At 41.4% G+C, this 71288-nt stretch overlaps 4 protein-coding genes across 5 annotated transcripts in view; 3 read left to right on the top strand and 1 right to left on the bottom strand.

Annotated features, from left to right (window-relative positions):
- Positions 1-6939, top strand: part of C1QTNF3 (C1q and tumor necrosis factor related protein 3) — a 17157-nt gene extending 10218 nt beyond the window's left edge. For both annotated transcript variants that reach the window (XM_014953890.1, XM_014953889.1), the window contains exons 4-6: positions 1503-1632; positions 3116-3215; positions 4882-6939. In XM_014953890.1, coding sequence (XP_014809376.1) covers positions 1503-1632; positions 3116-3215; positions 4882-5041 — 390 coding nt within the window. In that variant the 3' untranslated portion in view covers positions 5042-6939. The remainder of the gene's footprint in view (positions 1-1502; positions 1633-3115; positions 3216-4881) is intronic.
- A 7211-nt stretch (positions 6940-14150) lies between these two features.
- On the top strand, positions 14151-37452 carry AMACR (alpha-methylacyl-CoA racemase). The gene is made up of 5 exons (XM_014953996.1): positions 14151-14430; positions 16724-16867; positions 19183-19343; positions 24710-24896; positions 36652-37452. The coding sequence occupies exons 1-5, from the start codon at positions 14181-14183 to the stop codon at positions 37059-37061; spliced, it is 1152 nt and encodes a 383-aa protein (XP_014809482.1). The 5' UTR covers positions 14151-14180; the 3' UTR covers positions 37062-37452.
- Positions 37453-40647: 3195 nt separating this feature from the next.
- On the top strand, positions 40648-59202 carry SLC45A2 (solute carrier family 45 member 2). The gene is made up of 7 exons (XM_014953899.1): positions 40648-41086; positions 42270-42446; positions 45528-45853; positions 49679-49822; positions 51595-51718; positions 52694-52899; positions 58458-59202. The coding sequence occupies exons 1-7, from the start codon at positions 40648-40650 to the stop codon at positions 58680-58682; spliced, it is 1641 nt and encodes a 546-aa protein (XP_014809385.1). The 3' UTR covers positions 58683-59202.
- An 8481-nt stretch (positions 59203-67683) lies between these two features.
- The window catches only part of RXFP3 (relaxin/insulin-like family peptide receptor 3), a 4901-nt gene continuing 1296 nt past the window's right edge, over positions 67684-71288 (bottom strand). Inside the window, exon 1 of the mRNA XM_014953872.1 lies at positions 67684-71288. This exon is cut by the window's right edge and continues 1296 nt beyond it. Within this exon, the coding sequence (XP_014809358.1) occupies positions 71166-71288 (123 nt within the window). The 3' untranslated portion in view covers positions 67684-71165.

Here is a 71288-nt window from a genome sequence, read left to right as displayed (position 1 = left end):
CAATACCTATTTTCAATTAAAATTCCATCGCTGTTTCTAACAGATGTGTTTAAAAATTCTTTACACGGTATAGCATATCATTCGTAGTTAACATTATTCTTAAGAATTTCAGAGCAGGGGTTGGTAGACAAGAAAACACTTTTGAATACATTACTGTTTCAAGTACAGGATTATTTTGAAAGACTTGGTGCGTCTATGTTGATCTGCTATTTCAAAATGAGACCTAGGGAGAAAGGACATCTTTTTCAACTCTTCTGCTCAGCCCAAGAAAAGTAGCTTGGGGTCAAAGAGAATGTGAAATGGAATCTAGACAAAAAGCAATAAATTCCATCAAGCTGCCATTGCAGCTGCTTTTCTTTAACACATGATGAACTTTGATGTGATCCTGGCTGAGAAGCAAGAAGTTAACAATTTGCCGTCATAGAAAATGCATCCATGCAGGGATAAGGGAAATCAGCCCAAGCTCTCAGCTCACATCTGGAGCTCCTCAAATTACTGAGCAGATGTCTAATGATTTCCATTGTTGGGTATGGACTTGCATGTGATTTTGCCTGTTTTGGTTTTGTCCTCATTTCAAGCTGAAATCAAAAGAAGTTTGGAGTGTTTTAATACTGGTACAGCTGGAATCTCACGAAAACTGTCATTTTTGTGAGGGGCGGTAAAAACTGTAATTGAACACTTCTCGTCTAGAAGTTGAGACAGAGATGAAATGCTAAGTCTCTATGTGACCTTCTGGCACCCAGGTGCAGAAATTCTGCCCTTCCCTGCCCGTCCGAGTTGGCTGCTGAGGGGAGTTTCCTCTGCTGAGGGGAGAATGAATTGTCTGATGGGGGAGGTTTTGCACTGCTTCCTGTGAAACGTTATCCATGGCCAATACATCTCACTGCCACTGCTTTGGTCTCCATCACCCTCTGTTGTCGTGACTGAGGGTGCAGGGCAACTGGCAAGAGAGAAAAAGTACTGAATGTTGAGTCCCATCAACTGCACTTCTAGAGGACCTCTAATAAAAATGCTTAATGTATCTCTGAAGGTAGCTAGCAAGAAACTCTGAAGTGCCTGGATTTTACTGAGCATTATATATTTCATTATATATTCGGTTAGTAGTAATATCCAGTCTAAATGCATTGGGGAATATGTAAAAAATAATTAAATCACTTTTGTCGGAAACACCATCCATTTCAATACCAGTTTTCACTTTCATCATTCTAGAGAGACTTAAAAGTAAATAAAATCCCAAACGAAGGTCCTGACCTGCAAACACTTGCCCATACACTTACTTTTACAGTCATGAATAGCCCAATTGAACATAAGAAGCCTAGTCCTCTTCCAGTTTCATTCAATAGGAGTTTTGTTACTGGGGTTTAATGGCCTTGGAGCAGGCCCTAGAAGAACATCTCTGTCAGGAAAATAAACAGACCGCAAATACAGGAAAAAATTTTGTAGCTGATTCCTCTACACATCTGCATTTCGTGAATGACTGCCTGAATAACTCATTTTTGCAGGTCGCATTCATGGCTTCCATGGCTACTCACTTCAGCAACCAGAACAGCGGGATCATCTTCAGTAGTGTAGAAACCAATGTTGGGAATTTTTTCGATGTCATGACTGGGAGATTTGGTGCTCCAGTGAATGGTGAGTGTTTGCGAAACAATATAATGCTATTCTGGGAGCTGTAGGGAGAAGTGTGGTCAGTAGTGATGAGAAACTAGTTAACTGCCTTTGCAGAAGGCACTGATAAGGCTCACTCTGTGTAGCTCTTGTTACCTACTTTCAGGAAAAATGAAACTGGGAACTGAGCAAGCCAAGAGAGGGCTTGCCAGCCAGGGAGACTTGTGTTGGCACAAAGGTAGGAAGAAGAGGCACAGCCAGAGCTGGGGAGGGGGCAGAACTGTCTGCTTTGAGATGTTTAGCCCTTCAGCCACTGTGATGAGTGGCCTTGATGTTGCAGTGGCAGCATCTCCACAGTTTGCTCCTCAGCCTCCTGCCTCCAGTCACGCACTTCACCCCCATCTTCCCTCACGCCAGTTCAGCTGTGAGCTGGCCTGCAACAGCTGTGTGGCTGGAAATGAGGCATAACATTTTTTCCAGAGCTATTTTTCAGCTGCATCAATCCCCCATCTTATGCAGCTGTGGCACAGGAAGAACAATAGCAGGTGATGGAAGCCGGGCTATAGCCAAACACACATCTAAGCAAAGTCCGAAACCACCTTCCTTCACTTGGCCTTTCTCACCCTGCCATTCATCTAACTCACTGCTATGGGAAATAATATTAAATTAAATAAAACTCAAGCCCTCCAAGCTTGCTGTAGCACATCTTACTGACAGTTAGGGGTGTGTGTCCTCATAGCTGCTTCCTTCTGAGGTTAGTGTATACATGGATGTCAATAACCTTTGACTCAAAATGACATAATGACTCCGATGCATACTCCAAGCTCCCATTTCAGGGTGGACGTCACAGATTACCATCCAGGAACCAGGACCTTTTCTTCCCGCCTGGGAGAGTCTTGTCTTGTAGAGCTCATGAAACATAACATGGTTGCACTGACAACATTGTTGGTGCCTTTCAGACAGAGAAAAAGGGTGAAGGTTAATGGTGTGTCATGCAAGAAGAGAAAGTGGTGGCTGTGTCTGCATTGTTCAGGATGCGGGACAGCCAGGTGAGCCACAGTGGGTGCTCCAAAAGCCACTCATGCCCTGCCTGACCTGGGCGAGATGCTGGCTGTCTGACAGCCTCTGAAGCTGAGCCCTGGCTGGCCTGGAGGGTGCCCTTTTGGGAGAGGGCAGGAGGAAGAAGGCAGGGAAAAAAGGGTGAGAGAAGTGTCACTACACTCAGCCTCGGGGAAATTTCCCTTTCAATGGGAAGGAAGGGATGAGCTGTCCTGCCCCATGTTCAAATAGTCATTTCTCTGGAACAGCATGTGGCTGAACCCCTGCCATATGCAGAACAAAAATGAATCAGATTTTGGCACACTACAAGCAGAAGCAAAATACCTGCTGACAACTGGAAGGTAATTTTGGCCTCAGGTGTTTTGTTTTCTAAAGCAAGAAGCGTAAGTCTATAGTACGACTATCTCCCTGTATGAAGCAACCATGTTGTGTTTGGTAATCTTTTCAGGGGTGTATTTCTTCACCTTCAATATGATGAAACATGAAGATGTGGAGGAAGTGTATGTGTACCTGATGCATAATGGTAATACTGTTTTCAGCTTATACAGGTAAGTAAAGGACCAGGTCATTTCAGTGCAAGATGTGTGTGCACATGTGACAGCTTGTTCACACTTTAATAAGAAGAAATTCTATAGAGCAAAATAACGAGCAAAGAAAAACTATTGCATTTTGCCCTCCTCAACTTACAAATTTGGATCATAGCTGCCACAGATCTTGGACCTAAAATTCAGCCTTGATCACAAGTTTCTCAAAGCTCAGGCGAAAAGAATTAGCACTGCAAGTCAGGGTTGGAGTCCAGTGGTAACATGCTGTCATTCTGCTAAAACATATCTTCATTCTCATTTTGCTTGTTATACCAGTAACAATCTTGTTAAAGATTATGGGAGAGCAATTTACTTCAGAGGTAGAGAGCATTTAAACTGCAGCAGTAAGGACACGTAAGAAGCAAAGGTCCTCCGTTTACTGGCTTTGTTGTCATTAGCACACCTGGAAAAAAAGGGTTTTGAACTCTTTATGTTAGCTGGAGGATCACCAAGAATAGGTTTTACTCCTAGCATATCAACTTCTATAAGGAACAGGTCATGAAAATTGTAGCCAAATGGGTATCTGAAAAAAATATATGTTTGGAAAAGCTATAATTTCTTTAATACCTCCCAGGAGTCTGATGCTTCTCTCCCGAGCCTGAATAAACAGACACAAAAGCTTAGATTGATCACACTGGATTTTAGGCACTTAGATAATTGCAGGTTCATTTAAGCTGTCATTTTAGCAGGTTCATTTAAGTAACAAGTGATAGGACAAGAGCAAATGGCCTGAAGTTGTGCCAGGGGAGGTTTAGACTGGATATTAGAAAAAACTTCCACACCAAAACATTGTCAAGCATCAGAAAAGGCTGCCCAGGGAAGTGGCAGAATCACCATCCCTGGAGATATTTAAAAAATGGGTAAGTGTGGTGCTGAGGGACATGGTTTAGTGATGGTTTTTGTCAGTGTTAGATTGATGGTTGGACTTGATGATCTAAAAGGTCCCTTCCAACCTAGACGATTCTATGATTCTACGCTTCATTTAAGCTGACAGGTTTCTTCAACAGCCTGAACTTGAAGGACCACCAAAGGGTGCTTCATTCCCAATAGATCTTCCCTGAAAAAGCGCCCAATTATTTTCCCCTGAAGCATCGATGTCAGAAAAGGCAACAGGTGGAAGAAAGGGAACCCCCACCCACGCAAAGCCAGCAGGTTAGCCCACATCGAACATAGCAACATTCCAACAAAAGGCCTCAGGATGGAGTGCGCTGCCTGTCTCTGCCCACTGCATGTGCCAGGAGCTCAGGGCCTCATCTCACGTGAGACTCCTGACCTAGAGGCATTTAAAGTTAGCTGGGATGAATCCAAGGGAAAAAGGGCATCACAGGAGGTCTGGAGTGTTGTGGTGAATGAGCAGTTTTATTTTAAACAACAAATTTGTTCCTGTGCCCTGGAAAAAAATACTCAAGTTAAACTTCCAGAATTTCAGAAAGGAATGAAATGATGCAATTAGGCGAGGTGCAAATGTAGAAAGATGCCAACATTTCCTCATAAATCTGAAAATAAATTGGCAAGCCTATCAAGGAAGTTTTGCTCAGGATAACAATGTGCTTGCTTGGATTCTTTTTCTTTTTAAAGTTGAACATTGTTGAGAAACAAAAAGCTGACTTGTTAAAACATTCATCCCCAGCTATGAATCAAAAGGGAAAGCAGATACTTCAGGAAACAGTGCAGTGCTAAAACTTGCCAAGGGAGATGAAGTCTGGCTGCGAATGGGAAATGGAGCCCTCCATGGGGACCATCAACGCTTCTCGACATTTGCTGGGTTTCTTCTTTTTGAAACGAAGTAAAAAAAAAAAAACCACCAAAAAACCAAAAAAGCAACTAGATGTTATCTGGGAAACTTCTTTTTGGGAGCTGGTATTTTTCTCTGGACTGTGGAATAGCATTACATCACTGAAAGATCAAGAAGGCTTGTTTTGATGCAATGCATTACTACTTTTGTATCAGAGATGAGCCAAACACATTGGGTAGTTGACACACTTACAGATTTATGGAAGATGGGTTGCAACTAGTGAGTCGTTAAATGTTGCTATTGCTTTCTTCTCCAAAGGGACTGAAAACAAAGGAAAAGGCATTTAAATAATTTAGAGAGCAGTTTACGCAGCAAAGTCAATTTTGTCTGTAAATATACTTTAGTTAAGTATATGTCAGGAACTGAACAATTGATTCATGTTTTCCTGTTCATTTATTCAGTTCTTATTACCTTTTCATTTAAGTTTGCATCATGGAAAAAGGCCTAAACGAATTATAAGTAGGCTCAGCTGATATGAAATTTAAAGGAAGAAGTTTTTACTGAACTAGAATGAACTTTACAAATAGAAGGAAAAAATGTGAAAATAAAGATGTCAAGAATTCAGGTTTATTGCATTCCCATCTCAAACCTCTGAAGATGTATTTGGTGCCATTTTTCATAGATTTTTAGCACATATTTATGCTCACACTCTCTTAAAAAAGAGCAGTAGTAATTCTTGCCTTAGTAGCAGCTTGGAGCTAAGGTAATTTAGCCTGCAGTGTGCAGGGAGGGGATCAGACAGGGGAACTGCAATGTTTCTTCCTAACATTCAAATTGTTAAAACCTCATGTAACTGTATGCAAGGTGTCAATGCAGGGGCATATATATGTTGGAGAAGTGGGGATACACCAACAGCACAAACAGAAACACATGCTTTGTGGAGTTGGGAGCTCTTTTAGAAGGATGCACCTTTTAATATTCCATATTTACTTAACAGCGAAGCTGTTGATACAGTTTTCCTAGCAACCTTCCAAGAATCAGTATTTCAGGAAACAACACTGCAGCCTGGCAAAGCAGCAGCTAACCCAGTTCAATATTTAACTGGTGAAAGCAAATGCTGGCTGGCTCAGAAGTTCTGGTCGCAGTAAACTGGGCCATTCTTCAGCATTAGTATTTGCCACCAGCTTTTCAAAAATTTGAGTACCTGAAATCGTCTCTCGCTATTTTCTTTTCATTGGAATCAGCACCAAATATACTAAGACAACACTGAAGTTTGAATGTTTCTTCTGCACATTCTGGCTCTCCACACACAAATTAATGAGACAGAAATTACCTTTTAACACACATTACATTTTGACCTGACAGTACCTGCCATTAATGTATAACAAGCAGGTGGGGTTAGGAAAACATTTATTTGAAATTCTTTTATACTGGATACAGATAGCAGTTGCACAAGAACAGAGCAAGCAAATCAGAATCTGCCCTACGAATCTGTATGTCCTTGTACACATTCCTAGTGTATGTAAACCACGTCTTGTGATGAAAAATGCATGTTGATACTTGATGATTATGACTCGTGATTTTTTCATTTTATGCATCAACCACTGAAAATACTGGCTTTGATGAACTGTTGTCCAATGAGTTTTATTGTTTCTTTATGAACTTGGGTCAGGTTTGTACCACATCAGTTTTCAGAACCTGAGACCATGTTATCCTAATAAGCATTTTAGTAAAATTCTGGCATGCCTTCAAAATAAAACCCACCCACCAGGTAATCAGATAATGTTATTCTCTCAGAATAAGTGCACAAGTTGTATGAGATATATGGCATCATGAGCTAATGTTCACAGTAGGAAAAATCTTGAAACAAGTATTTCTTGTTCTCTTAGGAATGTTTGCTTACTTTGTAACACATACATTTATCCAATAAAGATTAATAGTCACAAAACTATACTTGTTTGTTCATATCTATATTTACCAAGGATATTACCATTTGGAGACTATGGAGATACACTCTTAACATGCATTTCCTAAGCATTCATTTTGCTACTGAACAGGCAAAATCCAGCACTAAGGGTCAAAATATATTTATTTTGCATGTAAAAATATATATATACACACACATAAAATTTAAATCCCCGAGGTTTCCTTTGGGGACTTAATTTTCCTTTAGGACATGGCCATTTTAAACCATTTTGGCCAGAATAAAGCACTTAGAGACTATGACACTCATTTTAAGCTCCTCTACATTATCTCTCATAATGGCCAGGACACAAAAGAAAGTCAAGTTTTGCCTTTCTCATTTTATGTTGTTTCCACAAGTTTTGTGCAAGTTGGTCTGCGAAGAGCAGAAACCAACTAAGAATGACCACAAAAGCTTCTACCAAACAAACAGCAGGATAGTCTCAGTTCCAAGGTTAAAACTTAGAGGCTTTTTACATCGTGGTTGGAACTTCCTATTTTCTAGTATGAAGTCTCTGCAATATTTTATCTGCAAAGTTTTTGCATGTAATCTCTGCTCACTGAGTGTTGTAACACTTTACAAACAAATTGTTAACTTGCATTTAATTTCAAATCTCTCTCAAAATATAGCAGCTGATGTAAAAATCTCTGTGTGTGTTCCTGTTCCTCAAAATTATCAAGTTTTAAATTCAGTAAGTCATGTGGAACGTATGTTTTTTTCTTAGAAACGTTTATGAAAATTAGTCATCTTTCCATCACTGCTGATAATTGAAAGCCTTTTGCTTGTAGATGCTCAGGACAGAATGTCTCCTGCCAGAGATTTTTTGTCCTCTACTATAAAATAGGTGGTATCTTGTAATTTGTGTTACGAGAGAGAAACCTTCTGGAAACTCAAAAGCTGCAATTTGGAGTATACTTAATGGTTTCTTGTTTTTGCTAAGCTGAGTCTGTATCTCCTTCTCCCACTTCATGGGCTCCCAGATTCAACCAGAGCTTGGCAAGCGCTGAAAGCCCCTGCTGGCCACAGAGCTGTGGTTTGGTAGGGGATATTCTGCCTCTGTGGTAGGAGCTGGCATCCTGGCGGGAGAAAACACTGCCTCACAGAGAGACAAGCTGAGCTGTGTGGAACACCAGACCCCACTCTGGGTTCCTCCTCCCCCTGAGACCCAGGGACCACTGTCCCTCCCTGTGACACCCTTGCCAAGGAGCAGCTCCCATCCCCAGTTCCCTGAGGAGCTTTAAGGGTTGTATTTTGCAGAATGGGGCTGTGTGACCCTTGAGAGATGCTGGGTGGAGACCCCCTGGCAGAGGTAAAACAGTTTCCGTGCGAGAAAACCATTAACTGAAATGAAACCTAACTCAAGGAAAACATCTTAGGTCTGGGTCTCAGTTCCACCAGTGGTGCCTAAAGAAACGGAAAGCAGCTCAGTTTACCCTAATTAGCAATCCTCGAGAAAAACTCTGTCTATGATGTTAGTTTCAGAGGCTAGTCTATGGCCTGAGGGTGACTAAATTGACTCTGAGGAAGCAATTTAGACTGACAACAGTTTGCAACCAAAATCCCACTGAAGACCTTGTGAGCGAAAGGGGGGGCTTTAAATAAAGTAATAGTTTTCTAAAGGGAAAATAAGGAACGCATTCTTCACTCAGATCTTTCACCTTCCACATGAAATTTTTCATTGAGTTTCCTACATTACACCCTACTGCTTCCTGAAGCAGTTTTTAATAAAAGTGTTTTTTTAATTAAAACTGTATTTTCTGTTACTTAGCTCACAATATTAAAATGATGTTTTCTGCTCAGAACAAAAAAAAAAATCACACATGGACGAAACATGCAGGGAGTTGTTGAGGGGTGTCTGAAAAGGCACACGGTTCTTCCTTTTGGTGAATCAGCAGCAACATGTCTCCCTTTTGCTGTTAGTTCTGCTTTAGCAACCAAAGGAAATAAAAACTGACAGTGATCAGGTCAGATTTAAAGATCTGAGGTAACAAAAGGAATCATGAAAAGCAAAGTCTGGGTGTCATACTCAAATATGGGGATATAACTCCTTGTCATGGGCTAAAGGCATTCTCAGGACTGTTCTGCTAAGTCAGTTGTATAACTATAATGTAATTAATAGTATGTGTTAATAGTATGTGTTAATAGTAATAATATTATGTGTTAATAATGTAATCTTGGTAACACAACACTCCAACTCAGCAGGGACCAGGCATGGAAACTCCTGTTGCTGTTTAATTCATTACTGTGTACATCATCCCTAAGTACCTTGCAGGCTGAACGAGGACGGATTATAGGTGTGGGAAGAGACTGTGCTGGCTTCTTGACATTGACATTCCTCCCAACAGGAATGACTGGCTAGGTCACTCTGTCCTACCACTACACTGATGAAATCAGTGTATAGATTTTGAAGACCGTAAAGATGACAGTGAGAGAGGCTCAGTATTATGCATCTACATTTATTTGAAATAGGGCAGGGCATCCTCCATGAACACATTCACAGAAGAATAAAACCCATGTGGTGCAGGGTTTTATTAAGCAAGGAGAATCTTTGTGTTAACTGGTGAAAAATCGCATAAATGGAGTTTTATCCTTCTGCTTTTCTGAAAACAATCCAACAGATGTGAGAAATTCCACAAAAAAAAGAAGTGTTTTAAACGAACCACTTTGTTACAGCACCAAGAATGGAAATACCCATGCTAAAATCATCTTTCACATCTTAGCTTCTGCTTCCTGTGATGTGTCTCACAGTATGCTCTTCCCATCATATAGTCACATGCTACTTCTTGGCCTCATCCAGAAGCAATTATATGATGCTTGGTGAATAAGGCGTAGGCCATATAGTGGAATGGGATAGCAAGAGATGAATATAGAACAGCTCCATCCAGTAACTTCATCCAAATTTATAGTTAATGAGGCACCTTTACTATAGAAAATAGAGCATGCTAATATATAAGAAAGAAGTGAAGAATCAAATTCATAGCAGAATCTTCATTTTAGCATTTTCCACCTTTCTAAGAGCTTCATTTTTTCAATCCTAGCAATTCTTTGAAAGAAAAACACTCCAGGCTCTCACAGCACTCTGAAATTGATGATAGTCAAGGAAGTCCATAAGGACTGGAACTTCAGGCCAGGAGATAGGAATTCAGAGCTTGTGCCATTCTGCCATGTGAAAAGTCCCAGTCTGCAGCTGAAAGTGCCCAGTGCAACTTGTTTCCTGTTCATTTTTTAAACTAGAAAACAGTAGAAGTATGATACTTTTCAATAAAATCTTTCAGATACTGCATCAATTCAGATCAGTGCTTTCTCCACTCCAAAACTACCTGCTTCTCAGAATGGTCCATGTTTGTTTTCTTAAATTATGAAAGGCATGCAAAATAAAAAACATTTATTAGTTATAGAATTATTTATGCCATAGCTAAGACACAAATAAATGACTCGTGGGCCATGTGACGGGAACAGTTCATAAAAACACAGGCTTATGAACGCATCGCAGTAGCAATGCAGAAGAAATTGTCTTTAATGAACATGGTGGACAACATTATTGAGCAGGAATGGCTCACTGGAAATAAGCCAAGGCAGGATGGCCAAGCGGTAGGGCGTGTGGTGCCCAGCACAGAGCTGAAGCTCTGTATCCAGGCGAACAAAATCTGAGAATAACCCTTGTCGAGAGTTTCCAGTCCCTACAATAGTAGTTAATAATAAACTCGCAGGAAAATATTTATTTTCTACTGATTAGCCAATATAAAGATTAGCCATATAAAGCTACTTGCCAGTTTCTAAATCATGAAAGCACAGTAATACCATAAGCTTTGACTCAAAGGAAATAAAAGATGAGTATTTTGGTCCAGGTACAAGGGTAAAGGTCCAAAGTACAGAAATCACCCTCACAGGCACCAGTAATGTCTTCTCTGACTTTAACAGAGTGTCAGGGGGCAAATTTCTGACACTGTGAAAGTTAATAGCAAAGCTTGTTCACTGCAGCAAGGCCAGATCATCACCCCATAACTTACTGGATTCACAAAGTTGTTTTTCTAAGATATTTCTCTTTTAACAAAGCAGCACAAGGCAGTGTATACAATTACTTTCTGTGGATGAGACTGAGCTTTCATTTCTAAATCTATAATCCATAATCTCAGACAGCCAGCCAGATTCTCAAGCAGCATGAATTCACAGCTACTTTAGAGGGATGTATCGATCTCAGGATAAATTCACTGTGGAGCTTTTTTCTGGTGTGTGGTGGGATGTATAGTTAAAAGAACAAGCAATAACGTGCGAGTCCACACACACACAGAAGCAGAGATACACAGAAAGGCAAAGGGATGCTCCAAGCTGAAGAACCTATTGAAATTGCAGAGATTCAGCTGCTACCTTTGACAAGCATGTTGTAGGAGGGACAGTGTGTCACAACAGCATGCAGTATGAGGTCAGAAATGTGGACTATCACCTACACTGCCTTTGTGGATATTGAAAAGCGCTATGAATGGAGCACTGCCTCTATCCAGGCAAGGCATAAATGCAGGTTTTGGGATAAAGCACCCATGTTTGAAAGCTTTGATAAAATTGGGAAACAAAAATACCACCATAAATTTCATGAAAGTCCATGAAGTTCTCAATTTCAGGTTAAAGTAGATATCTTTGAGTCAACTAAAGAAGTTCCACCCTAAGTAGTGACTGACTACTTGCATTTTTAGGCAATTATAATGATCAAGATTTGAAATATTATGAGATGATTATGAGACGTGAGCAATTCTTCCATTTTCCTTTAGCAAAACCAATATAAACTGTACTGATGCCATTATTTCTTAGCCATGTATTAAGATCGACTAAATTGTAAACAATTAACACATGAAAGGGAAGTATCAAACTTTTGTGTACTGCTGTAACTTCACGTTCCTGGCACACTATTTTTCCAAAGGAGTGAAAAGTATGAGTAACTGTAAACAACAAATACGACACAAACTGTAGAAGTCTGGCCTGCAGTGTGGCTAGTATGTATCACAGAAGTGCCTGTACCTCTGCAAGAAATGTTGATATAACACACAGCATATATATAATTTCATTTTTTTTAACACTATGGAACACACTGATTTCAGTGTAGGAATTATATACATTTCACAGGATGACACAGATAGTAACTCACTGACGTAACTTAATCAAGCTCACAAAAGCAGTCTGACAAGGTGTGAAACACCACCCACTGTCCTGCCACCCACACTAGAGTTTCAACCTCAAAACAACCTCCTTTCCTACACCCATTGCCTCTGCAGTGCTGAATTCATACAGCCACCCACTTGCTACTGCATATTAATGATGCATATTAAATGGTATCACACACATAAGCACTGCACTGTTTTTACTGCAAGCCCATGCCCAGCGATGGCTCCTTGTTTTTAACATATATTTTCTGCTAGCCAACTTGCTGCTTCAGGAAGGTTTGCTGGATTCAGATAATTAGCCTCATTTCTTGGTTAATTAGAATACCTGTTTATCTCTCACACCTGTTTACTTTTTAACTTGTTCAAAAAACATTCTTCAAAGTGGACTTAATGCTCATAAAATAATGCCCTCACCTCTCTGAAACTGCAATTGCTTAATAAGGTCCTGAATCAAGTGTTTCTGTCAGAGTACCCATTGTAATGGTGGATGACAGCAAAAAAAGCAGGTGCAATAGGCTTTTCACTTAAACCATAGCAAAAACTCAGGCATTATGCAGTGTGTGACTATGGTGTCACTTGGACGTGGTAAACTAAAAAGCATCAGGTGAAATGAAAGAATGCAAAGCAACAGAAATTCCCTGTTCCTGTTCAATACAAAACTCCAAGACCTGACAGTGAGCGGGGACAAATGAAAATGTTCCAGTAAGGCAATGGTAACTGTGGAAACAAAACTTTATATGGACTAGTGTCTTTAAGGGAGATGGATAACATGCAAAACAAGCCAGCACCATTTGAATGAGAATGCACACCTTTTTCTTTCCGTCATTTCTCATGGTTGGGAGCATAGCATTGGATACTATCAGTGCCCGCATTACAGGACCAAGTGTCCACCTGGAAAATAAAGAGTATTCTGGCAATAGACCTCTTCTGTCTATTCTTGCAGAGTTAGAACAAATTCTGCATTCATATTTGCAGCCGTTCAAATTTTTGCAGTCCAACTAATTTAAAGAAATAAACAGAATAAGCATGGAATTGATTGGAAGAGCCTCTTTGCTCTGTCTCATACCCAGTAACCTGAAATACTGGGAGCAGGACCTAAGCTTGAAAAGCTGTGTTAATCCAAAGCCTGTTTCATCACCTCCCCTGGATGGATGTCTATGCCCGTGAGCAGCCTAAACAAAAATAGAACCACCATGGCCTCCAGTCAAACGTGGCTGCTTTTCAGGCAGGCTGCATTAAAAGAGCAACTGTGCATGAATGCAGGCTTTATTCGACCTGGTCGGATTTAACCAAACACAAGCCCCTGTGCTCTGTGCAAGGGGAAGTGCCAGGCAGAGAAGAGACATTTCTGGCTGAAGCTCCAGGACACTCCTGGCCAGCAGAAGCCTGCGGAGCTGATGGCCTCCAAGGCGATGGCCTTCCCTCTGTGGCACCACCGCACTAACAGCTGCGCACAGGGGAGCTGCAGATCTTGATTAAAAATTTCTATGTATTTAAAATTCCAGTGGCATTCTTCCCACAAGCAGTCCAGTCTTGAGAAGGTTTAGCAGGGACAACCATCAGTACCCCAGCGGGGCCTTCTGCCCCTCTGGGAGAGGCTACTGCTGTAGCAGGACCAACAGGCACAGACAGCACGTTTAGAGGCAAATTTGGTGGAAAAAACCCAAACAAATTTTGTCAGTTAATATGCTGAAGTGTGGCCCGAGGAGGCTGAGGTGCCGGTGGGTTCGGCCCACCCAGGTCAGCCCAGTGGCCGGGCGGTGCTGTGAGGTTTTCCACAGACCAGGCCCGCCATTTTCTCATTCTTTGCTGCCTGCCCGACCCCCCGCAGCGAGGGGATGCCCATCGCCCGACCAAAACCCGGAGGGGGCCCGGGGCGGCGACCCTCGGGGGAGCCCGCTGCCCGGGAGACACTGCCCGTTTCACCAGCCGAGGGGCGCCGGCAGAGCACGGTGAGGCCGGCGGGCAGAGGCAGTGCGCTCCCCGGCACACCCCCGGGTGGCCGCCGCCGGAACCGGCCGCGGGGGCGGTGGCCCGGGGATCGATGTCTCGGCGCTCGGCAAGCGGCGACCGCCATGGCGCTGAGCGGGGTGCGGGTGTTGGAGCTGGCCGGCCTGGCGCCGGCGCCGCTCTGCGGCATGATCCTGGCCGATTTCGGGGCCCGGGTGGTGCGAGTGGATCGCCATCCTTACTCCGCCATCACCACCGACCGGCAGGGCCGCGGCAAGCGCTCCTTGGCGCTCAACCTCAAGCGACCCCCGGGGACGGCGGCGCTGAGGCGGCTGTGCCGCGCGGCGGACGTGCTCATCGAGCCCTTCCGCCACGGTGAGGGGTGGCGGGGGGTGGCCCCGGGAGGCTGCGGGGCAGCGCTGGAGGAGGTGGAGTGGGGTAGTGGCAGAGAAGGGGCGGTGGGGCGCGGTGCCGAGGGGACCCCTCTCAGCCGGTGACCCCGTGAAGTGGGCGGCGGGAAGGGAGCGGCTTCTGGGGGTCCATTTCCTGCGGGCGGGTGGACTATGGTGCGGGACGTGGTGGGTTTGTGGTGGGCAGCAGCCCCGCTGCAGCAGGGGGAAGAAGCTGTGGAAGGTGCCCCACCGGTGGGGTGAGACACCCAGCAGTCAATCCTGGACGGCACCGGAGGGTGTCTGAGCCGAGGAGTGGTGTGTGAGCTGGGACATCGGTCCTGCGGGCATTGTGAGGCCTGCTGATGGGATTGAGCCCTCGTTTGTGAGGCTGACATAGAATCATTTGGGTTGGAAAAGACCTTTGAGATCATCGAGTCCAAGCGTAATGTGGGTAAGGTGTAGCAGACGGTGGTCGAAGTCTCAGAGTTAATGATTCCTCTGATGGGTCCAGTGTGTTCTCCTTCACAAACCATGCACAGGCACTCACCTGGTGCTCCTGCCCAGGCTGTGTCAGTATCCCTGCTGTTCCATGAGGGTTCCCTTCTGTTACGAGGACTGTCACCACGGTCAGGTTGGACGGGGCTCCGAGTAAGCTGGCCTAGTTGAAGATGTTCCCTGCTCGTGTCAGGACATTAGACTAGATGACCTCTAAAGGTCCCTTCCAGCCCAAACCGTTCTGTGATCATGCTTCAGTAAGGATCTAGCTGAAGAGTTTCGGAGTTTTCTGCAGTCACTTTAGAAATAGAGTCGGTTAAACATCACACATCAGAAACAGGCTTACATATCCCGAGTCATGGATAATGCTTTTCATTCTGAAAGCAAGGTTTTATGATTGTGATGGTTTTAATCTTAGGAATTTCTTGTTTTGTTCCTCAGAAGTTGTGCAGGCAAAAGTAAGACATTAAATTCCATTTTTCATTGTAGCTAGTTTTCTGTTTTCTAGTGGGATTTTTTTTCTTATCATGGAAATTTCTGTTTTCTTTAGTTTTATAGGCACTTGCTTTTTTTTTTTTTTTTAAAATCTACAAATGCAGGTGATTTTGTAACTAGACATTAGGTTTTATGGGTCTGTAACTGAACTAGGCCAGTCTGTGGTCCAGCATGAAGCTAGTGTGAACGAAGGAGAAGATGAGGGTCTAAGCGGCAGAAGAGTTTCTTTAAACCCACATGTACCATTGACCTTCCAACAATGTCCTTCTGACACCAGGGGTTATTTGGCACTCAGTTCTCACTTGTGCTTTTGAAAATGTTGCTCTTTACCAACTTTCCACTGCTTTCTTCTTGGCATTAGTCACTTGCCACTGCCCAGTAAGTTACACAATAGAAATAGATCCTAAGGAATTTGTAGATATAGTAATATTACGGACTAGTCTGTGAAACAAGTTGCAGTAATAGATTCTGGGAATAGGTACTGACGTTATATTATCCCTTCCCCTCCAGAATGTGTCTCCCTGCAGTGCCAATACAAGTTATAGTTCATAGTCTGACCAAACTGCGTGGAGCCAATAAAAATCTATCATTTTTCTGCAGCTTGAATTTGGTTCTTTTAAAACCACCATTTTGGAACTGCAAGATCAAAATTTTTGCCTTGATTACTGTAAACCCATGCTGACCAAACCTACGTTTCATTGATTTCTAGAAGTTCCTTATTCTCTGTATTACAAAAGAACACATTTTCTTTTGTGCAATTGTTGCAAATCATTTGTGGAGTAGGGGCATTGCCCATTCTCATCAGTGAGTTAAAAGATACAGGAACACCTGGGGTACTGCAGGGTTAGTATGGTGAGGAAAGTATATTCCAGTGAAAAATGGAAGCAATTTCATGTCATTTTAATGCGGAATACATAAGAGTTTGCTCTTTCTCTTTTCTTTTTTTTTCTGTTTTTTACAAGCCTTTGGTAGCTTTCTCTCTCACTCAACAGGACATGGATTACAGAAGTTTGGCTGGCAATCTTTTGGGGAATGAAAACAGGAAAAAAAGAAAAGACCCTAAAGCTTAATTTCCACTTAATTGGCTTGTATTCAAAATGTATGCATTATGTTAGTAATTTATAATGTTCTGAATGTTTACATTGTAATATGGATACTGAATTAGAATGTTTTACTTCATAAATTGCAATTCAGTTCTGTTGTGTAATTTAACTCTGCACCATGTATATTTTGAGTCTTATTAAAAATAAACATGAATTAGGATTCTGTGCCTTTCTCTTTTTAAGGTGTCATGGAAAAACTTGGGCTTGGTCCAGACGTCCTTCTGCAGGACAATCCCAGACTCATCTATGCTAGACTTACTGGATTTGGCCAGACAGGAAAATATGCCAAGTCTGCAGGTCATGACATCAATTATTTGGCTTTATCAGGTAGGCTGTAAAAGTTCCTGACAAATAAGGTTTTTTTACCCCCTTTTAATCAAGATTGAAGAAATTATTGAAAGATTATTTGCAGATAGCTCAAATTACCTGAAACACCTCTATCAGGGAAAGGAGGGTTTCCCTCTCTTTCCTTGTCCTTCTCCCTGCTCCTTTCTCTCCAGTCAGCTCTGGCACTTGTCTGAACCTCTCTGTAAGCTCCCTCATGAATCGAAAAATGGCCAGGAGAAATGAGGATGTTTTTTCTGGCAGGTTATTGAGGGTGAAGCAGTTCATTAAAGGGTCTAACAAACTTTCTAGTCAGCACGAGGAAGGAGGAGACGTGGGCTGGGTGGGCTGTTCGTTTTGGCGGCAGCAGCCAGCTGTTAAGCTGGATCAGCATGTCTCCTCAGGCTTTCTGCTATTTTATCTGAATACGTTTTTTGTCTTTGAAGAGAGTACCAAAGTTTTTATTCATTTTTGCTTTTCTTCAGAGCCTCTCTCCTGTGTGTGCTTATAATCCTGAAAGGGCTGCAGATTATTTTGCACGTTTGTGAGCAGCATCTTTTGAGCCCAAGGAAAGTAGGCTTAAAATGAAGTTAACAGTGCTGTGTTGCCTTAAGGTGTTGTAGATGCTCATGTTTTCAAGTGTCATGTCTGTACAAGTAACAAACAATAACAAAATTACCCAACTCTAGGTAGCAGTCAGTGCCTTGTGTATGGCCCCACCTACTGCTGTCTCTGCTGCTTATCCAAGCCTGTGAGGCACAAGAGAAAGTGCCCCAAAACTTCTTGGCTTCCCACTGGATTAAGCGTTTATTTTAGCCCCAGCAAAGCCAGAGCAGAGGCACTGCAAATGTGGTGATCTGTTACCACCTCCTACGGGCAGTCACTGTGAGGAGGAATTAAGTTTCTTCAGGGGTGGGATCAGTCTTCTCTCATTATGTAAGATTGACAGAGAATAAAAAAGAGTAAAGAAAGGATGCCTTGTTTGAAACGCTTTCAATTTCATGTCTGGATGATCTCAAACTATTATGATATTTTTATTATTAGCATAGGGAAAGAGTCAGTACATAAACAATATAGTACATTGCTACCTCAGGTTGTAGTACTTTGTGTTTACAAAAAGAAGTGTTGTGGTTTTTTTTTTTTCTCTGGAGCTGATTTAATCAGTTGTATTTTGGTTAGTGCTGTCTTCCTAAAATAGAAATTGAAATGGCACTGGTCAAGTTCTTCTGCCTGTTTACAGGAAATAGGACAAGGTGTTTGGGAGATACCTTTCCTCAAAAATGAGATCTCATCCTGAGTATTTTCCTGGTGAGCTTTGGCTTGCTTTAACTAAAAAATGACTTGCTTTAGAAACTCCAGATATTAGTTAATATCTGCTGGTGCCTGTGACAACCTTTAGACTGCTAAAAATGAGGGTTTAGTCAGTGACAGGGCTTTATGCTTGCACTACAGGAAATTTTGACCATGTACCCTGCAAGTCTCAGACCTTAGGCTACAGGCACAGAAGAGATATGATTGTACTGCGGTTTCTTGCTTGCCCAAAGGGAATCCCTAGGAAGGAACTACAAAGAGTAAGGGGACAGTAAAAAAGTTGTTCAGGATATCAGAGACACGCTAGGAGATTCAAAGCTCCATCTGAAGTAAACTGACTTAGCTGTTGCTCTATTCCCTTTCATTTCTGCATAATTTCTGGCATAAACATAGGTTCGCTGTGTCTATGTTGCATTCAGTCAGAGGTAACTTTTCTGTGTTGCTCACCCATTCTTATACATAACGTTTTTTTCCCCATGGTAGTTGAAGAGGGATGATAGGACTGAAGTGCAGTTGTCTGTATGAAACCCTTTGTTATGAATATTAATTCATGGTTTATGTGCACAAGAGATTGTACATCTTCATTTTTGCTTTAGAAAATTCAAAGAACAATTTCCCAAAGTTGCTGTGAGGCATGTTTATTCTTATGGGAGAGGTTCTATACATGTGCAAAGTAGTAGTATAGAATTATTTCACACAAGTTTTTTTGGCTGAAATTTTGTCCCTATATAGCCAAATTATCAACAGTTTATCTGCGAGACTTTTATTAATCTCTTTAATTAAATTCATCTTCACCAATATGATTTCATATATTCTATTCTTATGTGAACTAAAGACTATTTGCTAAGACACAGCTGTGTAGAGATAGAAGGCTGTTGTAGAAGTTTGCTTTATCCCTTGCTTACTTGCATAGACTGAAAAGAATGAAACTTTCCTTATAGAAATGTAGAAATTAAGATTTGTAATTAATTTCATAATTGTGTTTGCTTTGTTTGCTCTGCCGTCAGGTGTGCTGTCAAAGATGGGTAGGAAACATGAAAATCCTTATGCACCCTTAAATCTTCTGGCTGATTTTGCTGGCGGAGGTGTCATGTGTGCACTGGGCATTGTCATAGCCCTTTATGAACGTACCAAATCTGGCAAAGGGCAGATCATTGATGCAAGTATGGTAAGTTTAGTCTCAAGGAAGGTAGGGTTTCTTAGGTTTGCTCGTTTGGGTATTTTCCTACTCTAAGTCTGTAAAAGGGAGGAAATAGGAGCTATTCGTAATGTTTAAAGTTGAGAACTTGGGAATGGGAAAGTAATCTCCTAAAATGGGTATTCCTTCAAGTGCAAGCAGTTCTCACATATCGCTGTAGCCATAACAACCTTATGACATGGGACACATACTGTGACTCTCCCCCGTGACATTCCCTATCTTTCCTTTTACCAGCTGCCTTCATCAAAAAAATATTAGCTGTATATATTTGGTGAGTAAGTTTGGTGTATGGAAACAGGGTGTATAATAAACAATTGACATTGTACATAACATCAAAAGTGGTGATCCTAATAAAATAAATAATTGCATTGGCTTTATCCAAGATACATCAGCCTATGAATTTTTGACAGGTCATGTCTTACAAGACACTGTTCCCTTAATTACACTGCCATGGATTATTGCCGAGAAGTCAATTTCAAACACTGTGTGTTAATGTGCTGTAAAATAAATGAAAGCCTAAATTAGCTTAATACTAAACACTATGGAATTTTTCACTGCAAGGCCACCCACTTAACATAGAGGAAAAGACATATTCACATTTATCCTTAAAATTTATATTACCTGCAAGTGTCTTTTCTCTTTCTGTCTCTCTCTTTCCGTTTTTCTTTTTAAAGAGCAATCAAAATTAAAAATTTGCCCTCCCTTTGAGGTGTTGTGGTACAGTGAAGGCTGTAATTTGGACTTAAATACAAATTGAACAAAATTATATCAATTGAAAAAAAAAATCCCGTTTTTGAAGAGGCCTTGAAGGTAGGAGAATAGTGAGAGATGTTAGCTGTCTTGGCTTGAGTAAGTTTTTGACGAATTCACATGACATTCTCAGAAGCAGGCCATGGCGTTATGATCTAGATGGAAATTCTGTGGGATCAGTACAAAACTGGTCTGATGCTTTTACCCTGACAATAGTTATTAATAGTTGATTGTCAAAATGAAAAACGTATCAACTGGAGCTCCATAGACGTCTGTTGGGTTTTTTTGAGTGTTTTCTCTCTGAAGCTGAATGATGGATGAGCAATTGTGTTCAATAAATTTTCAGATGATGTGCATGTGGGAAGAACTACAAGTATGTTGGACACTTGGATTACTACTGAAAATGACCTTTTCAAATTGGAGAAATGACCTGAAAAAATTGGCTGAAATTCATGGGAACCACTGTTCTGTAGTTCTCTTAGGGAGAAACAATTAGCTGCACAAATGCAGTATGAGGACAATTGGCTAAAGTACAATCCTGGGGTTTTATAGTAGTCACAAGCTGAACATGTGTCAACAATATCATGTTGTTGTAAAACACACACGCACACTGTATTAAGATGTATAAACAGGAAATTGAGCCAGCAAAATTTCTGACGTAATTCTAATCTATTCAACATTTATAAGGCCTCAGGAAATTACTGTTTCTGATGCTGGCCATCATCTTTCAAAAAAAAATTACCAATTCGAGGAAGTCCAAGAACCACAACAAAAATTATCATGAGTCCAAAAACACGACCTACCATAGAAAATTGAAACAGTTTGTATACTTGTGATACAAAAACAGTGGAGAACTATGAGAATTCTTCGAATACTTAAGAAGATATTTCTTGTAGTTTTGACTGTTACCTTACTTTGAGTCATTAGAATAATTTGTTACAAGAAGAATCAATGTATGTCTATTAATGTTCTGTTAAGATCTCTGGCTCATTGGGAATGGAATGTGTGGTGGGTTTATGTGGGTCTTTTTTTTTTTTAAGCCCTCAAAACTTCTCTCAATTATTTCTTGTCTTGTAATTGTGGAATTTACAGTTCCCTGCTGATGTTCCTGGTGTCCTGTAAAATGGAAGAAATATTGCCCAGTATCACTAGATGTGCTTTATCTGGCATTTTGTTGCACTCCTTTCATTTGAACAGACTTTCAGGGAGAATTATGCATCATCAACAGCAAGGACAGTTAAATAGACTGAGTTGATGAGCCTGTTTTTATACCTAATTTTGTTTCATAAAAGTAGATATTTTTAAAATCACACTACTATGGCATTTCAGCTCTCGTTTCGTTTTAATGTTCTTTTTTATTTATTAGGCCTATTATTTAAGGTGCTGTACAGTTTTGGTATTCTGAATATGTGGTATTTATTAAAGTAGAAAAGGGAGAAGGAATTTCTCTTTTAGGAGCTTTGTGTCCTCCATATTACTTTTATTAAGTTTTCATCTTACTTCGTCTACTGTTTTGCTGACCACTTGTTTGCATTTGCCTTTTGTTACAATGTCTTATTTTTTTGAAGTCATCCGAAAAAATTAATTATTTCTTGTCATTGAGGTTAGTAATTCTAGATTGAGATGTGCATTTTTGTGATAGAAGAATTTGTTATTTATCTTTTATTTCTAATTAGTATGCTGAAAGGTGAAAAATCACTTGGGAGCATTCTCATGGTCAGTGATATACACATAAGGAACACGTATCGTTAGTGAAACCAAACTGATACAAATAGAGGGTAGAGGGGATTAGGCCAAGGGCTAGATTTGCATCACCCTTTCACAGTGCCCAGTAGTCCCAGTATCCTGCATTTCACCTGCCTACCTCAGAAGAATTAAATCATAGAATCATAGAATCGTCTAGGTTGGAAGAGACCCTTGGGATCATCGAGTCCAACCATCTACCCTACCCTACAAAGTCCTCTCCTACACCATGTCCCTTAGCACTGCATCTAAACGGCCCTTAAACACAGCCAGGGATGGTGACTCCACCCCCTCCCTGGGCAGCCTGTTCCAATGCCCTATCACTCTTTCGGTGAAAAATTCTTTCCTAATGTTCAATCTAAACCTACCCTGTTGGAGCTTGAAGCCGTTCCCTCTCGTTCTGACACTAATTCCCTGTGAGAAGAGACCAGCATCAACCGCTCTACAGTGTCCTTTCAAGTAGTTGTAGAGAGTGATGAGGTCTCCCCTCAGCCTCCTCTTCCTCATACTAAACAGTCCCAAATGCCTGGTCTGAACTGATTCATGTTAGTTGCTGTCTCTTCTCATTGACTCTCTAGGGACCATAGGTATCTTTCAGTGAGCCTGGTAGTTCCCATGTCCTGAGTAGGATGTGGAGTCGACACCGCAGTGCAATGCGGTAGGCGCAGCTGTACCTCTGCACCACACTGGAGTAGAGGCATGTGAGTCAGGGCCACACTTTTAAGTTCCCTCCAAATTCAGACACAGAGTCTTCTGCCGATGGTAGGCATCTGACCAAGCATGACTCACTCTTTGTGAAAAGACAGCCACAGGAGAGGCTGGTGGTAATGATCCCTTGCATAAGAGTCTCATGGCAAGAACATTTAGCTGTCCGACAGAAGACTGGGGTTCCGGGTTTTTCTCAGCCTGGAGGTATTCAAAACCAAAATCCCGCATCCTAGAGGCATTCGTCAGTCACGAGGATAAAGATTATGTTGGTGGGGATTCATTCTCAGTTTTGTTTGACTGATTGCAGAGCCGGGTCACCCAGTGTGGTGGTGCTCTAGATTCTTGTCTGTGCCTCAGAGACTGCTGATGCTTTTAGCACGGGGGAGCCATTAAGTGAAACACATAACTCTAACTGTAATCATTCTGCAGTTAGGCTTAAGTGGAGTCTCCCAATGTTGTCCTTTACATGTTTTAAAAGAAAGTGACCCCATTAGTGTGTGTGTGATATTATTTGAGCATGCTTTTGGAGGTTTGGTCCAGATGTTAGGCACCTTTTTACTTGTCTCAAGATTGCAGTGGGCTTCAGGCAGAAGCTAGCTGTCCAGTTGCTCAGCCAGGGATATTTCTAAAGTCACTATACAGTCCAAAACAGGTGTAATTTTTTTTTAAGTTACTTACTTCCAATGTTGTTTGTGTATTTTTTTGTTAATACGAGCAGGGAAAGATCATTCGTAAAGCAAACACTTTGATATGCTTGCAATGATTTTACAAGCACGTAGATGAAGTAAGGTATACAGAGTTTTCTCATATGAAAGTACTTTAACTGACTTTAACATGTGACAAGTAGGGCAGAAGCATTCCTTTCCTTGTGGCAGGTACTTGAGAAAGTGGCCAGGTGAAGAAGACTTCATGACTACATACTTCGAATATTTGCATGTTTTAAATACTTGCTTGGAAAAGTAAAAACTAATACATCTTTCCACATGAAAAGTTAGTAGCTTTTTATTTTGCTAGAAAATCTGTGCTTGTCTCTGTGGACCGCATTACGTTAATTTTACACAGTGAATCAAAATTATCCTCAAAATGATGCAGCTCAGGTTTTTCTGTGTTCTACTGGAATGTTTCTGGCCATATACTGTTACTGCCTCATCTTCTCTTACAGTTTTTCTAATACAGTTGGAAGAAAATGGATTCTGCTGGTGAGCAAAACTACTGTAGGATGTGATTTTACTTGGAAAGACTGGTACAAGCTTGATACTTGTTAACAGGCAGAACAACCTTAATTTTCATCTGATTGTACTCCACATAGCCAAAACTTTAAGGAGCAAGTTAGAACAGGATTAATCATGTTTCTAGTGCTGTATTCATCAGACACTTGCCTATTTAGACATTACTTTGCTACGTCTATGTATCCACCAGTGATGAGAGTGGGAGAATAATTTTTGTTTTATTTTAGTGATGGAGATGATCTTCCCAGTTCCTTTGGTATAAGAGAGCCTGAATCTTTTATTTCCTTCCAGTTTTCTTCTAAAAATAGCAGTCTTATAGTCAGTAAATTCTAGTAAGTTAATGTTGAGGTAAAAATTTTATACTTACAGGACTAGTATAGATGTCTTGATTTCCAGAGGTTTAAAGAGCTTGACAGCTGTTGGATACCTAATGTTCTACAGAGCCAAGAAGCTTGTCCCTGCTTTTTTTGCAACCTGCTCTAGGTGGGCCTGCTTTGGCAGGGGGGTTGGACTCGATGATCTCCAGAGGTCCCGTCCAACCCTATGTGATTCTGTGAATCTGTCCCATGACCTGAAATTACTTACATTCTCTCTGTGAACTCCTAATGATTATAAACTTGCTAGGTGAGGAAACTTTGTGCATTGAAAGTGTGTTAACCATCTGAAGCTGCATTGTTACATTTATGCTCTTTCTTAATCTCTAGTTCTAGATGATTTCACATATGTATATAAATGGTAATTGAAAATTTTAAGAAACTAAACTGTTTAGCAGAGATTTCATCATTAAAAATCTTAATACAGGACAGAACTGGTAGTGGGTTTTTTTCTGTTTTGTTTTATGTTGAATTAAATTAACATGCCAACGAATTTACTGAAGTTGTTTTTTTTTTCCTGTAAATCTTCAAGGCAGAAGGAGTAGCCTACTTAAGTTCTTTCCTGTGGAAATCACAAAGTTTGGGAATCTGGGACAGACCTCGAGGTGAAAACATACTAGATAGTGGTGCGCCTTATTATGAAACCTACAAGACCTCTGATGGAAAGTTCATGGCTGTTGGTGCCATTGAGCCTCAATTCTATGAGACATTACTAAAGGGTAAGTAGCCTGGAGCAGTTATTTCACATCAGCAAAGCACAATTTAATGAATTGTTTAATACTTGATTTTGATTCATGACATTGGTTATGTTGATTTCTTTGTAAAAGCCAAACAGTTTTTGAAACTGTAGGGGAAGTAGCATAGCAGTTTAGTTCACCTTAGAGCAATTAATTTCTTTATTTTTCATCTCTTCTTCACCTTACCCTTAGCAACTAGCATTAAATTACAGGTTTTCTTCTGGGGTTACGGTAATGGTGGTCTGATGTGGCTGGAGCACTAAACAGCCATTTTTTGGAAAACACTTTTTTCAAGGGATTTTGAATATACTTTTAAAAAGAGACCTAATTCTTTGGTATTGCAAATAAAATTTCAAGCAGTCTCAGTTATTTGTGCTATGTTGGTGGTTTTTAAAAATAAACTGTTTAAATTGTTTCAGAAATGAATGTTCATTGGAAGTAATTCATAATATTTCTTGATAGAATGGAATTTTTCTAGAAGCATAGTCAACTTTATAAATTAATTTCCACCACACAATTTCAGAGTGCTTTAAAGTCCAGCTGTGCATATATTCTTATATTTGACTGAAGAATATGACTATAGAATATGATTTATCTGTTTGAGAAATTAGAATGGGTCATGCAGAATAGTTGTGTGAAGTTAAAACAGAAATTTGCAGGTGCTTCTTTGCCTTTGAACTCTTTGTGTGCTTCAGGCTTTTGATCGGATGTGCTCTTAGCTTCTTACTGGTTACTTAATTCCAAAATAATTTGTTCTGTTGTGATCCTTTGGTAGATTACTATGCTTTCCATATCGAATTTATGAAAATATTTTAAAATATCACAAGATAATTTGGTGTTTATTCTCTTCCATTATTCTGAATATGAAGAATAAAAAAAATTCTCAATCTAATTTTAGTTTTGCTTGATGAGTAGAAGTGATACGAAGAAACAATACACCTAAAGTGGGTGTAGCCAGAGTTAGTGAACCGTGTTTCTACATGCCTGACTTATATTTGGTGGATCTTCATTGAGTGAGGGTGGCAGTGGAGTAGCTCCTTATTCTTACTCAGACTCTCCCCACTGATTATTCCATTAATTGCAGCATGGATACCTGAACTGGTTTTGGCTGGGGTAGAATTAAATTTCTTCATAGTAGCTTCTATGGGGCTATATTTTGCATTTGTACTGCAAATAGTGTGGATAACACAGGGATGTTCTTGTTACTTACTGCTGAGCAGTGCTTACACAGCATCAATGACTTTTCTGCTCCATTGCCCCACCAGCAAGTAGGTTGGAGGTGCATAAGAGGTTGGGAGGGGACCCAGCTGGGACAGCTGACCCCAACTGACCACAGGGATATCACATACCATATGACATCATGTCATGCTCAGCAGTAATGGCTGGGGGGAGGCTGTCAAGGGTGCCACAGCTCGAGGACTGGCTGGTCAGTTAATGTTGAGCAATTGTTTTCATTTGCACCTCTTGTCCTTTTGGGGCTTTATTTTCCTCTCTCTTTTTTTTTTTTTTTTTTTCCCCTCTCCTCTTTTCCTTACAGTTTTTATTATTACTATAATTTTTCTGTAATTATTAAGCTGTTTTTATCTCAACCCACAAGTTTCTCACTTTTACCCCTCCAATTCTCCCCACATCCCTCTGAGGGGAAGGGGAGTGAGTGACCAGCTGTGTGGTGCTGGGTTGCTGGCCAGGGTTAAATGATGACAATTCCTCTCCCAGGTAGTCGCTGCCAGCTCAGCTCCAGGCAGATATATTGTGCCAACAAGAGCATAGTCAGTGCCCAGGGCTTGCCCTTCCAGGAGTTTTTGGACATTCAGATGAGATGAAATGAAAGTACAGTGTTGGAAGGTGGGTCATGCCTTTGGTGAGCAGGATCCCAAAGACAGGTCTTGTTCTGTGTACGCTTTGGCTTTGTTCTCTTGCATCCTGTGGTGCTCCCAAGGTTCTTGCGCTTCTGTGGCTCTAAGTGGCTGCTTCTCTGTGTAGCTTAAAAAGGGATGTGCCATTGCATAGGATATCCAAATTGGTACAAGCTGATACATGAAACGTGTCAGGCAGGCTCATGGAGTGACTGAGTGACATGTGCCCCCAGATCAGGTGTCGAGTCTGAGCCTCGTTCTTGGCTGAAGAGCCATGTTCTTGGCTGAAGAAGCTGGTACTTTGTCCCTTGTTGTCTGAACTCCAATGAAGTCCAGTCCTAAGCTACTTGATCTTGAAAAAGAAAGTATAGTTGATCATTCCACTCTTTGCAGTTCTTTGAAATGTTATTCTCATCCAATCCCTTGAGATTTTTTTTCCTTGCAAGAAATGGAGTTACAGAACAAAAATAAATGTAAACTATCAAAGTAAAATATAAGACCTTGCCCTGGAAGTTAGGGAATTTGGAATGCCAATAGATGTCTTCAGGGAGAATGCCTGTATTAAATACGAAGAGAAAAAGAAAAGAATAAAGCTGCTTACTCAAATACCCATATGTTTGGCTTAAAGCGATCAAACACTGCCCTGCAGTATTCTTGGCTGCAGTATTTTATTCTTCTCTAGAGATTAAGTTGAATAGCACTTAGTTTTAAGCTAGAGGAGTGGGACAGAATCTCTATTTGTTCAAAAAGAGAACAGATTCTGTAATGGATTCTGGTCTTGTTTGTCACTCTTCATCTCAGTGCACCTTTGCTGAACATTGCAGCCTTCTTGCATTATCATTGCTACAGGGTGAGACTCGGGCTTTTCTCTCTCAACCAGCCACCCAGCTTATATACAAGGAAGACTCTGATGGATGAATCCAGTGGTCAGGCAATATAGCATGATCACTGACTGGTCCCTGTCTTATTTCGATAACTCTTTACTGAGGAAAACACTAAAATTCTCTGTTTTACTCTTAGTTGTTCCTCAGAAATTCAGAGCATAAAGTTGGAGCAGCAGCTATGAATTCATCTCTCTATATTGGGGCATCTACATTGGGCAACTTTATTTTCATGTTTGAAAGTACTCCTCATGCTTACAATGCACAGAAATGCCTTTATTTTAACAGCTGAAGTTTCAAAAATAGTTATTCCAGCAATAAAGAACTGGTGTATGTGTTTGTGAGTAGAAAACTGCAATCACGGTTGTGCCTGTGTTTCATTCTCCTTCTGTCTATTTTAAAAGTCCAACATACAGACTACAGTCTTCTAAGGAAATTTTGCTTTTTGCCTTTAATTGTGTCACAGTCCTTGCTTGTTTACAATGAATAGTTTCTCTTTGTTTGTTTTGTAAATGTGTGTTGTTTAAAGTGTCAGACAGAACTTTTTTTCACAATGTTATGTTTAAAATGTTTAAAATAAGTGGGTTTTCTTCATTGTATTTTAGGTCCATATTATGAATTGTTCAGATTTTCATATAGGAAGTGTTTATCCCCTTCAGTAGTTATGGTTGCACGCTTTCTGAAGCATTAGTGTACTAAATTAAAACAGCAGATCCTTCTTGTGGCGTAGGGGTTCTTTACTTTCTGAGATATCTATTGCAGAAGTTCAATTCGGAATTAAGCCTTTGAGTGTTACAGGGAAGAAAAAGCTGCTTGTGAGAATTGTATTGCTCTCTCACAAACCTGAGGAGCTTTGACTTAGGCTCAGTTGTCTGTTTAAGGCATTAATTGCCTACTTTTAAGTGGTTTTAAAATTGTATGTTCCAGTTATAATTTCCATAATTTTATTTCATACTTTTTTCCTGTAGTTCTGGTGAGTTCTGCTGGTGAACAATTTGTTCCAGATAAAATATATTCAGAAGCCACTTTATGTCATGTCTCTCTGCCATATTCAGAGAGTAGGTTACTTTTGCCACTCCTGTATAATGAGAACACAAGGATATGAGTGTTGCAGATGTAAGAGTTGGAGATTTAAAGATTGCAGAATTAAGAAGGGAACACGATTTCTGAACCATTTGTCACTGCTCACAGGATTCTGCTTAGCAGAAGTGAAACTAATTTCCTTTTGGTTTTGGTTCACTTCAGTGTTTCCCTGCAGAACTAGGAACCCAGAGCTGGACCAGAGTGCAGTTAATGACATGTTGAGGGAAGTTCTTAAGGGGTCTGCAGAGGGAAACTAAGTTTAAGAACATACATATATAGTTTGAGAAGATTGTTGGCAGGGAAAATTACATTTCTGCTTACCACAAATTAATGATTTTTCTTTTTTTTTTTAAATGGTTATATGAGAAACTGTAGCTATATAAAAAAGATACGGTAAATAATTGCTGTAGTAGCTATAGTATTAGGATTTGTATTCTGGGCTTACTATAGACTATTTGCTGTAAACAAACATGCTGTAATCCTTTTGCTTATCTTAATTTTATTATTGTGAAAGCCAGCCAACAAATAACAAAAATGCCATTGCATCTTACAAAAAATTTTATGTAAGAAACATTAGCTACTAATGTTAAGTCTGAATGTTGGTGCGGTGTGCTCTCCTGTCCCACCATGAAAGGACCACTTGTGTCCTGAAGGGCTCACACATTAAGCAAAGGGGCTTTGGTTCCAAATCCAGAGGTTGGTGAAGGCCAAATGGTCCCTAAGAGGTGCAGCTTGTCTTGCTAAAAATGCCTGGAAAACTGGATAGCAGCCTTTTTTTTCCTTTTTTACTAGCGCCTGGCCCGAGGAGCGGCAGGATTTAAGCATGTACTTACATTTCAGCATGTGCTTAAGTGTTGTCCTGAATGGAGACCCTCTTGAGCTTTTGCTGAAGTGCTTTTCTGAACCGGGGCCAGCAGCAGGCTGGGAAAGTCGTCTCCTGTTGTTCCTACCCCACTGTGTTATGTGTTTGTTGTGACTCTCTGGCTATTTACCGCAAGGAAAAAAATCAATTTATTTAGTTGTGGCTAGCTAAGTAACTGAGACCAGGCAGGTTAGGAGAGTCCTCCACGAGCTGGGAGCAAGACATCTGACCTTGTCTCTTGTCTGTCTGGTTTCTATGATCCTAATTCTGCTCTAAATTAATTCTTTTGTTTAAGCTGCCTTTTTTTTTTTTTTTTTTTCCCCTCTCCTCTTTTCCTTACAGTTTTTATTATTACTATAATTTTTCTGTAATTATTAAGCTGTTTTTATCTCAACCCACAAGTTTCTCACTTTTACCCCTCCAATTCTCCCCACATCCCTCTGAGGGGAAGGGGAGTGAGTGACCAGCTGTGTGGTGCTGGGTTGCTGGCCAGGGTTAAATGATGACAATTCCTCTCCCAGGTAGTCGCTGCCAGCTCAGCTCCAGGCAGATATATTGTGCCAACAAGAGCATAGTCAGTGCCCAGGGCTTGCCCTTCCAGGAGTTTTTGGACATTCAGATGAGATGAAATGAAAGTACAGTGTTGGAAGGTGGGTCATGCCTTTGGTGAGCAGGATCCCAAAGACAGGTCTTGTTCTGTGTACGCTTTGGCTTTGTTCTCTTGCATCCTGTGGTGCTCCCAAGGTTCTTGCGCTTCTGTGGCTCTAAGTGGCTGCTTCTCTGTGTAGCTTAAAAAGGGATGTGCCATTGCATAGGATATCCAAATTGGTACAAGCTGATACATGAAACGTGTCAGGCAGGCTCATGGAGTGACTGAGTGACATGTGCCCCCAGATCAGGTGTCGAGTCTGAGCCTCGTTCTTGGCTGAAGAGCCATGTTCTTGGCTGAAGAAGCTGGTACTTTGTCCCTTGTTGTCTGAACTCCAATGAAGTCCAGTCCTAAGCTACTTGATCTTGAAAAAGAAAGTATAGTTGATCATTCCACTCTTTGCAGTTCTTTGAAATGTTATTCTCATCCAATCCCTTGAGATTTTTTTTCCTTGCAAGAAATGGAGTTACAGAACAAAAATAAATGTAAACTATCAAAGTAAAATATAAGACCTTGCCCTGGAAGTTAGGGAATTTGGAATGCCAATAGATGTCTTCAGGGAGAATGCCTGTATTAAATACGAAGAGAAAAAGAAAAGAATAAAGCTGCTTACTCAAATACCCATATGTTTGGCTTAAAGCGATCAAACACTGCCCTGCAGTATTCTTGGCTGCAGTATTTTATTCTTCTCTAGAGATTAAGTTGAATAGCACTTAGTTTTAAGCTAGAGGAGTGGGACAGAATCTCTATTTGTTCAAAAAGAGAACAGATTCTGTAATGGATTCTGGTCTTGTTTGTCACTCTTCATCTCAGTGCACCTTTGCTGAACATTGCAGCCTTCTTGCATTATCATTGCTACAGGGTGAGACTCGGGCTTTTCTCTCTCAACCAGCCACCCAGCTTATATACAAGGAAGACTCTGATGGATGAATCCAGTGGTCAGGCAATATAGCATGATCACTGACTGGTCCCTGTCTTATTTCGATAACTCTTTACTGAGGAAAACACTAAAATTCTCTGTTTTACTCTTAGTTGTTCCTCAGAAATTCAGAGCATAAAGTTGGAGCAGCAGCTATGAATTCATCTCTCTATATTGGGGCATCTACATTGGGCAACTTTATTTTCATGTTTGAAAGTACTCCTCATGCTTACAATGCACAGAAATGCCTTTATTTTAACAGCTGAAGTTTCAAAAATAGTTATTCCAGCAATAAAGAACTGGTGTATGTGTTTGTGAGTAGAAAACTGCAATCACGGTTGTGCCTGTGTTTCATTCTCCTTCTGTCTATTTTAAAAGTCCAACATACAGACTACAGTCTTCTAAGGAAATTTTGCTTTTTGCCTTTAATTGTGTCACAGTCCTTGCTTGTTTACAATGAATAGTTTCTCTTTGTTTGTTTTGTAAATGTGTGTTGTTTAAAGTGTCAGACAGAACTTTTTTTCACAATGTTATGTTTAAAATGTTTAAAATAAGTGGGTTTTCTTCATTGTATTTTAGGTCCATATTATGAATTGTTCAGATTTTCATATAGGAAGTGTTTATCCCCTTCAGTAGTTATGGTTGCACGCTTTCTGAAGCATTAGTGTACTAAATTAAAACAGCAGATCCTTCTTGTGGCGTAGGGGTTCTTTACTTTCTGAGATATCTATTGCAGAAGTTCAATTCGGAATTAAGCCTTTGAGTGTTACAGGGAAGAAAAAGCTGCTTGTGAGAATTGTATTGCTCTCTCACAAACCTGAGGAGCTTTGACTTAGGCTCAGTTGTCTGTTTAAGGCATTAATTGCCTACTTTTAAGTGGTTTTAAAATTGTATGTTCCAGTTATAATTTCCATAATTTTATTTCATACTTTTTTCCTGTAGTTCTGGTGAGTTCTGCTGGTGAACAATTTGTTCCAGATAAAATATATTCAGAAGCCACTTTATGTCATGTCTCTCTGCCATATTCAGAGAGTAGGTTACTTTTGCCACTCCTGTATAATGAGAACACAAGGATATGAGTGTTGCAGATGTAAGAGTTGGAGATTTAAAGATTGCAGAATTAAGAAGGGAACACGATTTCTGAACCATTTGTCACTGCTCACAGGATTCTGCTTAGCAGAAGTGAAACTAATTTCCTTTTGGTTTTGGTTCACTTCAGTGTTTCCCTGCAGAACTAGGAACCCAGAGCTGGACCAGAGTGCAGTTAATGACATGTTGAGGGAAGTTCTTAAGGGGTCTGCAGAGGGAAACTAAGTTTAAGAACATACATATATAGTTTGAGAAGATTGTTGGCAGGGAAAATTACATTTCTGCTTACCACAAATTAATGATTTTTCTTTTTTTTTTTAAATGGTTATATGAGAAACTGTAGCTATATAAAAAAGATACGGTAAATAATTGCTGTAGTAGCTATAGTATTAGGATTTGTATTCTGGGCTTACTATAGACTATTTGCTGTAAACAAACATGCTGTAATCCTTTTGCTTATCTTAATTTTATTATTGTGAAAGCCAGCCAACAAATAACAAAAATGCCATTGCATCTTACAAAAAATTTTATGTAAGAAACATTAGCTACTAATGTTAAGTCTGAATGTTTTTATAAAAAGAGACAGAATGTCTTCCAACTGACCTGTAAATTGCTTCTGCAGGTTTCTCTTGATTTTTAGCAATATGTGCTTAATATTGCTATAGCCTGTCAATGAGAGGCCCAGAGAACACAGTAAATTTTGTATATCAGGTGAGAAGTAAGGATTTGGTTCTGTGTTGTCATCATGTGGTGTAAACTCAGATACATGAGGTGAACTTAGTATCAACGTAGATTGATGTGAAAAGCACTAACAGTCACTAAAGTTCTTAACATGCATTTGATAGTACTCCTTACATAGTATTTTGAGACTCCTACATTGTATTATTTCAATTTAAAAAGAAGGAAAAAATTAGGAAGCACTGGAAAACGTAGTTTACATCATTATGAAGGATTTCCACAGGGCTCTCCATCTTGTAAAGTATTGTGTACTGTATTAAAAATCTGCTAATGTACCAAATTCAATACGACATTGTTATTAAGTTGTGCAAAGTTTTCCTCATTCAATTTTAGACACCCTCAGTGACACATAATGTTAAGTTTAATTTATTTATCATTATAAGCCTTGAGCATTGTACAGGTACTGTAGAAGGCCAGGTTCTTGCTGCACCAAAACATTTGCAATTGTACTTATTAAATATGTAAACTTGTAGTACAGCTGTGGATGCATTTTCAGCGATGCTCTGATAGTACTCTGGGTCTGATCAACCTTTTGCTGAACTGCCATTTTCTTAAAAATTATATATTTCAGAAGCTTTGAGCAGAGAAAACACTTTATATAGTTACTTTAATGAAAATTGACTAGTGTCTTGGAATATTTTAAAGTTCAATTTGCTCTCGGGGTGAGAATGAATTGTCTTCAAAGAGAGAGCAATTGCATATACCTTATGACTGTGGTTTGAGCCAAAATTAGGGGTTCCCAGGCTGGATGGTTCTATTCAGTCATGTTGTGGCAACATAATTGCAAAACTACTGTGCTATGAGCATACAATTTTCAAAAGAAAATCAGCAAGCTAAAACAAGAAAATCACGAACAAAGCTCTGCTAGGGTTGCTAAATAATCTTTTAAAATAGTACAGCTGAAATACTATAAGAAACTGTTTGTTTCCAACATACCAAAGCAACTTTGCTGATTTATCTAATGAATTTTGCTATTTTCTCTATCTTGAACTAGGTGTCTAATTTTACGGCAGTTTGCCTGAGAAGTTGTGTAGAAACGAGGATTTCAATTTGTTGTATCTAATAAATGATATGCAGATATATGTCAATAGAGCTGTAGCATTTAAAGGAGACTTAAAGCTATATCATTATAAGGATACTTAATTTTTCATTTTTCAAAAGTCATTATTTCAGAGCTGTTCTTTCAAAGCTGGACTTCTCTGAACAAAAATCCCTAGACGAAAATTTGAACAGAAAAAACTTGGAAACAAGTTGTAACTACTTTACCGGATATTCTGTGTAAAAGATACTGTGCTTTCGATTGTGCTGGGTGCAATCTGTCATCCTGTGGTATCCCGAACAATTCTGCGCTGTGTGTAATTGTTTCCCTGTTGACTCAGTCGCTCCTGCTGTGATTCTCTTCGTCTGCACCACAAGCGGTTAGCGCGAGCTGGAAAATGAGCAGCTGTAGTGCCTAAACGCTGTCGCTTCGTGCTATTTAAAGTTGAAGTCTTCAGTGGTCAATGGAAAATGAGCGTGTAATATTAAATTCCAGGTTCTGCATATTGTTCTCTTCCGCAAGAGCGTGTACGATTACGTTGAGCCAACTTTCCAACTGGCACGATCTTCAAATATAATTGTGTAATGGGATCATGGTGGAGCTCTGCTCTGGACTGGCTACTAGAACCCAAGCCATAATTAATAAGTAAATAAATACTGATGAAACAATGTTTCCAACTGACAAGATTTTATGCCCTGAAACAGAATCTCAGATAGCGTGTTGGTAATTAGCTCTACTTATTGTGGAGGGTAAATTTGCCTCATCTCCTAGTTCTTAAGTAAACTATATAGCACCGTTCATCTTTAGTATGAGTAATCTTTGGCTGATTTTTTTTTAGGATGACTTGAATGGTTATGAGGACTAGATTGTGAGTTTAGTGATTTAAGGTGTACTTGACTTGGTAACTCCATGAGGACTAATGTTTACCTTGTAGTAATACTTGTCCTGATATCCGTAGGAATCTCTAGTAACATGTGAAAATGCTTATGCTGTCTTTGACTATGTTGATTTTCTTCTAAACATGAACAACTGCAAGGCTGTATTTCTGAGTCTGGACGTGCTTAGTTTCTCTGTGTACCAAAGTAACATTTCAAAGCATGTATACATTTTCAAAGCTACTATTGAAGAATCTTGGGATCAACAGTGAAATTTTTAAATTTGGGGGAGACTGTGAGCCCCAAGAAGTGCATGTAGTAGGTATTATGCAGAAAGAACTTAAAGAGTGGAAGAACGGACATTATTTTTCTTTCTTCTCCCCTGCATGTTTCAGTAGCTATATGTCTACCCCTTTCAGTGGTAAGGAAGCTGTAGAAATAGAAGATACGGAAAGTTTTTTCTGCCTATCTACAGGTAAAGATCAGAGTTATGTGTAAGGAACTGGCTGCAGCCCAGCCTGTTAGCAGTTGCAAGTCTAATCATCAATCTAGTACCAGATATCCAAAGATAAAAGAAAGGATGCTCAAAATTAAATGGTTGCAGAGCTCCCCATTGACTCTTGGCTTTTACATAGAGCTGTTGTTTTCTTAGCAGCCCCTTTTGCTGTTGGTTTTGTGAAGCATTATGATGATAGTTGTTCTCTAGCCTTTCTAATTTCTGAAATTAACTTCTTATCCCTGCTTTTTCTGAATTTTTCCTGCTATATTCATGCTTCTGATTTTGAAGATGTGACTGATTGGATAGAGTTCTATGTACCGCTTCTGATTTCTATTTGATATCATAGTCTCTGTACCTCTGTAGTATCTCCAGTTCGAAAGTATGGTTTAATTGCCTTTTCTCTTTCTTGTTTCTTACTTCCTTTTTGAGATAAATCCTACAAGAAGTGATAGCAATTCTTAGGTCTTCTTGAAGTAGGAGAATGGAAGGGTAGGGGGTGCAGAGAGCAGAATTCATAAGGACAGAAGCAGAGATGGGAACCTGGCTGCACAGGAGAGATGTAAACTCCTACCTAGGACTTGTCTACTTCAGGAAATTGTCAGTGCAAAGCCTGTGTGTCCATCTTGTGCCTCAGAAAGAATGTGCATATTGCATGCCTGGGTGGTCCATGCGACTGATCTTCTGGGAAGCAGAGCTCTTAAGCAGGTGGTGACTGTAAGGGCTGTGGGTTTCGCATTTCCAAACGAGCAGCAGTGGGCAGTGGGAGCCTGGGAAGTGGGCTGAGAAGGGGAGAGCAGGAAACATTGCTGGGGTCCGTTTGGACTGAGGAAGGAGTCGAGAAGCACGTCAGTTGGCCTGCAAGCACCTGCAGCTGAGGTACTTCATGTAGATCGAGCCATGTATATCCATCCACACCATCTTCTCATCTCTGGCACATAGTAGCCCAATGCTGTTGGACACGCTGCAGCCTGCTGAATGCCCAGCTCTGGTGGATGTACTGGCTTCTGTGAGAAAAGTACGTTGCTGTAGTCCAAGACCCATTCAGCAGACTTCTACATTGCTCCTGCCAGGTAGAGAATGCAATTCCATTATAGAAAATGTCCTCAGGACAAAATGTTATCTCTAGGAAGTGGCTGCTCTTGTGAAGTGTTTATACCAATGAGTGTTCCTCTTGAGAAACGTACTTAGTTGTGGGCAGCACTTTATCTGAGCTATACTACAGTTAAACTTTGCTTTTCACCTTTCAGGTCTTGGACTAGATTCAGATGAACTTCCCAGTCAGCTCAGTTACTCCGACTGGCCCAAAATGAAGAAAAAATTTGCATCTGTATTTGCACAGAAGACACAAGCTGAGTGGTGCAGCATATTTGATGGTACCGATGCCTGTGTCACCCCTGTTTTATCCTTTGATGATGCTGCTTCACATCAGCATAACAAACAAAGAAGTTCTTTTATCAAAAATGATGAGGAAGAGATAAGTCCTAGACCTGCTCCTCTTCTATCAAGGACCCCTGCTGTTCCATCGCTTCAAAGAGATCCTTTTATAGGAGAACACACGGAAGAGATACTTCTAGAGTACGGATTTACTAAGGAAGAGATTGCTAAACTTTATTCTGATAAAATAATAGAAATCAATAAACCAAAAGCTAATTTATAATCTCTTCACTGTGCAGATAAGACAAATTTCAGGCTGATACAGTACATTTTTATGCATTAAAATTTAATTATATGACAAATGTTTGCATGATATAGCTTTTAAATATTTTTTTAAAAAATTATTTAAGTATTAAATTTACTTGAAAACAGTGGGAACTACATACTTGTGTACCTGGATAGTCTGCAGTCTGGAGTGATATCAAAATTGTGTTCTGGAGATCTACACAGTTTGCTTGGTAAGCAGCTGTAAATCCTCAAAATGTTTCTTTAAATATTGTGTCCTGGGAAATGTTTGTTTCCCTTAATTCTTAGTTAAATTGTTGCTTTATAATATATGTTATAATTACATGAAGGCAATACTTTTCATAAAATATAGTTATATTCTTCCTAAACAAGTGATTGTGTTGTTTACTCACAGATTAGAAGGGATTTTTTTTCTCTATCTTATCATATTAATTCATTTGCCTTATCATGCCAAAGCAGTGATCAAAATATTATGCCATTTTCTTATGTGCTGCTGTAGAGTTATTATCATAAAGTAATTCTATTTAATAGCTTGGCTACATTTTCCTAATGCAGCTTCCTGATTACATTACATTTAAAATTTCAGTTTGCCTAGAAAATTACTTCAGAACAAAATTTGTTATTTTAAAAAAGCTGCCAACCAGTAATCCTTTACTCTCTTTTGGAAAAAATGCTAGGCAACTTAGCTGCACAGGTTTTAAAGCAGTGGTTATTCCATGATGTTTTTCATTTCCTTCAAAATTAAACTGTCATTTGAAACAGTCTCCTTCAAGGCAAAAAAAAAAATTCCTTTTAAAAAGTTATATGGCCTTAGTACAGTTTTCTTTAGTCCAGCACGTCAGGAATTATGCTATGAGGGCTTGGGGTTTTCGATAGTTTTGTCAGTGTTTACCTTGCTGAAGATTAGTTTGTTGCTTACAAAGGTTTCCAAGGCTGAGCCATACTTTAGCTCATTTTGCTTGTGTCACACCAAAAGGTCAGCATTATTGCTATAAAAAAACCAACTTCTACATTCTACTACATAGAGACCTGCCTGGAAGCAAAAGTTATCTAGTAGGTTCTGACAAATTAGATAAACAATAAGCAGAAGCATCTTAAGTTGCCAGCTGATAAGTAAATTACTGAATATTATACACCTGTACAGTAAAATTTCACAATTTGCTTAGTCCCAAATGCATCTGATACTGTTGGAGAAAAATAAACATTGTCATATGTAATCTCCAGTGCACCTAAGTTTTGACCCAAAAATAGCTGAAGTCAATTTAAAAACTCATGTTAACTCCAGGGGTTAACCTTACGGGACCGTATCGGGACCATCACTGTTCAAAATATTCATCAATGACACAGGCAGTGGGATCGAGTGCACCCTCAGCAGGTTGGCAGACGACACCAAGCTGAGTGCTGTGGTTGACACACCTGAGGGATGGGATGGCATCCAGAGGGACATGGACAAGCTCAAACAGTGGGCTCATGGGAACCTCATAGAATCCTAGAATGGTTCAGGTTGGAAGGGACCTTAAAGACCATCTTGTTGCAGCCCCCCTGCCATGGGCAGGGACACCTTCCACCAGACCAGGTTGCTCAAAGCCCCATCCAGCCTGGTGCTGAACACTTCCAGAGATGGAGCATCCACAGCTTCTCTGGGTGACCCGTGCCAGTGTCTCACCACCCTCACAGGAAATAATTTATTCTTAATATCTCATGTATATCTCCCCTCTTTCAGTTTAAAACCATCACCCCTTTTCCTATGGCTACACTCCCTGATAAAGAGGCCCTCCCCATCTCTCCTGTAGGCTCTCTACAGATACTGGAAGGCTGCTGTAAGGAGGTCTCCCCGGAGCCTTCTCTTCTCCAGGCTGAACATCCCAACTCTCTCAGCCTGTCCTCAGAGCAGAGGTGCTCCAGCCCTCTGATCATCTTCATGGCCCTCCTCTGGACCTGGTTCAACAGGTCCCTGTCTTTCCTGTGCTGAGGACTCCAGAGCTGGATGCAGTACTCCAAGTGGGGTCTTACCAGAGCAGAGTAGAGGGGGAAAATCACCTCTCTTGACCTGCTGGCCATGCTTCTTTTGATGCAGCCCAGGATGCAGTTGGCTCTCTGGGCCACTGGCGCACATTGCTGTCTTGGGTTGAGCTTCTTGTCCACCAACACCCCCAAGTCCTTCTCCTCGGGGCTGCTCTTAATCAGTTCTCCGTCCAACCTGTGTTGGTGCCTGGGATGGCTGTGACCCAGGTGCAGGGCCATGCACCTGGCCTGGTTGAACTTCATGAGGTTTTCATGGGCCCAGCTCTCAAGCCTGCTAATGTCCCTCTGCATGGCATCCCTTCCCTCCAGCGTTCCATGAGGTTCAACAAGGGTCCTACACTTGGACAACCTCCAGAATCAATACAGGCTGGAGGATGAAGAGTTTGAGAGCAGCCCTGATGAGAAGGACTTGGTCATTCAGCCTGGAGAGAGAAGGCTCTGGGGGAGATCTTACTGTTGCCTTAAAGGGGGGTTCCAGGAAAGATGGGGACAGAGTTTTTAATTGGACCTGCTGCAACAGGACAAGGGGTAATGGCTTTAAACCAAAAGAGGGTAGGTTCAAACTAGATATAAGGAAGACATTTTTTATGATGAGGGTGGTGAAATGCTGGCCCAGGTTGCCTAGAGAGGTGGTAGGTCCCCCATCCCTGGAAACATTCAAGGTCAGCTTGTCTGGGACTCCAAGTAACCTGATCTAGTTGAAGATGTCCCTGCTCACTGCAGGAGGTTGGAGTAGATGACCTTAAAAGCTCCATTCCAACCCAAACTATTCTATGATGCTATGATGCAGCATAGGTTGGATCAGCTGCCTCACTCAGGTGGCTACCCTGAAAGCTACAGTTTTAGTATGTCACTACAGATTTCTTTTAAGACCCTCTCTTGGTGGGTAAGACTGTTTCAAAAAACCACAACTAAGTTATCCTGATACCCTTTGCTTTTCAGAAACCAAGAAAATAATCAGTCGCATTGAGGGTAGCACACAGCAGATGATACAAAAAATACTCGGCAGTTGCTGTTTGAAAGACTTTTGTCAAGCTTTTTATCTGCCACTAACGCTCTAGGGCAATAGGTAGGTTTTCTTACTTACGTCCATGAAGTGCATTGAAATCCTTTTCTGGATATATGTTACAGATTCCTTTCCCCCCATTCAAACAACGGGGAATCGGCACTCTGGTGCTCCCGTTGCTTGCTGAACAGAAAGATGAGGACTCTAGTCCCTTGGTATCTCTGCTGTCTTACAGCAACCCTGCTCCTCGCCCATGTGATGTACGTGCCCGTTATATGTGTGTTTCGCACTTAAACAGTGGTTCTTTAGTTGGGGATGGTTGAGAGCTCTGCAGACGCCCAAGAGCTCAGATCTGCTAATGTTAACATGCTTCCCCGCCCCCTTCCTTTCATAACTTGTGATCGCAGAGCCATGAAAGTATGTGAGTCCCTCCCCCAGCACAGACCGATCCCACCCGGCATATGATCCGAGCTCCATGTCAGCCGGAGCAGGCAGCACCAACTTGCCGGAGCACCGCGCGTAAGCCGGAGCCATGACCTTAAGGAAAGAGAGTTTCCAGGGGTCTCTTCCACCCCCTTCTGAGATGACCATGGCGATCGTGGAGAGCATCAGAGAGGACGAGGACGACCTGCTGCAATCCGTGACGAGGACTGGAGCGGTGGTGCCGAAGCAGCGAGCGGTGGGGAGGCTGGTCATGCACAGCATGGCCATGTTTGGCCGGGAGTTCTGCTATGCCGTGGAGGCCGCCTTTGTCACGCCGGTGCTGCTGAGTGTAGGGCTGCCCAAGAACCTCTACAGTCTGGTGTGGCTCATCAGCCCTATCCTGGGCTTCGTGCTGCAGCCCGTGGTAGGTTCAGCCAGTGATCACTGCACCTGTAGCTGGGGCAGGAGGAGACCTTACATTCTGGGTCTGGGCATCATAATGCTGTTAGGCATGGCTTTGTACCTCAATGGGGACGTGATGATCTCAGGTGAGTGAGGGGCATGCGCTGCGCTGACAGACAAAACACATCCTGGCCTTTTGAATCAGAAAGAAAAAGGGGGGGGGTTGTCCTTTTTTCCCTGCTTAAATGCACTGTTAACGTTGGGTATGATGCTGCTTGGCACTGGGGAACACTGAAATGTTCATATACCTTATACCTGTATGTTCATATACCATAATATGAATACATATACCAATATATACCAATGAAATATATACCAATGTATGTTCATATACCATACACCTGGCGCTGCATGTGGTGTAGCCTGTACGTAGTGTCCTGTCGTTGCTGCATGTGATTACAGGGTGTTGTAGGTTGGTGTGGTTGCCTGATCAGTTCGCACTGCTTAGGCCCAGAGGAGTTTTTGCAAACTGAAGTCGACCTTCTTAAGTTAAATTATCAATATTTTTTGTGGGATGTAATACAGGTGCAAACCGAATATCTGTTAATCCCTGTTTTAGATGGATTACCATTCAAAATTTATATAGTTAGTTATTGCAGCCCTGGCTTGACTCAGGACTGTGTTATGCTGGTGAATAATAGAGATTTGTAACTCCTTGGAAACTGGTGTTGCACCTGGAACATGCAAAATCAAATAGGAGTGACATCCCTAGATACGGTTATATTCCAGCTTGAGGTGTAACTTCTCAAACTCTTGATTGAAAGTCGTTGCTGCCGCTGTGACTTGGCAGAGGGGGAGGTGTGTGTTTTCGTGGATTGATTTATTCCCTCTTCCTGCACGTCATTGGTATTGAATATACCGGTATTCATTTGCCTTAAAAGAGATGTTACAGTCAATTCTTGGTCATATAAAGCAGCAGAAAGGTGGGACAAATAGCATAAACTGAAAAAGTGCTACAAAATGCATGTGTGTTAGGCCACCATGGCACGCCGTGGAGGTGCAAAGGAGTAGATTAAGGCTAGTGATGCTCTTGATTGTGGAGCTTGGAGTACCCTGAGCTTGTGCTGTCCCGAGGCTGTAAATCAGCCTAGCACAGCTCAGCCCTACACAGACTCGGTTGCTCTGCTTCTCTCATGTGATTCTGCTATCACTGCTCGCTCTTGCGTAACGGAGCGCTGTTCAGATTTGGAGGTACAAGGAAAGACAAAATGTGTTTTTGCGGAACATGGCACTGTTGCTGTCAGAATGAGGGTGTTTTTCTTTTTGTAGCTTTCATCGATGAGAGAGACAAACGGCGGACGTGGGCAATAGTCATTACCATGCTGGGAGTAGTGCTTTTTGATTTTGCAGCTGATTTTATTGATGGCCCCATCAAAGCATATTTATTTGATGTCTGCTCCCATCAGGATAAAGAGAAGGGTCTGCATTACCACGCCCTCCTTACAGGTACTCAGATCCCTTCCTTTCCTCCCTGCCTCTCGACGGAGGGGAAGGTAATTGCATGGATTTTACTCTTACTGTGTTTCTAATCTTGAATGAACTGATCATCTGATCTCGCGCTTCAGTCACGAGTCTTTTGTTGCTGGGTTTTCACTACTCCAGAGAACAGAAACTTGTGATTGCTGCTGCAAGAACTCTGTCGCAGAAAGCTGCAGGCATAAACATTTACAGCAACATAGCCATGATTTAAGTAAGAGCAATTAATTAATTAAAAAGTGAAGTAGTATTTATTCAGCTTGTTCTGGTTTTTTCAAGTTTTTGGTGAAGCAATAATTAAGGGATGTAACCTCTTCCCTTGCCATAGCACATTAAAGTAACATTTTAGACTCAGCATGTGACATAGAGCAAGAGTTCACAAACCAGTATAATTGATTTCCACCCTTCAGCAACATTCCAGTATGTGCTGCCTTCCTGTACGGAAATTGGAATTCTTTGTAAAAATCAGACCTTCACAACTTCCACAAAATAAATCCAAGTGGTTCAGTCCAGTCTCTTGTAAATCAAGGAAGACCTTCGTTTACCTTCATATTTGTTTGAAATGGTGCTGAGTTGCAGAAGGGAACCTTCTGTAGCATGAGAGCCTGGTGTTGAGAAAATGCACAGGAGAGACACGTAAGGCTGAGTATGTGAATCGAGAGGAGCTCGCAGCTGTGTCTGGGAGCAGTTGCTGTGAAAGGACTAGACAAAAAGCAGATTAGATGAGAAGTCATGCACTCTGTGTTGGTGCAAATTTTTGTGGCTACTGAGCCGCACCAAGAGCAGGGGCATGCAGATTCAGTGGCAGTGGCTGTAGTCGAGGAGAGAGGTGTATTAGCTACTGACAACAGGCCAATTCTGGACACGTGAAATAGCTGTGTCCAGGAACACAGATTATAAAGAAACCTGAAAGCCACATGGGAATGAAAACAGTACTATCCATTAGAAACTGACAGATAACAGTTTTACCAATCACTTGTCTGGACAGAGAGGGGAGTGAGTCCCTATGTATATCAGGAAGAAATTCTTTACTGTGAGGGTGGTGAGGCACTGAAACAGGTTGCCCAGAGAACTTGGGGATGCCCCATCCCTGGAGGTTTTCAAGCCCAGGCTGGGTGAGGCTTTGAGCAATCTGCTGTAGTGGTAGGTGTCCCTGCCCATGGCAGTTTGGAACTAGGTGATCTTTAAGGTCCCTTCCAACCCAAACCATTCTATGATTCTATATTTTTGCCTTCAGCAAAACTCTGGTTGCAATTTTTCCTTGGATGAGACTAAAAAAGCTTGATTTCCAAATGTGAAGCTATAGATTCAGCTGATTCATTTGTGCACTGAGGTGTGCAAAGGGATGTGGGACAGATCACATCAAATAAGACTAGAACAAATTGCGTTATTTGGACCAGATTCCTGTGCTATCTGTAGCAAGACCATTGATATCTTAACCCTTCTTGACAGGTAATTAACCAAGGCTGTTTGTGAAATCCTCCCTTGATAGAGGTTCCGCAGTCTGTTCCAGCACTTCACTGGCCTTGTTGTTAGACAGTTTTTCCAAAAAGCTGATCTTAATATGCATTCACTACAATTTACATTTATCATTCCTTGTTCTAGCCCTATTAGACACAGACAACAATCTTCCAATTTAGTTTTTAGTTTATGTTTTAGATATTACTTTGTTTCCCCCATTTAGTTCCTTCTTCTTATACTAAATATCTCCAAGATATTACACTCCAGGAAAACATCAGTTAAGATCTGAAATGAAACTCGATAGCTTTGCAGTTGTGAAACTTATGACCACTGAGACAAGTGGAAGGAAGAGTGCATGTATCCAACAGGCAGCACTCAGACTGCATTCCAATAGCAGGATTTCCTTTTGCCAAAACTGTGGGCAAAGATGACCTCAAACATCAAACATTCAGTCTATGCAAACATTTGGTGTAGGTTTTCTTCAAAAAGCTATTAGCAGTTTAATTGTTTTTCATGAGAACCAGCAGGAATACAGTCCCTGTAAAACACAGTAGGACACAATGAAGGATGGCCATAAGCAGACCGAAGAGGGGAAAAAGGTATAGAAAGCCCAGAACGAAATCAAAACCCAGTGTTATGTAGGTGAAGCAAATGGATGTCCTGCTACCTCTGTTACTTTTTGTAAGACGGAATGGTTATGCCACAGCTTGTCTTCAGTTCCCCTAAGCAGAAGAGGAGATATACTTTTAAGTACTTCAAATGCTTCTGCCCAGCTTAACTCCCCCGTCCTGCACAGGCACCTGGTTAACGAGGCGCCAGGTCTCTACAAAGCTGCTTCCCCTACCAGAGCTCTGTGCTGTACATAACACTGTGCACTTCCTTGTGCTTGTGAAACTGTGTGCACTAATAACAAAAAGAAGAAATTTTTTAAAAATCAGACTGAAACCTGGTTTTATTAACTTCAAGACACAAGTGTGTTCTCATTTTACCTTTTATTCTAGCTTTTCTGAGAAAATCAGGAATTACACTTTTGTATTTGATCCTTTTTATTTTCTTTTCCCAGTAGTGAGGCACTTGGATTTTGGTAACTGCAAAACAATGCTTTTGGTTTTATTTCCTTTTTAAAAAAAATTTCACATGAAGACAGTATTTCTGTTTAGATTCAGCTATATAAAATACATTTTAGCAAGTCTAAACTATAGATAGTCTCGGTATAATTTTTAAAATGTTCATTTGTTCTGTGAAGTTTAAAAAACCCATAACTTACAGTAAAATTTTATTTTGTATAAATAAAACTTTTTCAAATAAAATAAAGCTTCAAAGAGTCAAGAAAAGAGGTGGAGACCCACATTGCTATATGTTCGGGCATTTTTTGAGGGCTCTGTCTGCCAGAGCTGAGGAGATTTTTCAAGAGTTGTTTTGGTAACTGCTCATGTATGTGATTAGCTCAATATTCCTACCTCTTGTGGCTAATATATGAAGAGTGATTATTCAGTCATTTCTAGAGGGGATGTTGAGGGTATTGTATATTGATTGTTTATTTCATTGATGCCAGTAGATCTTTTTTCTCCTTTTTCCCCACCCCTGTAGGTTTGGGAGGAGCCCTTGGTTACCTGACAGGTGCTATGGATTGGGGTGAAACTGTACTAGGATATTCCTTGGCATCAGAATTCCAGGTGATTTTCTTGTTCGCAGCCTTGGTTTTCCTAATCTGCCTTACCATACATCTGCACAGTATTCCTGAAGTCCCACTCAGATATGAAAATGAAGAGGAAAAGTTCTTGTTGGAAGTGACTCGAACCTATAAATATAGATCCATAGAGGAGGAACTCAAGAATGGTTGCGTAAAATCAACAAGTACTGAAATGAAGGCTGCAGTGAAACCAGGGAAATGTGCTGCTATGTCACGTACAGAGGTAAGTGCAGACAGGATTTTGTAGGCCCTATCGTTGCCTCCTTGGAGACCTTTTAATTGGAAAGTGTTGACTACTTGGAATGGAGCCCTTTCATGCACAGAAGAAGAATCCTCCACCAGGATACAGAATCAGGAGAAAGCCTGCCTTCTTTTATCGTTTTTGTTTTTTTTTTTTTTTAATGAAGTATTTCCAGCAGGAGGGACAAGAGAGACTAGTCCTGATGCTTGGAACAATTGGCAGGGGTGAGGGAGAGCTAGGTTCAGCTTTTTTGCTCTGTGTCAGTCTTTTGATATCCTCCTCAACTGAATTTTGACAGGAGGATCTACTTGCTCCTTTCATCCTGATGGAATTAGCATGAAATTGTGGACAAGGACTGCAGACCATTAATCTTTGATACAGATCTGTAACTCCCACTGAAGTTCACACGCTTTCATACCTAGTACATATGAAATGTTTGTTCCCTGCTCTAGTAAACATTTGGGTTTGCTGCTGCTTGGAATGTCATTGAGGATTTATTGCCAGTACTGATATGTCTAAAATTGCTACCTCTACAGCAATGCTTCCTTCCCTCTGGAGTTGTATTTTTATTTTGAAGTGACTTTGTAGCTGTGTCTTTGGCAGAACTTTTAGGCAGGAAAGAGTAGCAACTACTTTCAAATCATCACTGTTATTTTGTTTCTGCTGCATTTTTATGAGAGGTCATATCTTCAAACTAGGAAAGGGTGAAAATCTACCTGAAAAATACCTGGAGATCCCATTTCTAGAATGGTCCTGGGAACAGATAATAGTTTTTACTGTTTTGTTGGTGTCTTTTAGTGCTAGAAATCCTCACTGCACTCTCATGGTGCCCTAGGTAAGCAAAGGCTGATGTATATGTTTGCCTCCTGGTATAACAATAAGTGATGAAAGAGTTGCTTGTTTTAATTTCACTGCTGAACTCTTGGTGTTATAACTACCTATCCCCGATACAAGTCTTGATGCATCAGGTGAAAAATACTGAGAATGTGCAGATTGTTATAAGTTAGAAACCTAAACTCATATTCAAGCTACACATAACCATCTTTTACTATTTATCATTTGTATTGTAATAGCCTTTGGTATTTCTAACCCAAAGGATATATTATTACACCAGATAGAATACAAAAGTAGAATAAAAGATGAACACTGCCTGATGTGGATGCCTGACAAACAGAGGGGCAGACAGCAAAGAGACAGTTTGTTGGGGAAAATATGGGTAGTACACTGTGATGCTGTCCCTGCAATTCCCCACCTAAGCAGCCAGCATCCCTCACCAGCCCTGTTCACCCTGACTGTCCTCCAGATTGTCAGAGATGCTGAGTCTCATTGACTCCTCAACCCATATGGGCTCTAGATAAAGGAAGGTTAATGAAGAAGAAAGAGCAGATGCAGTGAAAGCCAGAGGAGCAGACTGGCAATTGGGGTTGCCTCTACCTCGGCAGGAATTAATGCCATTGAGTCAGGACCGTCTGGCACCCGAGGTGAAGCTCTGGTGTCCGCTGTGGGCAAGCCTCTGCCGTTGTCCTCTCCGGATTCCTGGCTGGACAGCCCATCAGAGGCTCATAGTGCTTTGATCTGTCTCATGTTTCTTTGATGTGCCCGGGCATCTATAAATTCTAGACACTCACTGCCTTAATGGTCTGTCTCTTGTGGCACATCTTTTCTAAGTTCATTCATTACTGTAATTGCTTCCTTGAAGAAATGGTTTGGCTTCCTGCTTTTCTGTGTCTCTTTTTTTGCTGCAGGCTTCATGGCCCTATATCCTCTAAATTACAAATTGTGCTCTTACATGCTAATAGCTGCCGTGATTATTAATGAGATTTGACCTGTTACAGTATGAACAGACATCCAAAGTGATTCATCTTTGGTTCTTTAGTGTGGTGCCAAATTACCCAAGTTATATTGATTACTCTGTATCCTTATGAATCATCTGAGGCCTTGAGTCTTAGTGATTTTATTAAGAAAAGATTAGGTATTGTGAGCTTTTGAAGGATAAAGGACTTAAATGGAGCCAAAGTTCAGCACGTTGTTTAAATTAGTGTGGGGTTTGTGTGTTGGCGTGTATTGAACGTGTGCATTAAGCATTTCAGTTTCCGTTTCCACTCAAAAATATCTAAATAGAAAGCAAGCATTTCTATCCAGCTATCAAATTATTCTTTGTAATTACAGCAGTCTTCTTTGTAGTTCCCTGACCTTATCTTAACACTTTGATTGGAAAAGCTGTTTTAAAGAACTATGTGGAAGAGTTGAAAAAATTAAATAAACCAAGTCAAAAGATAGTAATTATCCTTGAAATAACACTAATGAGACATTGTGGATTTTTTTTGTTTATTTGGTTTTTTTGGGTTTTGGTTTGGTTTGGTTTTTTTTATAACTGTAGAAAAATAGAAAGCTTATCCTGTTTAAAAGAGACAGTGATGCCAAGAGAAATTCCAAGGGATTTGGGCAATATGCAGTTCAAGGTGAAAGTCAGCAACTTGAATTTTGGCATTCCTATGAGGATTAAAAACCTCCCACTGGAGCAAAGTATTTTCCGACTTTATATGTGGTGATTATTCATAGAGTAGCTTGCAGCATAACCTAGTTCAAAGGAAAGCAGAATTGTGAAAAGTAAATAGAACATTGAAGGAGGGCAAAAAATGTCATTACCTTACAGTAAATTGAAATCAAAATTCAGCTTCCCAGTAATGAACATAACTTCTACAGTTCTTTCACATTTCATGAGTATATCGCTTACCTTACTGTCTCTCCCAACGCTGTTGCCTCCAAACATCACTAGAGAAAATTGGAAGTGTTCTGTCATGCTCTGATAAAATAACATCTTTTTTTCCTTAAAAGCAAAGAACCGTGCAGGAGCTTTAAAGCAGTTAAGGATTGTGTGTCACAAATGCCTCACATTAAGCACTGAATTCAAGCGACACAAGTGATCTGATGAATGTGACTTGAAAATAAGCTGAGAGAGAGTTTTGGGGCCCAGGGCTCAGACAAGGAGGAAGGACATAAGGTGGGGCATTGAAAGTGGTGACAAATTTTAGTTTTCCCCATCAGTGAGATTTGTTAACCAACACCAAATACATTTTGATTTTGAAATGAGTTATTTCTCCCATGGTATGAGGTGTTCAGGTGCTGGAGCTCAGGCTCTCTGGGTGCTAGCATTTCAAGTGGTGCTGCATCTGCTGTGATGCACCGCAGTCTCTCCCTGCTTCATTGAAAGGAGGACAGTGCATAGTGGAAATCTCATGGTAATGATATGACACAAGAGGTGAAGTTTTCTAGGTAATTTAGCAGATAGAAGGGAATGGGAATGAGGTCTCAGAAGTGCTGTATTCTGCAACTAGTGCGTTTTAATTCACAGGAAGTATTTTGAGTTTCATTTTTTTCCATGGCACCTTTAAATTTTCAATGGAAAACTAATTGTCTCTATAAAGAAATTATTTTTGTTTCTGTTTTTTGGTTTTTTTGAAGCCCCACTGAGTCTGTTTTGGCAGAAAATTTTCACTTGGTTCTACGAGTAAATAATAACCCTACTGATTATAACAGCAAGAAATGTTACATCCTGGCTGATGAACCCCAGCTCTCACAGAGCCTCTGTGAATCTTTCAGATGACTTTATTAGGCAGTGGCTGTACAAAAGAAATATATTGTGAAGGGCATTCAGTAACCAAGCAACGCTTCCTAGCAAAAACAAATTAAAAACTTTGGAAGTTTAGCAATGAAAAGATGCCGAGACCTTCTTCACTTGCTGTCAGCTATTGTATTAGCTTGCAGGGCAATAATACAGTATTATTGTTAAATACTTCTTTTTAGGATCAAAGGCGGATGACCCTTAAATCACTCTTGAAGACACTTCTAAGCATGCCATCCCACTATCGGTATCTGTGTGTGAGCCACCTTTTTGGATGGATGGCTTTCCTGTCCAACATGCTCTTCTTCACGGATTTCATGGGACAGGTAGAAGCATAAAATCCTCTCACTTCTCCTTTCTCTTAGCATCGCCTCCTCCACCGAAAGAAAGGAGACGGTGTTATATTCCTGAAGAAATGACAGTGGTGGCAGAGCTGGTTGTATCTGGATGGCTGAACAAGAGTTTTGTAAAACAGCTAATTGATCTCTCGTTCCAAGCCAGTCTGTTGGGTCTTGGGGGAAAACCTTTTAATATTTGTAAGACTGTTTGTGTCTACTTAACTGGTTCAAATGAAGCTCCTGGAGCTGTCCCAAATCCATCCATTCCCTGCTTTTGCTTCGGAGCTGCTCTGAGACGGGCAGGTTTCCTCACTGAAGTAGCACTGATGGATGCAGCTGGCTCTGTCCTGGCACGGGGCACAAGACTGTTCTCCTGCACTGCAGCTCTCAGCACACAGTGAGATACTTGGTAGCTCAAGGCTCTTGTCTCCTTGAATTTGGCTGTCCCTGACATACCCCTTTAAACCCTTCCCTGAGTCTTTTCTGCCAGCAATCCTTCATGATGCCCAGTGCTCCCTTCCCACCCCATTCCAGGCAGTAAGACTGTGTGCCTTTGCCAGTGATTCTTGCCTCTATGATCCTGTCTGCCTCATTTCTTCCAGGGTACCAATATGCTCCTGGCACAAACCCTTTTGTTGCCACTTCCTTTCTTTCTGTGGTTTCCACCCAGTGTTCCTATTTCCTTGCCTTTTTTTGTTTCTGTAGGCAAGAGCGAGGGGTTTTTTTCTGTGCTGAACGAAAAAGTTTGCTTGCCTAGATGCAGAACTGGATAAGACAATTACTGGGTGGAAATACAAGAGTGTTGGGTTAAGCCTCAAAGAGAAAACAAGAAAATTAATTGTAGATAAATTAGGGAAAGAAAGGCTAAGGCAAGAAGGCTGCGCTCACAGCCCAGAAAGCCAACAGCAAGAGAAGTGTGGCCAGCAGGTTGAGGGAGGTGATTCTACCCCTCTGCTCTGCTCTGGTGACACCCCACCTGGAGTACTGCCTCCATCTCTGGGGCCCCCAACATAAGGACATGGACCTGTTGCAGTGTATCCAGAGGAGGGCCAAGAAATTGTTAGGGTTGAGGTTGTTCATCCTGGAGAAGGGAAGGGTCCGGTGAGACCTTGTAGCAGCTTTCCAGTACCTAAGGGTACCTACAAGAAAGCTGGAGAGGGACGTTTTACAAGGGCATGTAGTGATGGGAACGAGGGGTAATGGCTCTGAACTGAAAGAGGGTGGGTTTAGATTAGATATCAGGAAGAAATTTTTCACTATGAGGGTGGTTGCCCAGAGAAGTTGTGGATGCCCCATCCCTGGAGGTGTTCAAGACCAGCTTGGACAGGGCTTTGAGAAATGTGGTCCAGTGGGAAGTGTCCCTGCCTATGGGAGGGGGGTTGGAACAGGTGATCTTTAACGTCCCTTCCAACTGTAAGGATCTATGATTCTATGAAGAAGGCAGAATTGGAGAGAGAAGGAGAGTGAGAAATAAGGCACCCAAAAAGAAACATGCAAACAAATCACTGTAGAGTGGACAGCCCAGGGAAAAGCAGAGGGTTATAAATGAGCAGGAGCCTGGGATGTGAGAACCTGGGAGAAACGAGTGCGAAACCTGGAGAACTGTGACGGGGTAGGTAGGGCACTGCTTAACAGAATTCTGGGGTGCTATTATCACCCCTACCTGCGCTGTGTTGGGTACCCCCCTTGTTCCCATAAGTAGGAGTATTGTATACATGCAGTCCATCCTTGCCTTCCATGGTCTTTCTGGTCTCTTTCAGGTTGTATACCAGGGTAGTCCTTATGCACCTCATAACTCCACGCTTTACCTTACCTACAAAACAGGAGTAGAGATGGGATGCTGGGGACTGTGCATCAACGCAATTTCTTCATCAGTCTATTCTTGTAAGTACCCCGGAAAGTACTCCCACACTGTGTTTTGAAACAGTGTTTAAACTGTTTGCTATTTGCCATTGTTTAAAAAAAAATAAAGCAATGCCAAATTAACTGGGGTTTTTTTTCCACATTAAAACTTTAAGAAATGTTACATTCTCAGCATTGTTAGAAACTCATATCTTAACGTGAACAGTTCCTGACCTCATGATGAGTGGTCACTTTGGGAGTAAGGCATTGTTCTGCATGTGAACTGACCCTGAATACTGAAAATCATCCTGAAGTTAAATGCCAGACTGAAATGGATGCCATGGGTATCATTCTGAGATGCTCTTTCATCTAGCAATGTTGTAGCTGTAGGTTTTCAAAGATCCCTCTGATGGCCTCTCCGCATCTGATTTCCTCATAAAAGAACTTTTCCACAGTGCTCGAGAAGCTCTTGCCAGCGGCATGAACCTTGCTCTCCAAAATCGCATCTAAATATGCTAAGCACAGTTCCCCTGACAGATTTCACTATAGCTCTTACCAAGAATCAAAAAAATTACTTGTGATCTGAAAACTCAAATGAGTAGCATTTTGAGGGCTGAACTGAGCATCTGAAAGAGGCATGAGGGAAATCTTTTCCCCTTTGGAACTTAGCTACAGGCATTTCTGTAGCGCCTTTCTCGGCTCAGACAGAGGTTGATGCCAAATGTTGGTATTATAATCAAACAGTGGAAATGTCTGAGGTTGTCAATGAGGGCAGTTCTTCCAGAATGGTTGTTAACTACTTCTCTGGAACTATGTCAGAATAAGGCTATCCCCAGAGAGATCAAGTATTCTTTGGCAGGTTTATACCTACAATAATTTGAGGCAGCTTCCAAAAGAAGCTTGTAATATTGTCTACTTCATTGCATTTCACAAAATAAAACCCCTTAAAGGAACTCCCTGATGAAATGTGACCTGTTTTGTTTTAGTCTTGTTAGCATTTTCACTTTCTTTTCACAGACCTGCAGAAAATCCTTCTGCCATACATAGGATTAAAGGGACTTTATTTCATTGGATACCTGCTATTTGGATTGGGTACTGGATTAATTGGCTTGTTTCCCAATATCTATTCCACTCTGGCTCTATGTTCCCTCTTTGGCGTCATGTCCAGCACACTGTACACAGTGCCATTCCACCTCATTGCCGAGTATCACAGGGAAGAAGAGGTAAGTTCAGTGTCTAAGGAAGGCTAAGTTTATATCTGTCTGGGTATGTTTAGTCTATTTTGGGAGAAAACTGGATGGAACTATTGAGCAGCTTTTAATTTTAATTTCAAACTATTTGTAATGACATGTTACGAATGGAAAGTTTCTCACAAAGAGAGTTAAGGTCCCAGCTCCAAATTCTCCAAACAGTCCTGCAGTGAGACACATAATTTTTTATCATCACAACTGAAACAAAGCCAATTGAAGTATGTGTTCAGGCAGTAAACAGGTTAACAGGATTCCACTCTGTGTTGCCTTCAAGTGCAACCTTGCTTATGGTCTTCCTTCCAGCTGTATTAGCTGAAGACTTGAATTCTGAGTTCCTAAAGTTAATAAGCACAGGGTAAAGGCTGGCAGAATTTTTAGTTAACTGCAAAGTGCTACAAAACCTGTGAGCTAATAACGATGTTAAATTCAACTACAAATGGTTTCATATAGGTCAGTATTAAATTATATACCATGTTCTCATTATCTCTGTAAGTGTCTGGGGCTGGTTTTTGGTCCTCCACAGCATGAAATTCTGTTTCCAAGGAAAATCTGGAAAAGGTTGCATTCCTTATTTCATGTTACTAGGCACAGGAGGATCTTCATGTCTTGTAAAGTGTTGAGCTCTTCAATGGAAAAGTTCTCTCAAATCTCTTAAGTTATGAGAGAGCTGGAAACAAGAAGGATTAAGGAGAGTTGGGAGGACTTAGGAAAAATTCTTATTATACCTGGGAACATTTGAAGAAACGAATAAAGGAAATGTTGAACCATTGAAAAACAACTTAGAAATATAGAAGAGACCAGCACAGGGCTAGATAAAGTCCTTGAGAACATGTCCTACTGTTCTGTACAACTTTTAAGCATCAATATCTGAATGATGAATACAAGAAAACTCTAAGAATCCTAGGAGTATGTCTCAATGTGGTCAGATATTTCATAGATCTGATTCCTAATTTTTCAGTTAATTTCTCTGTTCCTTCCAATAGAGAAGTGTCACAGTGGAGAGTTTTACAAAGATTCAACAAAGGCTGGGGAATGAACCCAGTTTAGGGTGAGATCACAATTCAGGTCAGCCAATTCAGAGAGAGGGAGTGAAGGCAAAATTGAAGTCTAGCTCTGATTCAGAACTCTTCCAAGACAGGAGTGAAATAAAATGTGCTGAAGTGTGCACGCACTTTATATTTAATAGGCTAATATATTCAAATGTTACTTTTAAGACAACTGATTGTTTCTTGCTTGGTGTACAGTACTTGCTAGGCCAGATGTTAAATGATATATAATTCTATGTTAGATCTGATACTAACAGAATTATGTGTAGCTCAAATCTTCTATAATGTATGAGGTAGAAAAAATAGAGGAAAATCTGCACCAGTACAGGTTGGAGGTTGACCTGCTGGATAGCAGCTCTGCAGAGAGGGACCTGGGAGTTCCGGTAGACAAGTTAACCACAAGCCAGCAATGTGCCCTTATAGCCAAGAAGGCCAAAGATCTCCTGGGTTACATGAAAAACAGTATAGCCAGCAGGTCCAGAGAAGTCATCTTCCCCCTCTGTTCTCTCTCTCTCTACTCTGCCCTGGTGATGCCACATCTGGAGTAATGTGGTTCAAGTATTCTTTGGCAGGTTTATACCTACAATAATTTGAGGCAGCTTCCAAAAGAAGCTTGTAATATTGTCTACTTCATTGCATTTCACAAAATAAAACCCCTTAAAGGAACTCCCTGATGAAATGTGACCTGTTTTGTTTTAGTCTTGTTAGCATTTTCACTTTCTTTTCACAGACCTGCAGAAAATCCTTCTGCCATACATAGGATTAAAGGGACTTTATTTCATTGGATACCTGCTATTTGGATTGGGTACTGGATTAATTGGCTTGTTTCCCAATATCTATTCCACTCTGGCTCTATGTTCCCTCTTTGGCGTCATGTCCAGCACACTGTACACAGTGCCATTCCACCTCATTGCCGAGTATCACAGGGAAGAAGAGGTAAGTTCAGTGTCTAAGGAAGGCTAAGTTTATATCTGTCTGGGTATGTTTAGTCTATTTTGGGAGAAAACTGGATGGAACTATTGAGCAGCTTTTAATTTTAATTTCAAACTATTTGTAATGACATGTTACGAATGGAAAGTTTCTCACAAAGAGAGTTAAGGTCCCAGCTCCAAATTCTCCAAACAGTCCTGCAGTGAGACACATAATTTTTTATCATCACAACTGAAACAAAGCCAATTGAAGTATGTGTTCAGGCAGTAAACAGGTTAACAGGATTCCACTCTGTGTTGCCTTCAAGTGCAACCTTGCTTATGGTCTTCCTTCCAGCTGTATTAGCTGAAGACTTGAATTCTGAGTTCCTAAAGTTAATAAGCACAGGGTAAAGGCTGGCAGAATTTTTAGTTAACTGCAAAGTGCTACAAAACCTGTGAGCTAATAACGATGTTAAATTCAACTACAAATGGTTTCATATAGGTCAGTATTAAATTATATACCATGTTCTCATTATCTCTGTAAGTGTCTGGGGCTGGTTTTTGGTCCTCCACAGCATGAAATTCTGTTTCCAAGGAAAATCTGGAAAAGGTTGCATTCCTTATTTCATGTTACTAGGCACAGGAGGATCTTCATGTCTTGTAAAGTGTTGAGCTCTTCAATGGAAAAGTTCTCTCAAATCTCTTAAGTTATGAGAGAGCTGGAAACAAGAAGGATTAAGGAGAGTTGGGAGGACTTAGGAAAAATTCTTATTATACCTGGGAACATTTGAAGAAACGAATAAAGGAAATGTTGAACCATTGAAAAACAACTTAGAAATATAGAAGAGACCAGCACAGGGCTAGATAAAGTCCTTGAGAACATGTCCTACTGTTCTGTACAACTTTTAAGCATCAATATCTGAATGATGAATACAAGAAAACTCTAAGAATCCTAGGAGTATGTCTCAATGTGGTCAGATATTTCATAGATCTGATTCCTAATTTTTCAGTTAATTTCTCTGTTCCTTCCAATAGAGAAGTGTCACAGTGGAGAGTTTTACAAAGATTCAACAAAGGCTGGGGAATGAACCCAGTTTAGGGTGAGATCACAATTCAGGTCAGCCAATTCAGAGAGAGGGAGTGAAGGCAAAATTGAAGTCTAGCTCTGATTCAGAACTCTTCCAAGACAGGAGTGAAATAAAATGTGCTGAAGTGTGCACGCACTTTATATTTAATAGGCTAATATATTCAAATGTTACTTTTAAGACAACTGATTGTTTCTTGCTTGGTGTACAGTACTTGCTAGGCCAGATGTTAAATGATATATAATTCTATGTTAGATCTGATACTAACAGAATTATGTGTAGCTCAAATCTTCTATAATGTATGAGGTAGAAAAAATAGAGGAAAATCTGCACCAGTACAGGTTGGAGGTTGACCTGCTGGATAGCAGCTCTGCAGAGAGGGACCTGGGAGTTCCGGTAGACAAGTTAACCACAAGCCAGCAATGTGCCCTTATAGCCAAGAAGGCCAAAGATCTCCTGGGTTACATGAAAAACAGTATAGCCAGCAGGTCCAGAGAAGTCATCTTCCCCCTCTGTTCTCTCTCTCTCTACTCTGCCCTGGTGATGCCACATCTGGAGTAATGTGGTCAGTTCTGGGATCCCCAGTTCAAGAAAGACAGGGAACCACTGGAGAGAGTCCATCGGGGGGCTATGAAGATGATCAAGGGACTGGAGCACCTCTCTTATGAGGAGAGGCTGAGAGACCTGGGTCTGTTTAGCCTGGAGAAGAGAAGACTGAGAGGGGATCTCATCAATACTTGTAAATAACTGAAGGGCGGGTATCAAGAGGATGGGGTCAGGCTCTTCTCAGTGTTACCAGTGATGGGACAAGGGGCAACAGACACGAGCTGGAACACAGGAAATTCCATCTCAACGTGAGCAAAAACTTCTTTACCTTGAGGGTGCCAGAGCACTGGAAGAGGCTGGCCAGAGAGGTTGTGGAATGTCCTTCTCTGGAGAGAAGGAGAAACCTGCCTGAATTTGTTCCTGTCCAACCTGCTCTGGGTGACCCTGCTTTGGCAGGGGGTTGGACAAGATGATCTCTGAAGGTGCCTTCCAACCCCTACCATTCTGTGATTCTGTGAAACATCAAGTGCAAGATTACATTCATTTACACATTCATGTAATTGTGGTCAGAACTACTGGCACATAGGAATACATTATATAGATATAATTCCAAAAAACATTGTGTCTAAAATTCAAATACTTCAGGTTAAAGGACTATATCACTCCAGAACAAAGAGCAGACATTTTCCCTCACTATGCATTCTACCAAAACCATGTGCTGGGCTTTGAAATGGTGCCATTTCAACTTCTGTTCTGTGCTGCTCTTCCCTAAGGTGCAAATTCAATTTTGTCTACTGTGTTAGGAAGAGGCTGTTTTTCTCCAGTACTTTAGAGCTTTGTGTGGTAACAGCTCAAGGGCAAGGTAACAGGTCTTCTGAAAAACAAAAAAGCATCTTAAGAGCTGAGAGTGTTTGGATACCAGAAGAAAGCAGCACAGCAAGCCTACAGCATGGAAACCTCATTTGTTACAATACAACCGTCTCCCTTTAACAGTCTATGCAAGAAGAACAGTAAGTATGTAAAATATCATGTAATTTCCCAATAAAACAGAATAATTCCTTCCTAGAGGGAATCAGAGAACACCTGAAGTTAGAGAGGACCTCCAGAGATCATGTAGTCCAACCCACATGCTCAAGCAGGGCCACCTGGAGCAGGTTGCCTAGGGTCACGTCTGGCCTGGTTTGAATATTTCCAAAGGTGGAAACTCCACAACTCCACTGGTCAACCTGTTCCAGTGATTAACTGCCCTCACAGGCTGCTCATGATGTAATTGTATGTAATAAATGTAGCCTTTTGCTCTGCTATGTATGTCAAAGCAGATACACAGATAATCAGTAGTTAATAATGGTCTTCAGTGGTGTAGAAGCATCCTCATCTGGGCATTTGTTTTCAGATATTATTTTTTCCCCCCCAGCAATAAAAGCATTACATTTAGATTTTGGTACTGAACTCCTTGATGTGCTTCGAGCCATAACTTCAGAGCACAGTGCTCCATTATAACGAGTTATGCTCTGTAGGTGTGTGGGACACAGTATGACTCATCTTAGCATCCTTTGAGGCTCTCCTGCAACCATGAGAGTTGGAGCTAAATTACCTGTGGCGGGGTGTCCTGTACTGTGAAGTGTCAGTTTGCCAGAGCTCAAATGGATCTGAACTTGAAGGAAATGGCTAATAATTCTTTTGATCAAATTTCAATTCTTTCTTTGAGAGAAGGGATGGAGGGAAAAATTGCAGATGGGAGAAACGGGACAATTTGGGGGGAGCTTGGAAAACTCATTTGGGCTTGTAAAATCTCTGTGGGGCAAGCAGAAAAACCAGAAGGGACGCAGAGAGTGATTGCCATGTCTTGCTGCACCTGGGGGTCGCGACGGCGCGGTGTCTGAGAGCTGCAAGTCGTCGGCGCCGCCTGATTTCACCGGGTTTGGTTTTGTGCTTGTTTGCAGTGCCTGAGGCTGCAGGACAGCGAACGAGCTGGAGACCACGGGAGAGGGAAGGGCATTGACTGTGCTGCTCTCACCTGCATGGTCCAGCTGGCCCAGATCATCCTGGGCGTGGGGCTGGGGCTCCTGGTCAGCATCGCCGGCAGTGCGGTGACTGTGATTTCGGCGTCCATGGTGGCACTCGTCGGCTGCTGCTTTGTTGCTTTTTGTGTCCGATACGTGGAGTAGGACTGGGCGAAGCAATTGGAGGAAATCTCCCCAAGGGAGTGTTTTCTTTTCAGATTAGTAGCACTGGTGCTGTTGCTGTGCTGGTACTGCTGGCACATCCTCTTCTCTTACATCCTCGGAGAGGCTGCAACTCCAGAGCGTTATGAAATGTGAGACTTGATAAAACTGGTTGCCTAATGCCTCAGATTGAAAGCTTCTGTATTTTGACTGCTTTATTACTTCATTCCTGCTGAACTCAGTATATTAACACGCTATTACACAGGGTGGTGTGTACACCCGTGGTATCTCGATGCCCTACGTGAGAAGTCGTTATGAAACTCCTCATTACCAATTTGTGGAAGTTAATAGATGAAGTATGTGATCAATTGAAGAAGTAATAAAAATGGACTCAGTTAGGAAGAAAATAATTATTTATCTTGTTTTTCAAGTATCTTAATCTTGGGGATATTCCCTCTGGTAGTCAAAAGCTGCGAGAGGATCAAACAGGTGTCAGAGGCCATATAGTGTGAAATTGTGTCGTGTCCAGTAGTACTGTTAAGTGGGATCAGTTAATTCCCAGCTACAATCAAAAGCAGATTTGGGTATGAAAGATGATTGGAATATAAAAAAGATCAAAACCTATTGTTTAAAAGCATAACTGCAAAGTAATTATTTTATATTGGACCCTGCTGCTTATCTATACATTAAATGAAAGTACTGACTGTGCTTGTCATGAAACTCTGCCTAAGGCTGCTCTGCAAACCTGCAAACAGGTGGCACTTCTTCCATCTTAAAAAACTGGCCTCTTGACTCTGGTACTGTAATTGAAAAAACAAACTTGACGAAAACAAGAATTTTATGAGTGGTTGTAAGCCACTGAAATCTTGACACTGGATATGGCAGTATTTACCTTAAAGCAGTATCACTGTTTCCTCTATTTTCCTTCATGCATCTAGTTTTGAGTGAAATGGGGTTTGGTCTTTACAGAATACTGTGAAATAACACAGTTCTGCAAAGCACTATCAGGAATTATTGTACAGTAAATACTTAATTCCAGTTATTTGTATTTAATTGCATATGAAGCTTGATTCTTATGTTTATAATATTGCTGGAGTTTTGAAAAGCCTATGTTTGTGGAAGTGATACGCTGTATTTATGCTGTGCTTCCTCTGTTCTGAAAACTGTTATATCCCTTTGCTATGTTATATGCTAAGCCACATGAAGCCATCAGCTAATGCAATATTGTTAATTAATGGTGACAGAGAGAGAGTGTTGCCAGGTATGGTGTGTGGGGGTTTTGTTAAATGTTGCACATGTATAATCGACACTGTTCAGCCAAATGCACTGTTCAGCTCTAGAAGCTCTGCGTGATATGGACTGACAACACCACAAATAAATGGTTAGATTTGAGCATAAAGTGTCTCTGCAGAAATGCACCAACTTCATCCTTTCTGTATGTTTTCAAGCGTAGAGTGAGTAATTTGTTTTCAGGAAAAACAATTTTCCCTTAGGTAAACTCTTATTAACTACAGCAATCCTGTTGAAGCCTCAGCTATTTTTTCTTGTGGGTGATTGTGTCTCGACTGTAGGCCCCAAATGGGACTTGGTGTATGGCAAGCTTTACTTTTCCTCACAGCTCCTTCATCCTGGCTTAAGAAGAAGCCATGTTTTATGGTTTCTTCCATTTTGTGGCTCTTAATGAATCCTGCTCAAGTCACATCCATGGAAGAGAAAAGCTTGGAAGACTGAGCCCCTGGACTGTGCTTTAAACACTTTGTAGGTGCTCACATGGCTGTAGCACAAGGATCTCAACCAGGAGAAACAGGAGAAGGCCAGAAAATGATAGACGGTTGTCCTTTTAATTCACTTTATGCCATTGTTAACTCACTAACTTCCATTAACTCCCTATCTCCTGGGAGGAGGTTTTTTAAGGGACGAGCAAGGCTTCTGTGGAGCCATAAAAATGGAGAAAGGAGGAGGTGATCTGGTTTTACAGGACTGCAGGACTTGAAGCACTGTTTAAACCTGTGCTCCAGGAGCCGAGGTCATAAAGCTCCAACTCCAGTGTGAGGCTGGGGATGGAACTTTACAATGTTTACCTGTGTCTTTACCAATATTTTCTTTGAGGTTTAACGCCATCAGAACATTAAAATTTGAATGATCAGTGCTATCTGTGCTCTGTTACACAAGGAGAAAGCAGGCATTGATTCAGCCCACAGTGTAACTGTGGAACTGTAACAACACAAGAAGAATTGTGAACCCGCAGAAAGAAGAGAGATGTGACCATTGTTTATATCAATCCTTTTATTTACAAAGCTATTCAGAGGAAACTGGTTCAGGAACTCACATTATCATCTTTCTCGTGATCTTTCCTTTTAAAATTCACTGCATGCTACAGAACACAGAACAAAATAGAGCCATTTTTTCTTTGGAAATCTCTCCATTAAAACATCCTATGATTGTTTCTAAGACTGCAAAATAGTATTTTTCTCCATGAGTCTTCATCAAAAATAGCAAGCAAGCAAGCAAAAAAACAGTGTTTAAACCAGAAAAATTATGGTGGTGCTCATTCTGAAGTAAAAAATGTATTTCAGGTCCTACTGAAAACAATCTAAAAGGTTACTAATTCATGAGAAGGGATAAAATAAGTATTTCTTTCAGCAATAGAAATGCTAAAATGTTAAAAATGTTAAAGGCATAGGAGAACTGTACTGTGGTGCTACTAACTTAAGTTCCACCCTTTCTGTCCTTTTACATTAGTTCAGGACTTGAGTTATCAATATGATCGGTTATTGTGCTTAATATCAGCTTTTATTGCAATGATGTGAGTTTCAAATTTAGAAGTACCCTGTGTCTGATCTTTCTCATCTGGTTTTATTTTCATATACATGAAATCAAACAAATAAAGATCTTCTCTATATCATGTTTACTCAGATGACACATTTAGATGAAGATGAGAGGTCTTGAGATCAACAACCCTTTCTCCCTCCCACTCTAACAGAAATGGTCATGGCTGAATGAAATGAGGCAGGATACAAATCTGCCACCTGATCTTCATGGAAGTTGCCTTTTTCTTTCTCTTACAAATGCCTGCCATTTATTCCCATTGAACAAGCAGCCATGTCATGCAGGCAAATGCTCCATGGAAGTTTTGGTTCTCTTGTTTAGAGAACTTGCAGTTATTAGTAACATCAGAATTAATTGGTTTTTTTTGGTTTTGTTTGTGTGTTTGTTTTTTCTCCAATGTTCATTCTATCTTTCACAGTGATATCATTAAGTTTCTTTGATTTCTTTGAAAACAAGCAACTCAGGTGGTCTGTAGAAGACACTTTTCTTCCAGATAAACTACACGTCAGGATGAATCAGAAATATCTTTGCCTTGGCAGAACTCACAGCTTTAGCATTGGTGCCCATGAATTGGCACCAGTCCCTGCAGCATGTCAAAAGGAAGGGAGAATGGTGTAAATAGGAGATGTGGCAACAGTGACATTTGATATTTCTGAACAGTAGAGGGATGGCTTCATGGAGGAAAAGGGTGGACGTGTCTGCTGCAAAATGTCTTTAAATGATTTTTGGCATGATACAGCTATAAAAAATGATCTATAAACCAAAACTTTTCCCTCTAGTTTCCAGCATATATTTCTCATTCCTGAGCTGCTCCTTCTTTGTTTATTTAAGCAGCAAATGTTCAGGACCATTTGTCCAAGACTAAACTGTGAAAAGCGATTTGTAATTCTGATGCCTTCTACAGTGTACTCAGTTTCATACATTGCTCCTTTAGGTATGCAAGGTGTGTTAATCACTTCTATTTTTGCAAGGTTTTTCTTGGAAATGAACTTTTAACCTTCCCGTGTATTAATAGTTTACCTTTGTATGACTTCACTTTACCTGATAATGATTTCACATCATGCAGAGACATCAAACCAGAGCATATTGCCTTGTAAGAGCTAGTCAATATTGCCTCCAGGAAAGTACTCACAGGAGTGGGAAAACAGAATTCAGTGCTCTCCACTCTGGATTGCACAGGAGACTCAGATAAGCAGATCCTGCCTTTTATTTTCGAGGAGAGACATCTGTGACCTTTTCTGAAAAATGGGCTGCTTTTTGAAAGGATGTTTGTCAAAGGCTGTGTCTGCTCCAAGGAGGAGAGGGAAGGGGGCTGCTGTCGTTGGGAGGATGGAGTATTTTCTTCCCCGCAGGCTGGGTGTTTCGTTGCCCCCCGGTGTCCAATGACATTATAGCACTTCTCCAGGGCTAGGAGCTGCCTTTCCTTGCGTTGCTTTCTAACCTTGCTCCTGTCCCTCTCCCCTTCGTCTTACTCTGAAGTTTCCTTGTAGCGATGCACTGCTGCCACTCAGTTCACTTTTTTTTTTTTTTGAGCGTAGACAACAAAGGAAAGTTGCTTGTTACCAGCTGTAACCCAGATATGTAATGCTGATGGAGACACTGCCATGTGGACCTGTGGTGGTAGAAGCTCAATGATAGGACAAGGGGAAATGGTTTTAACTTGGAAGAAAAAAGGATTCAGATTAGATCTCAGGAAGAAATTTTTTACTATGAGGGTGGTGAGACACTGGAAGAGGTTGCCCAGGGAAGTTGTGGATGCCCCATCCCTGGATGGGGCTTTGAGCAACCTGGTCTGGTGGGAGGTGTCCCTGCCCATGGCAGGGGGGTTGGAACTTGATGATCTTTGAGGTCCCTTCCAACCCAAACCATTCTATGATTCTATGATTCTATGATTCTATGACATGCTTAGCATCAAACTGATGGTAGAATCTGGCCTTCAGTGCTAACGCTGAGAGTCAGTCCTGTAGTGCAGCTGTCTCCGGTTTGTTCGGCAGATTAATTTTTGTTACGTTGGTTCCCAACAGGAAAGGTGCATTGGGAGGCAGCGACAGTGGTTGTAGTGACATGGAGAGGACAAGAGGCAGCATCAGGATCTTTGACACCTCTGTATTCAGGGCCCCTCTGCTCATTTGGTGCTGAGAAGGAGAGGGAAGAATAGCAGAACTGTGGAGGTCAAGGAATGACATGAAGGAAAGAAAAAGATCCTGGCAGAGATGCCTTCTGTTAAAGACTGGGAGCACCAGCCTGGACTTGCATGGCTGGCAGATCACCATGTAAGTGCAGATGTACTTCAAGTGATTTGTTTTGCTTTTCAACATTCAGATCTGATATTTTTTTTTTTTAATAAAATAAATGCCATCTTGCAATACAATTGCAAGCTATCGGATTCCAAGGATTTTGAGGGCTGAAGCAGTTGATTAATAAGTGCTAAATTCCAACATAACACCTAATCCTGTTGAGTAGACCTTTAAGAAATATATCCCAAACATTGTTAGATTACCATTATATTGCAAAACATGGCAATTTAACACATTTTAGGACTACGGTTATCTCTGAGAAAGAGATGGCACCTTATCGAAGAGTGTTGTTCTATTCTGAACAGGAATTTCGATTTTGGAATATTCTACTTTGAATGACGTTATATCAAGTGGGCTCAAAATTCAAGATTTCAGTCTACATCTCTGAAAATGTAATCTCAAATCTGAAATGCAAACTAGATTCTTCTTTTCACTATTTATAATAAGCCATACAGGCTCAGCAGTTATTTAATACAGTACTGTAGGATCCCTGTTACCGTCAGTTCAGGAGCTCATGGGCAGCTCTTTGCCTTTGCAGACATCACTGGATTTGCCTATGAAGAAGGGATTAGAGTTCAGCAGAAAATGTCTTTTGATGGGCAAGAAGAAGAGTGTATTTTCTCTGAGCCCCCTCAGCTGTTTTGGCAAAAACAAGCAGTAAAACCATATTTGAAATCTGTTTATGACCATAAACTTATAATAGATGATTTGAAATACACAGTAGGAGATGATTTGAAGGCACAACATTTTCAGAGGTTTTTCAAAATAGATGTCAAGACAGACAGACATGTGCTAATTCTACTGTACTGGAACAAAGACATAATTATAGCAATTTATTTGCCATCACATCACACAATATACTGAAGCACAGAATAGTTGGGGTTGCCTCTGGAGCTGACCTAGTCTAAGCCCTCTGCTCAGCAGAGAGTTCCTAAAGCAGGCGGGTCAGGCTGTTTTAAGTCAGATTCTGAGCATTTCTAAAGATAAGAGACCCCACAACTTCTCTGAGCATCCTGTTCCAGTGCTTGACCACAATTACCATAAAAATGTGGGGTTTTCCTATGTTTAAATGAAATGTATTGAATTTCACTTTGTGCCTATTGCTTCTTGTCCGTTCCCTGGACAACACTGAGAAGAGTCTGGTTCCACCTTCTTTAACCCCCACACCCATCGGGTATTTACACACATTGATAAGATCCCCCTGAGCCTTCTGACCTCCAGGCTGCACCACCCCAGCTCTATCTCCTCATGTGGCAGATGCTCCAAGCCCTCCATCATACTGGATCCTCTCCAGTAAGTTCATCTCTCTCTTGTACTGGGCAGCACAGAACTGGACGCAGTATCCCAAAGGTGGCTTCACCAGGCTGAGCAGAGTGGAAGGATCATCTCCCTTGATCTGTGAGCCGCTCTCTGCCTAATGAAGCCCAGGATGCTGTAGGCTGCCTTTGCGGGAAGGGCACACTCCTGGCTTATGCTCACCTTGCCACAGAAACACAGAAACCTTTTAAGCCTGGCAGTTTAGCCAGTTTTAGTCCAGCTCACTTTCCACTTGTCTAGTCCGCTCTTTTTTTGGTTTGTCTATGGGGATGTCACAGGAGAGAGCATCAAAACCTTATTTAAATCAAGATAAACAATATCCACTGCTCTCTCCTCACCTACCAAGCCAGTCTTCTCATCATAGAAGGTTACCATCTTGGTCAGATGTGTTTTCCCTGTTGTCTTAACTCTGGCTAAGAGTTGGTAGCTACAAATTACTGGTAACTTTATTATCTCTGGTTTAGGATTTGGCCTGAAAAGAAAATTGAAGGTATTGCCTAAGCTGATCAGAGACTTGTTCACAACTACAGAGAGAAAGAAGTAATCTTTAGGCAAGATTCCAGTTTTATCCAACATAAAGTTAGATGTGACTTCTGAACAAAAGTGGAAATGTTCACTGAACTATGATGCTAGAGGTCAATGTTGAATAGTTAATTTGACCATTTTGTAATGCGTGTACTCATTCAGTTGGTCTGTGCAAGGAACAACACAGGTCCTTGGAGAAACAATATCTCATTGTCCCAAGGAAGGGATGAGTGAGGGGAAAAAGTGAGCTACCTTTATTTTGTTATTTCCTTAACTGAATAATTTGCAGTCTTAACTTTCTGCTAACCTTAATTTTCTGTTAGCACTCCCCAAGCAGGTAGGTGAAGCTTTCAAAGAACTTGCACGATTAAATAAATTGCTTTTGTCTCATGGTGGTTTTTTGGCCCAATTTGCTCAGGCATCCTGTGAATATATTTTACCACTAAGATCTTGGGAAGGACTCTGAGGTTATGTACTACAGGCTGCACAACCTGCACATATATGTAGGATTTGAAAGAGCCAGTTCTAAGTAAAACAACTCTCTGCAATTAGGGAACACATCTAAGGCAACTTGCCAGCTGCACTTTAGCAAAGGAACAAGTTAACTTCTGCCCAGCCTTTTCTTGCGGGCTTTGTCTCAACCTCTGCTGCACTGACTGATGCTGAGAATGTACCTGAGGAAGATTCTTATAACTGCTTAATGATGATGAAAAGATACTTTCAATAACCCTTTCTAAACAGATTAATCAGAATTCTCTTTCGAAGCAGGAGAGAAATAACCCTCACTAAAAAATTGGCAATCCAGGCTCCCAATCTAAGGTCCTTGTGCTGCACCACGTCCATGCCTATGCCTGCCCAGGCTCAGGGATACCGATTAGATCAGGGCTTCTGCACAGGCAGCCAATTGAATAATCAAGTTTTAGTGCAGACAATCATGAACAGGAATGAAGGGGACTGGATTTTTTTTATTGCTAAAGTGAGTGCCAAAATAACTCAAAGAGAAAGTAAAGCAATATTTCTACTGAAAAAGCTTTTCAAAGGCAAACCTGGAAATGCAATTTGAGGTTGTTATTACATTAAGAGCTTGGTTAGTTATTTGAGGGGGGTGATATTTAAAAGTCCTTGGGCAATCAAAGTCAGTGCCTAATGTGAATATCTGGGCTTTAAAGGTTCCTTCAGTTTGTCACTAGATGTCAGCCTGCACCTTCAGGTCCTTATCATTCTGTAGCAACATGTCCCTCTGTACCAGCACCCCTCCAAGAACCTGCAATAGAAGAAGACCGGTCACAAAAATCTCACAAAGAACACCTTAAGTATTGTTTTGTATCCATCAGCTGGGTTTATTTTAGATCATGAAAAGGCGATTGTTACAAATGAAGACATGAACATTTGGAGGAAACACTAGTGTTTTTGCAGAGTGTTGTGCTGATTACTTAGGAAACCCCCAAGTACCCAGTATTTGTTGTTGATAACAGGTAGTCTCAAAAGTAGAGCTGGAAAGACCCTCTGCTGAGGCCACAGGCCTGATGCTGTGTGCATGCTCAGAACGACTGCTCCTTCCTGGCAATGCTCAGGCTGGTGCTCCTGCCCACGCAACGTGGAGCCCACATTTCACGCACTGATAGGTGGGAAGCCCAGCACACGTGAAGCAAAATCTCTCTCTGCTCACACACAGCTCTTTGGGTAAACTGGACCATGGCAAGGGGGCTGGAACTCAATGATCTTTAAGGTCCCTTCCAAACCAAACCATTCTATGATTCTGTGATACACAACTGACCCGCACAGCCTGAACTGCCGGTCTGAATGCTCAGGCTGGTGCTCCTGCCCACGCAACGTGGAGCCCACATTTCACGCACTGATAGGTGGGAAGCCCAGCACACGTGAAGCAAAATCTCTCTCTGCTCACACACAGCTCTTTGGGTAAACTGGACCATGGCAAGGGGGCTGGAACTCAATGATCTTTAAGGTCCCTTCCAAACCAAACCATTCTATGATTCTGTGATACACAACTGACCCGCACAGCCTGAACTGCCTAAAGCAATGTTTGGCCAATTGTCCCTCTTTTGAACTGCAGATCCATGACCTACATCTGGTGGACCAGTGGCTTAAAAGAGAGCTGCCCTCTAAGTCCTTTGTCCATTCCCTACACATCCAAGGTATTTTCCTATTTGGATGATTTGCCAAATGTAGGGTTTTTATGTCTTCAGTGATCGGATGCCCAGGGCTTCCTCTGAACATGGTATCTTGCTAGTATGCTGGGCTAACTATGGGTTGTTCAGAACAACATCTGTTTTACTGTGTTGTTTTGCTGGCATAAAATTATGTCTATATTGACATCCACAAAAAGCACATGGGTTTTGTCATGCTGAGCACCCCAGAGGACGTCTTTTAGGCAATTTGCTATCTGCTGAAATTCATAATTATGCTTTAGACATCTGGACAGTTTTTTATGCAATGCACAAGAACATTTAAGCATCACGGTAAGGATTAAAATTCCAGCAAGCCAAGCGAGAAACTATGCTGTTCAAAAGCAAACACTAAGAACAGAGACTGGCTTTGAGATTCATCCCCTCTTCTTAATTTAGGTACTTTCTTCTGGCCTCTACAGACATGGTTAAATCTCTCTGAACTCTGAAATTACGTGTTGATGGTATCCTTTTCTCACACAACAGTCTGGCTTTCTTCATCTGCTAGCACAGGCAATAGGGCTTTCTCCCAGACCATGTGAGACCCAAATGCATTTCTTACAAATCCTTTGACACATTAGGCTGCTGGATTTCTAGGTCTAGAAAGCCGTCAGGCTTTTGTACAGCCTACTGAAACTTTAAGTGAGCCAGGACCTGGGAGCAAGTTAATCATTGTTCTTGGAAAGGGGAGACCCAGAATACAGACCTGAATCCAATTTCTCTTCTGTATTTACAAGGAAGAAAAATCTTGGCTTTTCATCTTTGGGACTCCCACCCTAACCACCATGCTGCAAAGCAGTGTTAAAGGACTTGCTTTCCCTTTGTGATCCAGCAACGATGAACAACTCATGCAAGAGGGAACAGTTTCAAGTCAGAGGATTTGAGCACATTTGCGGAGTTTCCTAGGCTGTGGGCAAAAGCTCTGCCCACTTACTTAGGGTTTCAAAAGGCAAGAGGAAAGAGCACAATCTGCACATGCCTTGGGTGTGGGACAGGAGAAGCATACCTAGACACGGATGCAAAGGGATGGGGGAATGGGTGAAGTTTACAGCCCCTCGTAACAGTGTGGCCTGGCACGGGGCGTTCCTTGTTCGGATGCAGAGCTGCCTCCCTGGCTTTGGGTACACGCTGCGGCCAGTCCTGACTGAGATATCCCCATTAAGTACAGAGGTAAATGCTACAGACTTAAGCAGATTTAGGCATGCTCAGAAGCAGACTTCTAGGCACAAAAAAAAAATTTAATTACTTGGAAAAATCCTTTAAGTACCTACAGCCTGCAGCTGGCAGCCAAGTCAGGATTTAGGAACTTAGAGGGACCGTTGTACAGTACTTAGATGCTCAAGTTATTCTGTGAATATATCTGATTTCTTCAGAGTCTTTGCATCTGTAATAGTATGTCCATCAGCTGCCAGCTCACTTCTGCTATTCTTCTCCAGGCACCTGTATCTTATCAGTTAGCAAGCACCCAAGGCTGCAGTAGAAGTCTTTTTGCACTGAAAAAAACAGAACAACAGCTTCTTCTTTCAAGTAGCTGCTTCCAGACCAAACCTGAATTTTACAACAGGAGTTACCAACATGTACAGTAAACCAAACAGAGTCTGCAAAGCATAATTGCCACTAACAGCACTGCAATTTTCTCTGGACAGAAACAGCAAGTTTGCTCCACATCAATACTTAGAAGTGACAAACAACCCTCTGAATAAATGCTTTTTTAGCAGAGTCAGGAAGATGTTGGAGTTAGGCTGCACAGGAAGAGGCTGGAAATAGAGAGAGGTTTTGAATATCGTATTTAAATACTCCTCCCATATGCACTATTGGGGATTAACAAACTTGTGTACTGGCAACAAACCAGAACTGTTGCATTTTTCCATCTTTTAAAAGAAATACTTTGACCTTTCCATTCTAAATTATTTTTTCCTCATAATTTAAAAAAATATTTTATAAAGTAAATACATAACCTTACCATAAAAAGTTTCACAGCTTAAAATTACACTTTTCTCATCCCCTTAAAAGTTCATTTCAGATCAACGTCAAATTATTTCCCAGACGTTTCACTGGGACACAGGCCGTGACAGGCATTGTCCCTGTCCTTCTCCAGGGTGCAAGAGCACTGACCTGCGGACCCTAAGGCTGCTTACACCGGAGGAATTGAACTGGAGTTAACTGAAATGTTGGCAAGTATCAGTGCAGACCCTTAACAAACACTTCAGCAGATCAAAAACCTTTGTGCTTGGTTTTAGCTGAAGTACCCCAGAGCAAGCAGCTTGAAGTGACTATGATTTGTTTCTCTTTCCCGTTTTTATTTACAGTTGTGCTGATTTCCTGGAGTGAAATACAAACAGTCTGAAGCCCAGCAAGAACAAAGCCTGCAGTCTCAGCTCCCTGGGGGAGATGCCTGCCTTGCCACGCGTGGTTTGGGGCTGTGGGTTTCCCCCTCCAGCAGCTTGGAGAGGGACTGGGGAACACGATGTACCCTCACACCCTCCCCGCCAAACCCAGGCAAAGCAACACCTCTCCATCAAGCTGCAAGTCCTGTCCTTGGGTTTCTCCTTGGCTGTCTGGGTTGCTCTGTATCCTGGCAGCAGCAGAGGGGGTGAGAGGAGCTGGAAAAGCGGAACCTGCAGAGATCTGGAGGGGAGCACATTGCTTCTTTTCCTCTCTCTTTCCTGGGTCCCTAGGAGAGGGAAAAGGGGCCAAGCCTGAAGAAGCAGCAGCCTTGTACCCACTTGTCCTGGCTGTTCCCACCAAAACAGGTACAAAATAGGACATGGGCTGCCTGATCCCTGTGCCCTCACGGGAGCCCAGGAGCACCACGTAGGATGCCATGCAGCAGTGAGAAAGCAGCCTGGCTCCCTCCCCCTGCCAGAAACACACATACAGGGGAGGGAGGGATGCAGGCCCCTTGCTGCTGGTACCTCCACTTTGGGGGGATGCAGCTGAGGCTTCCCAGCCTTCCTCCACCCCATCCAGCCCCTCTCCTCCCTATGGTGCCCCAAACATCCTTCATCCTCCCCAAGTCCTGTCACCCTCTCCAGATTCCTCTTCCCCTGATCAGGTAGAAGCACTAAAAAGCATCTCCTAGAGACACTCAAATCCCCAGTGCATCACCACTGCCACCTCCTATTCCTCTTCTCCAGTCCAGGTGACATTTTCAAGACAAGAACTTCCATCAACAAGTTTCCAAGAGCGGTCACAAGCCCAAAAGAGCACCTCTCACACACATCTCCTTTACCCATCCCTCGTCCCCTTGTCCCTACCAGACGTTCAGTGTCCCAGGGCACCATCTTGCACACACCCCGCAGTCCCACGCTCCAGAGCCCCCCTGCCCCATCTCAGCAGCGCTGCTCCATGGAGCTAGCGGGCAGCAGGTCATAGCGGCTGCTGTACATCACCACCCCAGGGGGGTAGTAGGCCACCTCTGGCTGGATGGCTGCAGCAGGGGAAGAAGCAGTGAC

Source organism: Calidris pugnax, unplaced genomic scaffold (assembly GCF_001431845.1).
Source record: "Calidris pugnax isolate Ruff unplaced genomic scaffold, ASM143184v1 scaffold178, whole genome shotgun sequence".
NCBI lineage: Eukaryota > Metazoa > Chordata > Aves > Charadriiformes > Scolopacidae > Calidris > Calidris pugnax.
The sequence above is the reverse complement of the archived record's forward strand: the minus strand, read 5'-3'. Positions and strand labels throughout refer to the sequence as shown.

Coding starts and splice junctions, on each gene's coding strand:
- AMACR (XM_014953996.1), top strand. CDS start 14,181: ATGGCGCTGAGCGGGGTGCGGGTGTTGGAGCTGGCCGGCCTGGCGCCG. Junction 19,344..24,709: donor AGATCATTGATGCAAGTATG/GTAAGTTTAGTC, acceptor TAAATCTTCAAG/GCAGAAGGAGTAGCCTACTT. Junction 24,897..36,651: donor CTATGAGACATTACTAAAGG/GTAAGTAGCCTG, acceptor TTCACCTTTCAG/GTCTTGGACTAGATTCAGAT.
- SLC45A2 (XM_014953899.1), top strand. CDS start 40,648: ATGACCTTAAGGAAAGAGAGTTTCCAGGGGTCTCTTCCACCCCCTTCT. Junction 49,823..51,594: donor TCACGGATTTCATGGGACAG/GTAGAAGCATAA, acceptor GGTCTCTTTCAG/GTTGTATACCAGGGTAGTCC. Junction 51,719..52,693: donor TTCTTCATCAGTCTATTCTT/GTAAGTACCCCG, acceptor TTCTTTTCACAG/ACCTGCAGAAAATCCTTCTG.